The sequence below is a fragment of the Sander vitreus genome, chromosome 5, assembly GCF_031162955.1.
Source record: "Sander vitreus isolate 19-12246 chromosome 5, sanVit1, whole genome shotgun sequence".
Lineage (NCBI taxonomy): Eukaryota > Metazoa > Chordata > Actinopteri > Perciformes > Percidae > Sander > Sander vitreus.
In genome coordinates this window covers 16,523,179-16,583,779 of record NC_135859.1, presented here as the reverse complement: position 1 = coordinate 16,583,779, position 60,601 = coordinate 16,523,179, and the positions used below count along the sequence as shown (strand labels likewise).

Genomic DNA, 60,601 nt, shown 5'->3' with positions numbered 1-60,601 from the left:
ACCCAGGATTCCCTTGCTGGGATGACTCACAATTTACAGCGGCTTTAGATAATGTGAGGTAATGGCATGTCTTGTCAAATGCCATTCCAGGACTTCTGCCTGAGTAAACAGCACACCAGAGCTCCTCTTTAGCTTGCCTTTGCTTACTTGTCAATGGTGGAAACCAGTTTTATTTTGTATGTGTTGGTAAATTCAACGCTCACAAACAACAGCATTTATTTACAGTAAAGAGTGAAATGGATAATCTGCAGAAACATAGACACGTCTATGTGAATTGATGTTGTCACATTTCAGCAGATGATCAGAAAATCCTAACTCCAGTGAAGAGGAAAGTTTCATATACTCACTTGTATGTGCTAAAGAGACAATGGAGATAAGAAGAGTTCACAATGGGGCCAGCAGAAAACAGTTCAAATCAAATATAACAATAACAATGCTGTGTCATGTCCATGTCTGTTTGTCTGTCAGCAGAGAGGGCCAACATGCACATGTCCATGTGTGATTAGATTCGACATGCTCTATCAGGCACCAGGGCTTGCGATAGAGGCTCCTGTCAGTCTGATGTTCTTCTGCCCATGTGTGCCAATGCAGACTGACAGGATTGTATGTTAGAGAAGGCCAGTGCTATATGGTTTGTTGTTATGTTGTTATGCTTTTGACCCTCAGGGGCTACCAACTTCGGCTGAGCAACCACAGCCCTTTTCCTCTGGCTGATTGTTTACTCTTCCCCGTCCTAGCTCTGGCAAAGAGAAGACATCTGGAGGAATCTGAACTATGCAAAAAAAGTCTATGCATCTTTCTGTCGTTAACAGTTAACAAATAAACAATCTCCAGTTCACCATTTCCCAGCTTCAGGTAATGTAGCCAGACAAGAAGTCATGTAACGTGACTGTTTGGCTGCCACTTGGCTCTTAGTAAATGACAATTTTATGATGGCGCTGGATGTCTCTTGTCCTATCTCTGTGTCATATCCATTTCCTAAAGTAACTTCATATGATGCACTCTCTCCCGTGTGATTGTTGAATATCCAGTTAGCAGCCTTTTCAATGTGCTCAGTGCTAAAAGCGGTGGATTTGATTATGTCTTTCTATTAGGTTTTTTTCTAATGATTTTTCTGTGATTCTCTACTACTGTCTTCACCAAACTATATTAACAAAGGATCAGAAAGGCAAGATGGTTCAAGGTGCTATTGTAGTGTTCTATATCCAACCTTTGGAAGTGCCTGCTTATTGGTTTGAACAGGACCTTGACCATTTTACCAATTTAACTTTTTCTCCAGCTTTGACCCACCTGTTTATTGGCTTTACATTGTTTTATTTATTTTATCTATAGCCTAATGTATTTATTACTTCTATATTATATTGTTTTTTCTATCTTGCTTTTGTCTTTTAGTGTGAAGCACTTTGTGATGTCCAACATAGAAAGGTGCTATAAAGATATACTTTACTTTATAAAGTGTACATGGAAAATGAGAAATTGCAAAGAAAGACATGGAAAAAGTCCCCAGCTTTACATTTAGAGGCCTGGCAGCATGTAGAAAAAGATCATGTTAGAAAGCTTCAGGACAGCTAAATGGATCGTGTGGTAAGATTGTTTTCTTAACTGCTGTTTTCAAAGAACCTCAGCTTTTAAGGCCACATGGATGAGAAGTCCTAAAAATGCTCAGACATATTTACAATTCCACAACTGGGCAACTCCATCTGCTGGTGAAGATCATGTGATATGATTGAAAGTCACAGGACAACCACCAAATGGAATGGGTAATCACTGTTTTTCATATATTGTTCAAATGGGATTAGAACTCATGTTGTTCAAAAGAATATATTCTGGTGTATATATATGGCTACTGTGATTGTGTGAAGATAGAGCTCTACGTATGCATCATTGTTATTGAAGGATAATAAACAGCAGATATAAATCTTGATAACCTTTCATGTAAAATTAGTATTTACTTATTTCTGGGCAACCTGTTGCTTAAACAGAATAAAAACATATATTCTATCATAAGCAAAAATTTAGAGGCTTTAACACAACATTGACCAGTGTTTTTCATATGTTGTTGGAATATCAGAACTCAAATAGACTTAAAATGTCTAATTTTCCATTGAAAAGGGGGGCCTGAAACCTTATGGAAAATTATATATTGAAAGCCTCTAGTTAAATACTGGAATGTCCAATTCAAAAATCTGGTGCTGTGATTGTGTGAATGTGTGAATGTGATTTGCAACAATAAAGTTGATTTCAGCAAAAGGTAACTGTGGTGAGCTCTGCCTGTCACATCATTGCCAATGAAGGGTGATGATCTGAAAACCATTAACATCAGCATTTATTTTTTGGACATCCTGTTGCTGTTAAATTTGAATGAAATGGCATGTAGCTAAAAACACAATTAATTAATTATTTAGTGGAAAAAAAGAATTAAAAGTGAGCAGAGCTGCAGTCCTGTCAGTTTAAGCTTGGCTTACTCACACCCATCTTATTGATCAGCAATAACACCTGGGACCTCTAAATCAGCTTGAGCTTTTTGGTTGAAAGTGTGTTCAAGGCTGCTATCAGTAAAAACTACTTCTGTGATCTCTCTCCACTAACAGGTATCCCAAGTGTCCGCTGCATCTCCACCAACTCCTCCCACTCCTCCCTGTCATCACCACAGGAGAAACATCCTCCTCTCTGTGGAGCTGCTCCTCTGACTGACTTTTCACAGTCCGATGCCCCGACAGGACTCAGCAGTCATGGCCGGCAGTCTGACCCACCAAGGCTCCCCGAGCCCCGGCTACAGCTCCAACAACGCGGTCCCGGTGCCAGTCATCACACAGACGGACTCCAGGGACAAATGGAGCAAAAAGATGGATTTTCTCTTGTCTGTCATTGGCTTTGCAGTGGACCTGGGAAATGTTTGGAGATTTCCGTACGTATGTTATCAAAACGGTGGCGGTAAGTAGTTTAGAGATTTTAAACCAGGCCAATCCAGCTTCATTTCATAAATTAGGATTTGTGTAACTTGAAATCTAATGAAAGGAGCCACTTTGCAAACACTTTTCAATCGATTCAATCTCTCTGGTCTTGGAGTATTCAAAGGACAGGCTGAAGCTGCGCATCTGGCTGCAGAGCCTCTCCATGGTGCTGAAGTGCGCATCTGTAGCCTTCACAACACTAACAAGTTTTTTTTTTTTAACACTTTTCCTATGACACAGCCTGTATCTAGCCTACTTTTCTTTTGTCACTTTTCCTAAAAAATTTTTTTACAATACACGAGCTTCACAAATTCAATCGTTTTATGGCGCTTTATTTCCTGTTAATACCATTTTTCTCTGATTGGATCAGACATGTTTTTTGTTTGGAAAAGGTTGTGCTCTACTTAGTCCTACTTTAACATCAGCAACTAGGGTCGGTTGCATTACAGCAGCCAATCCGGTTGTAAAGCAAGGCAAGTTTAATTATACACACACCTTCCAACATGGAAATTCAAAGTGACGCAGACAAGACATAAAACGGCATTAAGACAAGATTTAAAATACAATTAAAAACACATACCAACAGGATTGAAAAAGCATAAATAGAAGATAAAGAAGATTTAAAAACCAAATAAACGAGAGGAGAAGATTATATAAACATTTCGTTTTATAATTTTGTGTGTGAATATCCATGTTTTGATCAAATAAATATTTTGAGTCTTGTAAATCCCTATTTATCCCAAAACTTAGGCCATAGCTTAATTAGCAGATGTAAAAATGAGGCCAATGAGAAGTCTAATTTTTTCACATTTTCATTCATTTTTCATTTTGTAATTCTTAAGTCCTCATTCCTGATTTCATAAATGTCCTCACCTTGTCATTACAAACCAGACAGACTAACAGTCATCAAGACCTTCACATAAAAACCCTACATAACATGTACCCTCATGCATCTCTGTGCAGGTGCTTTCCTTATTCCCTACATTTTGATGGCCATCTTTGGTGGTGTGCCACTCTTTTACATGGAGCTGGCACTTGGACAGTTCCACAGAACCGGAGCCATATCCATATGGAAACACATCTGTCCCATTTTCAAAGGTGAGGCCCTTACACTGCACTGCTCAACAGCAGATATTCAGATAGTTACCTTCTGTGACTCAGTGATAGGGTTTTCATTTGAATCTTCTATCTCCATGTTGTTCAAAAGTAATTTGATCACTGTAAATGTATCCCCCAAAAAGAGTCAGTGAATCATTATAGACATTTCACAGGTGACTTCCTCCTCTTCTGTTTCAGGTATAGGATATGCCATTTGTATCATCGCCCTGTATGTGTCCTTCTACTACAACACCATCATTGCCTGGGCCCTCTTCTACTTCTACTCCTCTTTCTCAACCATCTTGCCTTGGACAAACTGTGACAATGTGTGGAACACTCCCGACTGCACCAACTATTTTGGCATTGACAACGTCACCTGGACGAATTCCTCAAAGTCTCCGGCAGAGGAATTTTACACGTAAGTGCATGTAAGTGTGAGTAACAAAAACCACATATATAAATAGCTTAACAGTAATACTCTACACAAATATTGTCGGCTAGTGATTTAGTACGGGAAATGTTGTCTTGCATGCTGAAACTGTGGATGTATGTGTTTTATCATTACAGGAGGAATGTCCTTGAGATCCACAAGTCATCAGGGCTGAAAGACGTCGGGGGTGTTCGCTGGCAGTTGATGCTCTGCCTTTTTCTCATTTTCACCATCGTATACTTCAGCCTCTGGAAGGGTGTGAAGACTTCAGGGAAGGTAACACATTGCAGTTGCTTCATTACCATCATAGTATAGAAAATAATGTGTATCTTCCTTACTTTAATCATACATCTATGATCTCTAATTTATCTCTTTCTTCCACACCAGGTTGTGTGGGTGACCGCCACCTTGCCCTACATAGTGCTTTTCATCCTGCTAATTCGAGGCGCCACTCTGCCAGGAGCCTGGAGAGGTGTGGTGTTTTACCTGAAACCCCAGTGGGGGAAGCTGCTGGAGACCAGTGTGAGTTGTACAAAGTTGGTCAGTCAGCTGGTTTGTCAGAAAAGGTTACAATTCACTCTTCTCTAACAAGAAAAGCATGGTCATACAGCATATGTTTGGTCCCTTGAGAATTATGTACTCTTAATTTAAAAGATCCATATCAAAGCAAAAATCAATTCAACAGTATTGAAAATGTGCTCAACCTTATGATTGATCATAAGAAAGAAGATGAAGACAGAAAATAAATATATATATATTTTTTTTAATTAATATATAAATACATGCAGATATAAATAAACTGAGGAATCTTAGTTTGCCCCAGGTAATGTGGAATGATTCATCACTGCATGTTGGTTTAACAACAAAGAAATGTTGCTTCTTAGTGTGTATGTTATTTTATTCCATATGTTTAATTTGATCTATTATTCTTATTTATTTTGACAGATGTGGACATGTTTTTTCAAAGCATATATTATTCTTAACAGAGATAATCTCTTTTGTCAACCATTTCTTTCAGAGAAGTTTGTATGGTTAATGCAAAACAAAATGGAATGATATGCTCCATTTCACTGTGTATAACTTTCCAAAAAGACTTGTGACTAAGATGTGTTTCTCCACTGTCCTGCTAACATTTAGGAGTTCCTGATTCGTATTTAACTGGCTGCACTGGTGTAATAAAATAATACATCTAGATCTTCCAAGCATGAGAGGCAGTAGTTTAATATGTACCTTCATTCCTTTCGACACACTAGATCCTTGAGACTCTGCCTATATATATTTTTATTTAGATCTATGAAACATCCTCATTTTCCTCTCCAGCTCACTGTGGTTGTTTGCTAAACATGTGTGAGTGCTTTGGTTGGAAAAGAATATGGATGAGACGAAATGAGATGCATAAATAAGCCACAGAGCAGGATAATAAGATGCATAATTGGTTTAGATTTTCTGCCCATTAACAAAGGCCTCCCTTTCTGTCTCCCTCACAAATATCCAACGCTGCCCTCTTCTTTTTAATGCCGAATGCATGCTGCTCTTTAGATCTCCCTGCGTACAGCTGTGCGACAACTAGATTTCTATATGACTGACACAACACCTCTTCTGCTTGGCAAATTATACTAAAGGATCAGAACGCACAAATAAAAAATGGAATTTGAAGATATTTATTTCATTTGGAGGGTGACTTAAATCACTGAAAGGAAAGACCTGGCAGAAACCGGTTCTAATCTGTGTATGAAATACTCTATTTGCATGCTGTTAAATGCAATAGCAACTTAAAGCATCCCAGAACTTGAAGTCTTAGAAAGTGTAATGTCTGTAATGTTCTGTCTTTTCTAGGTTTGGGTGGATGCTGCTGCTCAGATATTCTTCTCACTGGGGCCCGGGTTTGGGGTTCTCCTGGCCCTCTCCAGCTACAACCCTTTCACAAATAACTGCTATCGGTAAGAGCTGAGCTTTAATGTAGACACCCCCCCCCCCCCAAACACTGAGTCATGTGAACCTACATTTGTGGCTTGAACACAGCTTAATAACCTGTTGTTGATTTAAAGGATTGAGTTTAATAACTTAAGTGCACAGTACATGGTCAGAACGCTAAGAGCAGCTGTGGGATTTATGCTTATGCATTAAATAAGACAGTGTGGTCGAGACAATGTTATTAGAGGCAGGCGTGGTGAATACTACATGTTGGGTATAAATGCCAAGCTGTACACAGGAGATTAAACTGTACAGTATGACTAACAGTGGGTGTGTGTCTGATGTGATTAGTAGAGCAGAGTGGCATGTGAGGAAATACACAGATCATGAATGAAACTGGATGCTGTCGTTTCCTGAACCATCAAACATATTTCAAACACATTACAGTGTGATAATGATGTTTTTCAATACTGACTTCCAGACCACTTTTGGTTTTCAATTTTGTTTTTCAGTTTTGTTTTTGATTGAACAAATATGGTGTATATGCATTCTTTGCCATTCCATTGTCTTCTTTATAAAAAATATAAAAGTAAATTTCAATGGCAAAGTACCTGACAAACCAATTCTGGCTCTAAACATTAATTAAAAAAGAAATACTTACAGGAAGTCCTTTGGGAGCGTGAATTGTAAAGCAGATGTTTATTTATTTATCTAAAACACTTAATGAATAATTCTGTCGAGGCTGCCTGCAAATGGAGGATTTTCCTTTACTAAAAGCATTCTGCTGATTGACGCTTATTTATTCATCCAAAGACAGATTTGTTACATCTCTAATGAACACACAGCAAACATACTTCAGTAGGGTATTGTTGCGAGATGTCTATGGTTGCTAGCCAGCAGCATCATCATGTGTCAGACATAAAGCTGAAGAGAAAATATAAAGGAGCTCATCAAACAAAGGTCAGAAGGGTCAGCAAAGTATTGAACAGCTTTCTGCTCAGAGAGCAAGAAAAATTTGGTTTAAAGAAGAATTTTATGAATGACAGTTATTATGCCGCGTATCCTTGAACAGGGTTTCATTTCTTCCTCAACAGTGACGCCATTGTGACAAGTTTGGTGAACTGTCTGACCAGCTTTGTGTCAGGGTTTGTGATCTTCACGGTGCTGGGCTACATGGCAGAGATGAGGAAGGTGGAGGTGGAGGATGTAGCCAAGGATAAAGGTCAGCGAATTAGTTTCATATTTAAAATCATGAGAAGACTCTTGGTTATAAATCAAATGCTTACCCTGATCTCTTCATATTCAATATTTTCATGCTTTCAGGACCAAGTTTACTCTTCATAACATACCCAGAAGCCATTGCAAACATGATGGGCTCAACCTTTTTTGCAATTATCTTTTTTGTGATGATGATTACGCTGGGACTGGACAGCACGGTAAGAACTGGGAACTCTGGATGTACATGGTGTCCACACGGCCACTTTATGTGTAACAGAAAACTATTCAGCTGGATGCAATGCTGTAGTGATGATCATTTTACTGACGAAAAGCATCTACATGAATTGAATGGCTTTAATATAGCTACAATATAATAATGTATATTTTAAACTTTCTTACAATAACAGCGTTCTCTGTGTGTTTCAGTTTGGTGGGCTGGAGGCGATCATCACTGCTGTGTTGGACGAATACCCAGATCATCTTGCTCACAGACGTGAACTTTTTGTTCTGGGCTTGGTAGTTGTCTGCTTTTTGGGCTCTCTAAGCACTCTTACAAATGTAAGTTCTTCACATTTTAAATTAGTTGAACCAAAGAGAACAAAATGCAACCACTTGTTAGTTCAAATAATTATTTTCAATCACATTTATAGTAAGGTTTGGGTGGTTCTGGATACATTGCAGTGAATTAAAAAGTGACATTTGCAGTCTGTTGATGGATTATGTTATTAGTCAGTGTACAATGTTATTGACAGGGTGGTGCCTATGTGGTGAAGCTGCTGGAGGAATTTGGAGTAGGATGCTCCATTATTGCTGTGGGATTCCTTGAGGTCATTGCGGTTTCCTGGTTCTACGGTAAACAAGAGATTATTATCGACTGACTGGTATTCAGTGTCTTTTATCTGCAGTGTCAAATGATGACCCTCAATAATCAAATACATTGTTAGCGTATTAAAAACGAATTTTGTTGCTTTCAGGCATCAAAAGATTTAGCAATGATGTTCAGTCCATGCTGGGCAAATCTCCAGGATTATTCTGGAAGGTGTGCTGGGTTGCCATCAGTCCAGCATTTCTAGCGGTAAGATATAAAATATTCTGATCCTTACAACAAGTGGAGCTACATGTCCACAATGCTAACATTTACTGAGGTTATATAAAAAGCACAAGATAAGAAATATCCAACCTGTAGTCCTTAAATAAGATCAAATAGGCATCATTCATTTAAGTCATCCAGAGATCAATGGACAAAAGTGGACCAGGATAAAACAAGCTCTGTGTAACATCAAAAGACTACTGGACCAATGGCCTTTGAAGACCTAACAGCTGACCCCCGCTCTGTAGATTAAACCCTCCTCTAAATGAAATATCTTCCTCAAGCTCAGGCAAATGTCAATTTCCCTTATCTACATATAGTTTAATATCCTTGTCTCTTATTTGAATCCATCTCTCTGGTTGTCTTCCTGTTGATATTTTGCATTATTACACTATCATGACTTCCTTTAGATATTTCTTTGACATTGTGTGGAAGTGTGACAGATATAGTATATTTCCCCAATCCTATGTTAGAATACAAAAGTTACATTTACATGTGGAAATATTAAATATGGAAATGTTATGTATCCCATCTCTTCTCAGTATATTATAGTGAGCTCCCTGCTGAAAGCGCCGCCCCTCATGCTGTTTGACTATAAGTACCCTGACTGGAGCATCACAGTGGGATACATGATTGGCCTCTCATCCTTCATGTGGATCCCCATCTACATGGTCTACAAGCTGGTCTGGACCCCTGGATCTCTCAAACAGGTCAGTGGATGACGGAGGGAGGAGAAAAAAAAAGTGTGCAAAATGCTGAAAACATGAACTGCTCTGACACATTTTCCTTTAATTTAACTTCTGACTGTCTGGTTTTCCACAGAGGTTGGCGGTTTGTCTCAGACCAGAGAGGACCATACCAGACATCCATGCTGACAACCTCAACATGGTTATTGTGCCATAGAAAGAATAACACAAGAAAAAAAACCTGCTTGTAGTTTCTATTTAAACCACAGTTTTAGGTTATTATTTGTGACTGAACTGGAACATCTGACATCACGACTGTTACCTGCTGATGATGTCCAACATGTCAACTTTCACTGCACATGTACACTCTGTAAAATGGTAAATGCTGCTAAATTTGTAATTTAGGAGGAACTGAGATAGCAATACTCATACCTTACTGTGGTATGTGTGTATTCAGATCTATAATATGTAGCTTCACCTGTTGCCATTTTCAAGTGTTGCATTCGTGCGGGTGTAGGAGCCAGTAGCGATTATTTAAACTTAATGTTCTGCTTTTCCCCTTAATCAGCTGTCTTTATCTAACGAGAACAATATGCCAAGGAAAATAAAAACACGTATTTCCATATGTAACATTCAGCACATTATTTCTATTGCATGGGGCCATTTTCTCTTGTTAAGTTGTGTATTTTTTGTAGTTTGTGAAAGTTTGATGAAACAATGGAAGTGTTGCACTTGGAGCAACAGTGAGGTTAGTACAGTTTTGACAGCAGCGTTTTGCATGTAATTTCATGTAATAAAAAACTGTATTAAGTGGGCTGTTTATCCTCTCAGTGGACAACATACTCTACATTTTTTCAGCTAATGTTTTTCTTACCAGCTCTGCTGTATTTTCGTGCTATTTTGAACAGATATTGTGTGTTTTTGTTGGACCTAAGTCTAAGCACTTTTTTTGCTGGACAGACAGTGAGAGAGATTAAATAGGACCATACCTAAATCAGTTTGACAGTAAATTACAGGCCCTCCTTTATTTTTTGCCAATGATGTATTTCATATTTATATAGTAGATCTGTAATACAGTGCTTGTATAGGATTTCACACCAGCTGCTGGATATGTCTTTAAAAAATGTTCTGTTTTTCCCTACAAGTGTTTGTAATGGAGCTATGTGAGGCACTCAGACAAAGACCGCATGAGTTCATTTTCAGAAAAATATATTTTTAATTGAATTTAATTAATTAATTTAGTGTGTTGTTTTAGAATTGGAATTATAGAATGCAGAGCCTATGTACTACATGGAGATACAGTACAATATGTACAGTTGGACTATGTACAACTGTAAATATATTGGTTCTTCATATTCAAAATAAATTTTGATCTTCATCTGGAGGCCTTCATTTAACTACAGATAGCCTGTTTTGCCTTAATCTGCCTAAATAATACACTGTATGTACAAACATTGTAAAGGTTCTATTAATATTATGCCTCTCCAATGTTTTCATTCTCTAATTTAAGACTGATCAAATATTTTTTTGCAGACACACAGCATATCACTTGTGTCTTTGCTACATGTTAAACTTATCTAAAAGCGCTTTATACTTTATTTATGTGATAAGCAAGGTGATCATTGTTGTGTGATTTCCGTCCTTCTCAACCTGGTTTATGTACTAGTCAGATGTGTATAAACTAATCATAGTGTATATTACATATTTCATCTTTGTGCTTCTTTTTTTATTCCTGGAGGTTAAACATGAATATAAACAAACAAACCAAACAGTATTTAGAAAAATTCCACTATCTATATTACATAAAAATTAAGACTTAACGCACTCAACTCACACAACTTAGAAAACTGGGTGCTGGATCCTTAATGTGGATAACAATGTAATATTGCCATTCAAGTCTATTGTAATGGCTGGCAATAAAAAAACTATTAATTGGAGTGCTGTCCAAAGTATCTTTATATATTAATATCTATATTACAACAGGCACTGTATTTTTTCTGAATTGTAAATGTGTAGCAGGCCACATAAGAGATTTGTTCTTGTAAATCTCCATATGGTGATCTTCAGGTCTCTGTAATGGCTGTTGGCGGTTACTGCTCACCTCTATTAGATATTCTAATTAACAAGCTAATTTACAATATCCAGGATCCATCAACATACAAGGGAACAAACACACACACACATACACATACACACATACACACACACACACACACACACACACACACACACACACACACACACACACACACACACACACACACACACTTCAGAGCTTTGCTTATTCAACTGATCTTTATAACTAGGCCCAATCACTTTAAGGACGATAGGTATGAACGTATACGAGCGTAGAAAGTGCTTTGGAACATGATTCCCCATTGAGCTGCTGGTTGATGGACGTGCAGATCAAAGCTCTTTTGTGTCACTGAGTGTTCATTGAAGTAGAGAATAGGCAAGCACAGGAGACACATAAAAAAGACACTGCTAAATAGATGGTTTCTTCTTTACCTGACATGAACAGCTCGACAGGCAGTATTAAGGAACAAATGACTGAAACCGTGTGTATGTTGCAGTGCATCGATTAAGCCTGACAAAACACAGTGCAAGGGAGGAAAATTCAGCTTTTATACAGTTTGGTCTGTATACTGAAACATTCATAACTGTCAGAACTATATGACGTGAAAATATATATTCTCTGTCAGAAGTGACTGTTATGACTGTGCTCCGTTTCAGCCAAGGCACTCCTTTTTATTTTGGACACCACCAGTGAAACAGACCTCTGCTACGTGTGCAGCTGCAGATATTCTTGATTATATAGGTGAGAAAATGATTTTGCACTCCTGTGATGTAAATTCCACTAACACAGCAGAGCAGAAACCTGAAACAGGCATTATTTCTTCCTTTTAGTCGCATCAGGAATATATTTGCATACAGGTCGCAATATGTGTTTTTTTTGGGTTGCAATAGTATGTTACAGTACTAATGAGGGGCCATAAGATAAAATATATACGTATCAGCTGTCAGAGAGCCATATTGTTTACAGTATATCATGATGTATCTCCCCTTAGTATCTCTGGGTGTATTAGATTGATTTATGGCAATGTTGGATAATCGTATAATCATTGCATCAATGTGCTGATTTGTCTGGCATTTCATTTGCTGGATTTTCTCGATTTCATAATATAAAATGACATATACTGTAATAGAAGATTTAATCTACATCGCCAACCCCGACTAGAAACACAGTGAAGAAGATGCTCATTAGTTCTCACATGCAACTTAGGAGTTTTATAGGCCAACCAAACCTGCAATAAACAGTGGGTAGAAACAAATTCACCTGAGTGTACTGTACACAGAAAGATGGAGGTTACATTTGATTTTAAATTAGTACTATTTGTCATCAACCAATCAATTAAGAAGAAGACTAATAAAGCCATAGTAGTGGGTCACTGTGGTGCTTTGAACTGAAACTGTTGGTATGAAAGCCTTATTGACTGTATATTCAGGTTACTGTGTATAAGTTCAGTGTGCTGTACGTAGATGAAACAATCTTTTGAGTGTAATGATGTAATGACATGAACACATCAAGTAGTTACACTCTGATTATGTAATGCTCTCGTACATGTGCGGTCATGACAATGTTCAAATCTATTGATGAATCAACAGGAACATACAAACGAAAGATGACAGTCACAAATATTACGTTTATAACTAAAAAGAGTGCATTTCATTATTAAGCTAATTAAATGTCCGTTCCTGACTTAGGTCATAGCATAAAAAAACGTTTTATTCAGTTTAATGCCTTTGGCAGCATCTTTGAGTTCATGCTGTAATACAAATATTTTCTTGTTTTGATCAATTTATCTATGAAGCCTCCCGTTTTAATTTCAGGCCACCGTGAGTGACATTTCCTAACATTCATTAAGCTTCCCTGGCATATAATTAAGAGCCATAAGTGTTTGGTGTGCACTCGTAAGTTCTATGAAGGTAAAGGCCATATACATCAGTCATGCAGAGTAATTATATAAGGATATAACCGCAAGGAGCTTGACCTTTATATCTATTCTTCATTGCTCTATAACATTTCAGAAATGGGAAACGTGATGGTGGCCTCCCACTTGTTTAATGGATACCAGTAAGAGAAGAGATTTTATACACTTTGTATTTCCACACTCAAACTGGAAAGACCTGAAGCTTTCAGTACCCTGGAGCAATCAGGGCTGTAGTGGAAGTGGAAGTGTGTAATTATTAACCTGCTAGAGCTAACATGATTAATCAATTGTCAGAAAAATACTAATTATATCAGTAATTTCTTAAGCAAAAATGTCAAAGAAATTCAATGGTTCAAGTTTCTCAAATGGGAATACTCCTGTTTTCTTAGTCCTCTATATCTTAGGGTTTTGGACTTGTCAGTTTGAGCCATTACAAATTGGGATGGGCATTTTGTGACATTTTATAGATTTAACGATTCATTGAGAACATAAACTGCAGTTTAATCAATTAAATGAGACATTATTTGCAGCCCTACAATCAAATATGAGCAACCCTATAGATATTTTCAATTGATATTGTGTATAGGGTTATTTTCATCATCAATCATTTGGTTCATAAAATGTCACAATCACAGTTTTCCAGAGCTGATGGATTTTTTTTTGTCCGACCAACAGTCCCAAACACCTAAGTTTACTACTATAACTATAACTATCATAGTGGGCTTAGAATAACCAGCACATTTGAGAAGTCAGAACCAGTGGACTTTGGGCATTTAAAAAAAGTATAATTTAGTAACATTTATTTTACAGTTCCCTAATTTCAGAATACTTTTCAAGGACGTTTTCTGGAAATATATAATTTGGTACCAATTATGTGGTAAATATAGAGACAGTGTCCAGTTGGTACACTTCTAATTAATACATTCCAATTAACCAGTAGGCCAGATAAACATGCACACATTTGAAATGTATCCACAAGCAAGTATACATTTCAACATTCATAAAGAATTGACCTCCAATCCAATCCAAATATATTTATAAAGCACATTTAAAAACAACAACAGTTGACTAAAGTGCTGTACCATCAGAGAGAACAAAAACATAGGTAGAATGCAGCATACTACTACAAATCATTGACTGGTAAAATAAAATGTTTCCAAAAATGATTGAAATGATTAACCTCTAAATCTCAAAATAGTTATCAATTAACTTTCTGCCAGTTGACAAATCGATTAATCAACTAAACTTTTCAGCTCCGAGAGTCAATATAATAAAGCAACGGCTTTAGGACCCAGATCGTAGCTACAGCGGAAGAAGAAACTCCTCACTGTCATCATCATCATCATCATCATCATCATCACCATCACCATCAGCATCCTCCACCACTATGATGCTGCATCTCATCCCACAAGCTCTAATCATGTGTTTCAGTGTGTTAGTTAACGGACAACCCGAGGACTTCAAACTGACCGAGAGAGCTTATGTTGTTTTACAGAAGCAGAATTTAGGTGAGGATTGATGTCAGACGGTGGAAACTGATGTAGCCTTCAAGGCCTGTCAGTGCATGCAGTGTTGCTGACTACTGGCTCTTGTGAGGTGTTTATACACTTCAAAATAGTTTTGTATTTATTGAGTGACAACTATACTCATATGCAATGTTATACTGCAGTAATACCAGTTAATCGATCACCTTAAACTGCCTGTGTAGCCTATCTGATGCTATATTGGCGGTGATCGGCTTGTGTTTTTGTCCTCACAGTCACAATGGGGACTGTCCTCGCAGTCCTGCTGGTGCTAATGATCATCATGGCTGTCTGTGTCTACAAACCGCTGTCTCGTCGCTGAAACTGGCCCGAAACCTGGAGGAGATAAAAGACCGAGAGACAGAGCTGCTGTCCGCCGGATGTACCGTGGAGCTGCGGCTCCGGACCGACGGGACCAGACTCGGGGGGGAAACCGAGCTCTGCCACCACAGCTACCATTCACTGACCGTTAACACCCAGACTGCACTATTAACTGGGCTTTTATACGCGATGAAATCCGATCATATAAAATATACTGTACACACATATGTTGATATTCTGTAATTCCTTTCTTAAATTTATTTATTTTATTAATTACGTCTGTAAATAGAGTGGACATGGGATCGATATAAATGATTTGCCTAATTTAACTCCCTATAATCTGGGCTATTACATCTATTATAAATGTGTCAAACATTTTATTTGTATTTATTTATTTGGACTTAAGGAAATGCTGTATTTAGGGGTCTGCTTTTAAGGTTCATTAAATACATTTAAGTGGGATTATAAAGTGAAAGAATTGTCACTGCTTAGATGTAAATTAAACAGTTTCAGTTTCTTTTCTCTAAATGTGGAAATCTACTCAGTTTTCTAAAATTAACTGTAAGCCCATTTGTTTTATTTATTTAGTTGATTGCTTGAAACATACAGACTTTAAATCAAAAAGTTGTAGGTAGTTTTATTATGTTTACCTTTAGGGCCAAGTTGTTGTTTTACAACACGAGAAGGCTTCTGTGCAGATTAAATCCAGTGATACCAAGAAATAACTCTGAAATAAATCTGCTCAAATTTCCTAAAATAAAACTGTAATTTTGTTCTGTGATTGATAATTCAGATGAAGGTGGAGCATTTCCTGCTTTGTACTTTATATTGTGATTAGGAGCTCTACAAATAAACTGCCAAGAGACAACTAGGTTCATCGATCAAACAAAAGTAATACACAATGAAAATGAGATGGAGGTCATCAGTATATCCATTTAGAAATCTCGTCATTGAAACTGGCTGCTATTCAAAATTGCAATTTAGACAACAACATCCACTCTATTTTTAGAACTGATTCTTCCTACAGTACTGGTAGCTTTGTAACCTGCACAATCCAATTGTCCAACACTATATGACCATGTAAATATGACCATATTTAGCAGCTAGCCAAAACATACAATCTATTCACTGCACATGCACTTATGTTGTCTTGAAGAGGTTAACACTGACAACAAAGAATATACATTGCATCATAGAAAAGTATATAAGGTTGTCTACTCCGTTATCAGCTGTTTTTGTAAATAAAGCACATGAACAAAGTCACGTTTAGTCCTTAATAAAGTGCTTTTATTTTACAAACATTTTGAAACCAACACATTTTCTTAAAATTTTAACAAATAAAAAAAACCTTGCAGCTGGAACGGTGCATTACAAAGACCTGCATTAAATTAACCAAAGCTTGCCTTTTTAAATTGACAGTTTAGCAGTTTTGGGAAGTTGGAGCTTTATGAAATAAGAAGTGTTACAGCTGCAGCCCCTGAAAGTCAGACGCAGCCACGCAGAGAGACCTCGGATAAGTGGTTGGTTGTCAGTGAAATCAACTATAGTGGTTAATGCACGTTACTCAGCATCGCCCTGGTACAACTGAAATCGGTTCATCTTGTTTTTAAGTTACAAAATAAAAAATAAAATGATCTGTTCAAAACTTTAGTCTAAGTGGCACATCAAATCTTCACCACCTCTTGCCCCCTCCAAGCGTTGTCAGAGCAAAAGGAATCCCTTGGCACATGCTGACGAAACTAATCCTACATATGGCGGCCGTGCTTAATCTTAAAAGTCTGTGCTGTCTTTCGTCTGCTCAGAGGTCTAGAGTTGTTTGTGGCTACAAAAGGCTAACAGACTGCCTTTAGGAATCTGAATAATCTCTGCAGCATTGGTTATGTGACTGCTTTATAACTGCATAACAGCTGTAAATCCAGAAAGACTGGTCCCTGCATTTGCGTTTTTGAACTGAGGTGATAATGCTTGAAGTCGGTCAGTGACAGTTAACAACAATATGTCCTTTCTCACCATGAAATCTGAGAAAATGTTCAATAAAAATCAATCCGGGAAAGTTAGAGCCCCATCCTTGTTGCAGCAAAGATATTGCGTTACCATGCAGCTGATTTTTAGTTCCTCTCACATTAACATGCTTCTGTTTAGCCATCTGTAGAGTGTATGTTCACAAAGTACGAGAAAATGCATTTACTTGTGAACCTTTGACTCAATAAACCCAACTTTCTGAATTAATATTGATATGGCAGATATGCACGAGTGATACCATTTTGCACCAAAGAAACATTTACAGGCTACAATTTCCCATAGATTTACAAACTAATTCCAAAGTGATAGGACAATTTGTAAAATTGGAACCCTGAGATTTCCGTTACTCTGTGAGCCCAGGGTCCTCAACAAAGTGACTCTGCAGGAAGACCTCAGACCTTTCACAGTGAAAACTCTGTCCCTTTAGGTCCACAGTACTGGTAGCTTTTCTATTAGGCTAGGCTGTTTTTAATCTAGCCATCTAAAATCCAGGGACTAAGAAAACAGGTACCTGGGGGGAAAAAACAACAGTGCTCTGGACCTTAAGTGCCACATTTGAGTGTCCCCTTTGAATAGTCATTTTGTTTATAGAACCCCAATTACACTGATTTGACCCCACTCTGGGAAACAATGTGATTAACACACACGGGTTGCTGCTGTGACTCACATTTGGATAGAAAATAAATAAAAAGAAGAACCGAGCCAGAATTCTCTGATCTGTCCATGAGTTGAGGATGGAGACGCACTATGCTATGATAGAAATATATAAAGGAGTATGGTCTTACCAAAAATACCTTTTGGAAAATATTGGATAGCGAGAATCTGATATTGCCTGTGCAAGAATGATCTGCTACAGAAAGAAACTTGCAGTTGCATAGATGACTACAGTGGTAAGGAAGGACAATTGAGGTGTGGTAGTTGCTTCTGGATCTGGAAAAGTTGCATTATTATTCCCTCTTATTTTTTATTTATTTTTTTACTTCTCAGTGAGTGATAGCTGCAAGATCCTCTTCAGATCTTCTTCCTCCTGCTTCCTCAGCCTATCCTCTTCCTCTTGAGCCCGTGCAGAGAGCTCCATGGCCAGGCAGAGCTCTGAGTCGGGGCTTGAGGCAGAGGGGGAGCTGACAGAGCTGGGGGTGTCTCCATATTCCACTAGCACCCCCTCTGGGATACTCCTAGAATGACAGACATGAGAAAGTAGCCCCTTTCAGAGATTTCGTAATATTGCCTCAATGAAGGTCTGCCTTTATGCCGGCTTTGTTTATTCACTCAGAGAGGCATTCAGGGACCAAAAGAGGCATGACGTGTAACACAACAGCGTCGGCGTCTAGTGTGTGTGAGCCAATCCGCACTGTTAATCAACTAAGCAAACCCAACCGGACCCACAAACCGCCACCTTTATGCAATATGGTAGCACAAATGGCAGTAGAGAGGACAGAGGCAGTTGCTGTGCCCGCTTTTGTGTGTGTGTGTCTGTCTGTCTGTCTGTCTGAGAAAGGGAAGAGCGAGTGGAAGAGAATGTTTCTGAGAGTTATTAATAACGTCAGCTACTCGCAACGCTGCTTTGTCACTTTTTGACCTGACTGTGGGTCGACTCATACATCGTACAGTAGGTAGTGCCATCTGACCATTTCACACAGACATCGGTTAGGCTCTGTGTCTATTTCCGCTGCCGGCCTAAAGGCACAACAACTCTGTCCACTCATTCCGTCTTCGTAACTTTCACACAGACTGCGAGGCGGCTTAAAGGTGCATAAGTTCCGCCTTGAACAGGCTTTGTGAAAGGAGCTAATGGGATCCAACTGTTCTGTGGCGTTCACTAACACAAGCAAGCAAGAAACAAGGACTGCTCCTTTTAATACATGTAATTTCAACGTTGACCTGTGTTCCTACCTGTCACTCTGGCTACTGGGCATTACATCAGTGAATTCCCCATCAGCATCATCCCAAATCCCCTCCTACAATGACACAAACATCAGGAACATTTCAAGGATACAGCGAATAGCAAGGAGAGCATGGCAAAATGATTTAAACACATCTGTGTGTGTTATGGTATTTGCTAGCCTGCTGAGTGATGGTGGTTCTGACCTGGCCTGGGACTCTGCGAGACTCCAGGAGACTCTGATGGATTGCGTACTGCAAAAGCTCCTCGTCGTTGTTGGATATGGGTATGTGTCTGCTACCTCCTCGCCGATGGTAACTGGCGGGGACCTCAAACACTGAAGGACACACTTGAAACGGAGGCAGAGCTGGACGGATGAAAAAAATAAAGAAAAATCGGTTTAGGAATCACAGATGTGACGGTCACATTTAATAGTTAAACTGGCTGCATTCCTACCTGCAGCTTCTTCCTCTTCTCCTGAGGATGTTGGTGTAGCTGCTGGTGTTATGTTTGCCTCCTCTTCAGTGCTGCATTTATTGACATTACCAAATGTAATCCTGGCATTCAGCACATGAAACAGGGGAATCTCTGCCCCGGAGGAAAACACAACATATGTAAAAACAGACTTCAGGGTGGGGGATGAGAACAGAGACTAGCTTTATGTGCTTCTTGAAAGAGTAGATTCCATTTAACTTGATAGGAATGTCATATACCTATTTTAACAGGAAATCCAGGAGGAAACTTTAGGGTTACGAAGTCTCGTAGCCGTGCAAAATGGGAACTGGTCCGAGCCATGAGGTCGATAATGGGGGTCACCTGCTCCACCAGGGACAGAGGATGTTCCTCACTCATCCACAATGTACCTTTGAACCTGCGTGAAACACGATAAAAAAAGGAAAAATGCTGTTCAAATATGCACACACAGACAACTTCATTTATTGATATAGATAACACACAGCAATGAGGAATAAAGTATGATGTTTCTGTGGACATAAATCGGCGTTTCTTACTTCTGTGTTCGAATGCTCAGTTCAATGGGTCGGCCGATGTCTCTGTTCCCCAGGTCAAAGTCGGGGTCAAAGTATTCCTCTGGCGTGATGGCAGTGGGATTGGTGGCAGTTGCATACTCAAGAGTCAGGTCCTATAAAGTTGAGCACTTGTATCAAATCAGCTACCAGGTGGGAACAAAACACATAACTTTAATGCAATTACTGAGTGCACGTTTTACCCCTTGTGCACTAATGTGCTGCTCCACAGTCCCAAGCAGAGACTCCAGGATGTTCCTTTCACCTTTTAAAACAAAAAAGTTGAACTTCAGTACTCTCATTCAATTTCCGTCAAATGTAGAGTTGTTACCATTTACATCATAATATACTATCTATCTGTATGCTGAAAATATAAACACTGAAGGAGAGAAAAGTCATACGTGAAGAATATATTCCACCTACTTTTTATCCTGGTTTTCTCTTCGTCTGTGAGATGTTCGGTCCTTGTCCTGATCACCACACTCACATTGTTCACACTGAAAACCTGAGAAAACAACCAGAATATAAAGTCATACTACCGTAAATGGGCTCCACAGTTTTAGGTGTGGCACTAATCTTTAGTTGTAATTAAAAGAAAATAAATAAAACTTCTGTGAACCTTTGCTTCAAATCCATTGACCATTTCAGTTTTGTCAGCTCTCCAGCCCCAAATCCCAGACTTGATCCTGTGAAAATCGTATTTTGTAAAAGCACAGCGACAATTAATAACATTAACGATGGCTCAGTTGTTCCACTAAGCAGGTTAGCCACTACACAGAATATCAAGGCTGTGGCACCGAACACCTGTATGGAGTGCAGCCATCACTAATGTTACTAGTTACATCTGTGTTTGACAAGTCAAAATGTCCACTGTGACAAAGGCCTATCATTCATGACCTCTATAATCACGGTTGTCTGTCAACTGTCATCTGTGTTTGAGGACGCTATCCAGATCAAGATTAGCAAGATAACATGAAGACAATATATTACCCCAAGCTAATTACATTATGTATGATAACATGCCTAGTTAAATTTGCTCACATTATTTTTTTTTTCCAACTCTAAATTTGCTCACATTATTAATATCTATTGTAAATTGTTAGTTTGTAGGGTTACATAACACGCCCCATTGACGGTCAGACAACCTTTGAACGAATAAGTCAGTGTAAATATTGCATGTTACAGACAATTGGATGCCAGAATGATACTGGAAATATCATCCAGATGTGCAAAATGATGATTAATAAGCCTAATGGTATCACTGTTACACAGTAACCTTACTCAGGGAGTAATGACGAAGTGTGAAAATGCCACAAGATGTCATCTCTTATGAAACAATATCCCTGTGGAGGAGCTTGTTCTTGGCTGATCAAAGGAAGTTAGATCTATACATGTTGGGAGAAAAAGGACAACAGAAAAAGATGTGACTCTTGCCTCTCGAAAGCAATATCCTTGGTGTCCAAGTAGGTGTTGACAATAGGAGTGGTCAATCTTTTGGCAACTTCCTGTTCAGCTGGCTGCATTGACTCTAGCGTGACATCCTCGATTTCTTGGGATATGTTGAAGCGCTCAGTGTCCAAAACTTCATCTTCATGGTTCACCTCCATCAACTCTGCATATGAATCTGTAAAAATACAGTCAGGGATAGACTTAAAATCATTTTACAGAAATAGAACAGATCATAGAGAGAACTCTATTTTGTGTAAAAGAGTTAAAGCACACACCATCTCCTCTGAAGATGTAGCTTCTGCGCCCTCTGATCCAAGTCATGTTTTCAAAGCCTAGAAGAGTGGCATCTACTCGCAGACTGGCGCCACTTTTCCAAATGCGACAAACATCACTTGGACAAACCCGGGACAGAAGAGGGACTGTGAAGCAACAGCATATGAAATGTCCCACACATGAAAATCAATGTCACTCATTACTTAACCAAAACAAATGCTTTCTACCACGAAGCAGCTATGTGGTTTATCCTGTATGACCTGATCAAACCTCTGAACTGGCAAAGATGATGTATTTTGTGTGGATATTTATTTGCCGGGTACAGCATTCGAAAACACTATCGATACTTTCTTCTTTTGCATACTGAATGCTGATAACAAGCCTGTACTACATGAACAGGTTACTATGCTCACACAATCTACTTTAGTTATCACACACACACAAACTTACTCCAACTGGTGAATTCCCACTTCATTTCCATATAGAAGTCTGGAGACTGTGGATGAAAGGATAGCGCAATTATTTCCTTTGACAGTATTTTTATTTTATTTTTTATCAGGCACACTTACAGATGTACCACAAGACCACGGGAAAATGTATAATGTAAAACCTCTCGGATCTTTGCCAGCAGCTCAGGCACTCCTCCCAGAGCAGTGGAGGCTTTGAGGTAGTCTCTGCGCTGAAGCACTAACTGAACCATCTCTGGATCTCCCGTGCTGACTGCCTCTTGAAGCACTACACAGAGACAGACAAGTTTAAACAAACCACTAAACCTTTTAAGATAACAGCATCTGTTACCCAGGAGTAGCAACTATCCATTAAAAAAAACTCAACAATGGCAGTAATAAAAATGGAAAGTTAAACTGTTTCACTGCAGTCAGAGGACAGAATATGGATTTTCTTTTTTTTACCAGAAACCCCATTAACAGCAGATGCTGTGGAGGGTAATGTGAGAAGGGTTCTAATTAATCAAACAACCCACAATCCTCAAAAAGCCACATGACAAGTGAAGGAAACAGTCATGATATTATAGTATTATTTGTCTGTAATGTAGCCAGGTGTATAACTAACCTGTCCAATTCATGCCGTTTTCTTTAGTCACTTCAGCACCGTGTCTCAGAAGGACTCTCACTGACTCCAGGTGCCCGAGCGACACAGCCAGGTGTAGAGGTGTCTTACCTCTGGGATCCACGGCCTCAATGTCATTCTGAGAAAATCAATCATCAAGAGACCAACACATTAGTAAGACTAAATCCTGCAACATCGACACGGCCTTCAAATTATATCTCGTAAAGTCCTTTTACACCTTTAAATTGAGGTCATCACTGATAATGACATAGACCTGCGATAGCCAGTACTGAACATCATGTCTGGTCCTCAAATAAGTTATGAGGTAAATGTGTTATTGATGAGCATTGCTGGGTAGTAACAGTTATAGAGACTGGATCATAGTAATTATATTGCCCCAATACACAGTATAAATTTGGTAATACACCACCGATCTATACATTTATTTGGTAAAGCATTTCTTATGTTATCATATCTAGTCAGATTATATATACTGTGTTTGAGTAATGCAATAAATTGGGTTAGCTAGTAGTCTAAATTAACATCTGAAAACAGGATTTCAATCTGTACTGGAATATAGTTTTTAAAGTTAACTTCCAAACCTGTTGATCGGTGAATAGCTATGTCCTCATAGACATTTCAAACGTTATCTGTGTGTGGCACAACGGAGCATCTGTCAACACGACTGGCCTACTTTTACTGAATGGCTACGGATGATTTAACAGCTCACTCCTGGCTTCATCTAGCTAGCAAGCATCTGTGTAAAGGCCTATTCCGTATTTTACCAACCTGTGTTGACTTTATTTGTTCTTCCAGTGTCCTGTAGTCATTCTCCCACACTGCGGAATGCAAGGGGAACTTCACTCGGACGTCTTCGCTAATGTTAGCCGTGGACATCTTCCTCTTTGTGGAGCCGCTCAGTGCAACGTTAGCCAGCTTCTAACAATTACAGCCATGGGGAAAACTGCGACAGCGGCACGCTAGTTCTGCCAAAATGTACGATAAATATGTCCCATGTCCTTTATATTTGACAATAACAACGTCGAGATATATAAACCAGCGTCCAACTTTTCACCAAACCTTTCCCTAAATAAAACTTTTGAACAAGGAAGTGCCAGAAGCAGTACCCAATGATGACAGGGGTGTCCTATATAGAAATAGAATCACAACTGAATTAATACAATCTAATTAAGACCGATGTCCGTAACTTTTTAAACGGAACTTAATTTATGTATAATAACAATTATGTCTTTGGTAAATACACGACAGAAACATGATTTGTAGAAAAAAAAAAAAAACACACACACACAGCGCCTTTAGCTAGATAAAAAGGAATAGTCCGTAGTTCCAGTTGGACTGAACCATTCAACATGTTTGAATGGGGGTTGCGAAACATCTAACCAAAAGTAATTCCTATATAAATGTGATTCCGTGTTACACTTGTATGCATTCGATATGTTAAATAATTAAAAATGAACGCAGTTTGTCCTGCAAAAAATAAGAAAACAAATTAATATCATACTCACCTACGTTTTATGGGGTTATTGCCCTCAGTTCGATCTATCAGGTACCGCCCAATGCTACAGCAAACTCAAACAAACATATTGTGTTGTGTTTGAGTTTTAATCTTAACTGTTGAAAAAAATCTGGGTCACGATTGGGGTTTGCTCATCCAAGCGAAAGAGACAAGTAGGCGTAATTTCCGGGGAGCAAGGGAGAAATGCATTTCCTGTGAGGCCTGCATCTGGGCATAGTCTCCCCTTGCCAATAGGTCACAGTCGCAGCTGCCACTGCTGCTCTAGCTCCTCTGTAGTCCTGTCTGCCAGAGACTGAAGAGTAAACTACCAAACGGACACAGGCTAGTTAGCTAATCAGGTGCTAAATCAGCTAACTTGCAGAACAGCAGCATTGTACCTTACTCTTGTGGGGTAGCGTTATAATGGTTGTAACGCAAACGCTGGCCAATACGAAAAGGCTAGCAACAGTTAAATGAAGAGCAGCTTGTTTTTTTTGGGTTGTTTTAATTAGCTAGGTCTAACGTTAGCTAACGCGGAAGGCACCCCCACAGAATAATAAATGGTTAGCAGAACGCAACGGACTTAATACTCTGCTCATTTTAAAAGGCATTTCTTCCAGAGTAAAGGATGTCTAAACGCCTGCGAAACACTGAGCTCTGCGCGGATTGCAATGTTCCAGGTAAGCAAATGTACACCATCCCTCATTTAGCTATTATCTGTTATTTATTCACTAACGTCTGGTGGCCCATCAAGTAACGTTAACGTTAAGCCAATGCACTGCACTTCACTTCTTCTGGTTTAAATCAGATGATCAGTGCTGGCCCATGCTGCTTTCTGCTTTACAGTAAATTAGATTAACGTTATGCATGTACTTTTGTTTTGACAGGGCAAGTTGTTAGTTGTTGACAGTTCACTAACGTTATAGCTCCCTAGTTGAGGATGCAATTAGAACTGAAGCAGCTGTCATTTTTTAACGGTTTCCATCCGGTGTTACTTCAATCAGGCTTTAATCAGTATTAAATAATAATTAAATTAATAATTAATAATTAAATTAATAATTAAATCAATACTTTAATCAGGCAGGCATTTCTGATGGGTGTCAGTGTAATTGTCACAGGTAACAAAACAATATGTGTGTGTGTGTGTGTGTGTGTGTGTGTGTGTGTGTGAGTGTGTGAAATAATGTCTGTGGCATGCAAACGTTTCCAGCAAAGTTGAAATGTAATCAGATTATGAAATGTCATAGATCAGCAGGAAACTGCTCTGTAAGCTCTCACTAGAATGACCGCATCATTCATAGAAAGTCAGTGGGTAACGTTACAGTGGTCTCCTGTCCAGGTGCCTTTTGTACACCACACAGGGGTATTGGTAGTAAACGACAAGCCTATCCCATGTTGACAATGTGTGACTAAATTTAAAACTAGGAGATGTATTAGTCCAGATGAAGACCATAGTAATCACAGTAACCAAGTAATACCAGCATCTTCTAAAAGAGATCTGTTTGATAAAAAAAATGGTAATGGAAAATATTATTAAGAGTGAGAGAAAATGAAATGAAGCTTTTCAGATCACAGTTTCTGTGAAAGCCGAACATGTTATAGTTGCAATGTGTGTGAGGTACTTTTAGGAGTCCCCATTTATATAGAAATGACGTGATGTGTTTCCGCAGCACAGGAAGCAAAATAGGATGCTGAGTGAATTGACTGCATGCTTTCATGCAGAAGAGTTTTGTTTTCTATTGTGGCACTGTCACCACAATATATTGTAAATGTGATATACTGTAAGAGTAGAATGTGAATTGTTTTAAGTAATGGCGAACAATAAAAAAAAAAAAATCAAGATAAACAATGAGAAGTATGGTAAATATTCAGTAATGCTCAAGTTTTAGTACCTTGTCTATCATCATGTCGTTCAGACTAGTTAAACCTCTCAGGTCTCCACAGCAGCTGGCCTGGATTGCCCTTCCATACGGCTGTTACCAGTTGTTGGCTGTGAATATTTTTAGAGTTTCAAGATGTGGTATTGAATTTAGCAGCACTTGTTGAGGAAAGGGTAAAAAAAAGGCATGTCAGCACCAACTCTCAGGTCTTAGTGGAGATGAGACTGAACACTGGGGACCAGGTGCCAGAATTTGACCAGCAACCCCTGCAGCTGTTCCTCCTACACCTCAGCTGCTGCTAAGACACTTACAGTCTTCACTATCCTGTCACAGTGCCAGCCACTCAATCTGCTTAACAGTTTGTCGGCTATCGGAGTATCGTATGAATTTACAGTATTCCTGGCCTTGAGATTATCGCAGTCAGAAGAGTCTCTGTATAAATGGCACATGGCACAACTCTGACATTTGTATGAGAGGAAGTGTGTTAAATAGATCAAGGTTAAGTAAACATATTTTTTTGGTCATAGCTTACTGTATCTTGTAAATGTGCTCTGTCTCTTCTCTATGCATTTCCTGAATATGCAGCGCCAAAAGTTTTGATAGCGTCTGTCTTTTTTTTCTTTTTTTACAATGTTTTGAAGGAGGAAGTGGCTCTATTACTCAACAATAAGGTTGAGGTGCTTCAACCCACAACTGCTAGTCTTCACTTCCTGTTTTCACAGTGCATGGCTTCACCTAAATCTCGGGTTAAAAATGGCTTAAATGCTCAACTAGGATTTGGCCTTTTTTCTGCACTATGTTGCGTTAACTCTTTATGTTACATTAGCCTAAATAATGCTTCCAGTGGTCTGAGCTAAGTACTCAAATATCCCATGAAAAGACCATGACCAACAAGTGTTGGTTCTCAGGACGTTTTTGCTTTTACTACCCCGTCTGTGGCGCTCAGCCCCAAGCCCATTTGGGATTAACTACAATACCCAAGCTCATCTAATGATTGTACACCTAGTACAATGGTGTGGCTGAGAGTTTTTAAACAACAATGGAGGTCTATGGCACAGAACAATAAGTTGTTTCAGGCTTTGGCTGCACAGACAATATTTGTTAGTAGGATCTATTAAATGTGGGTTTCGATCTTTTTTCTGCCATTTGTTGACAATAAGCTAAGTAAAATGAAGATCATCACTAGTCATATCCTTTAAGTGTCTGTGTGTAAAGGTTTTGACACCATTAGTAAGAGTTTTTCTGGGTCCAGTCAGTGAGGAACAGAAAAAGGAGAAGTGGAGTGCTACCATCTAGCATGTAAGTGATTTGAATAATAGTACTGAGAAGTGGAAATGAAGAAAGGACATGACTTTTGATACATTTCTGACTCATTTTAAAAATACCTACAAATATCTGTGAGTGCCAGATAATACAATATTGTACCATTAGCTATCCTTTAAATCACATCTTTAATACGTTGCGATTCATCATTAGATCACTGCAAGTGTCATGATTTTTACTTTGTAGTTGTCTCTTCCCTCTCAGAACCTCGCTGGGCCTCGGTGAACAGGGGTGTGTTGATTTGCGATGAGTGCTGCAGTGTTCATCGAAGTCTGGGCAGACACAGCTCCCAAGTCCGCCACCTGATACACACACCATGGCCACCTACGCAGCTACAGGTAATAACCCCAAGCAGAAAAAAATGTATACAATATTCGCCTGTGTAAGGCTACATATCTTTATGCTTTCAGCTGTGAAGTTGTCTTTTGTATAGTTTGAGTGCTATGAGGCTGTGGTTTGTCCCTCCTCAGATGCCTTGAGATGACATCATCCTTGCACACAATCTGTATTACTGCGGTTTTAAATTCAGCAGGCCCCTATCTTTGCCCAAGATAAATCTGTTGACAACAGTGTTGTACATCAGATCCCACTGAGGTGTATTGATTTTATCCAAAAATAGAAAGTGTTTGTTCAGAATAAGAACTGTTAAAAGCCAGTCAGCATTCTGCAGATTAAAATCAATGGGACACATTTTACAGATTTATTTTTTTAATTTCATCCCAGATGGTTCAGATGTTATACAGCAATGGTGCAAATTCAATATGGGAGCACTCTCTTCTGGACCCTGCATCTGTGATGAGTGGAAAACGCAAGGCCAACCCTCAGGACAAACTCCAGTGAGTCATTATTGTTTGAAAATGTTCACATAGAAGTTAATTCATTAAGCAAAAAATTAATTGTTTAACTTCCAAGTTTAGTATGTGCCACTGACTCATTATTGCTTCCTTCTTTCTGTTTGGAACTTTATTCTTCATGTTGTTCCAAAAGCCCAAACAAATCAGAGTTTATAAAAGCCAAATATCAAATGCTGGCATTTGTTCATCGCATGCCTTGCCGGGAGGACGACAGCTCGACAGCCAAGGATTTAAGCAAGGTGAGGAGAAGTGGCTGCTCAGTGTGATTTTTTTTTTTTTGTTTTTTTTTGAGAAAACCGAAAGATGTTTTTGTACAAAGCTTTGTTGGTAAACCTTATCAATTCATAGTAATAGTTGTTATGCCTTCGCGCCAGCTACAGCTGTGTTTTTTGGTTATCCATCCATTCGTCTGTCCCATTCTTGACCCCCTGGAGGGAATTTCTTCAAATTCGGCACAGACATCCACTTGGACTCAAGGATGAACTCATTAGATTTCGGAGGTCCTGGTCACTGTGACCTCACAAAACACGTTTTTGGCCATAACTCACTAATTCTTACGCTAATTATGACAACAATTTACACAAATGTCTAATAGGATAAAATGAGGAAGTGGCGGCATTTTATATCCAAAAGGTCAACTTCACTGTGACATCATAACATAACTCAGGCAACATCATGGCATCATCACAGACAACATCATAACCCAGAAACAGAAGGTGAGACATTTGGTCCTATAGTGAATAGGGGACATTCATCCATTATTTAGATCTTCTGTGCTGCCCGGTTGAAGAGGTGTGTCTTAAGCATCCACATTTCGCCAAAAATACACTTAATACTAATTATTAATTAATATTATGTGAGATGTGTGCGGACAGACATGGAGGTAAACTGCAACTTCACTGGTTTGGCCGAGGCATACATCCGCAAGGTGATAATTCTAGTTTTTTTCCCCCAGCAACTTCACTCAAGTGTACGCACCGGGAATCTCGAGACTTGTTTGAGGTTGCTATCCCTGGGAGCACAAGCAAATTTTTTTCACCCGGTAAGATTCATCTGCTGTTTTTAAAACCAGAATTTTAATCTTTGCATTTACTTTTCTGTTGATTTTAGATCACAATGGTTTGTCCTGTGAATCAACCTCTCCTCTAGGAAAAAGGAAACACTCCCTTGCATGTGGCTGCAAAGGCAGGACAAGTATCTCAGGCTGAACTATTAACTGTTTATGGAGCAGATCCTGGAGCCCCAGACAGCAATGGCAAGACTCCCATAGACCATGCAAGGTTAGCTTTTTTTTTTTTTCAATAATCTTTTAGAATTCAAAAACAAAATATTATTTCAGCCTTGGAAGTATTCTATAATGTTTGTTCTTTTAACATGTGTCTTTGTAGGGAAGCTGGCCACCATGACCTGGCAGATAGATTGGTGGAGATTCAGTATGAACTAACTGATCGACTGGCGTTCTACCTGTGTGGGAGAAAGCCAGGTATGCAACAAGAGAGATATCTGTTACTGAAATGACTACAAAGATATGGGTCAAAGAATATGTGCATGTGTGGTTGGAGTAAAAGATAGTTTTGCCTTGGCAAATATGGCACTACAATGAGTGACTGAGTTTTTCAGCTTGTACACTTTTCTGTGGATTGCAAGATACCTGATACGTGCAATAAATCTCATCAATGTGGCACTCCAAGCAGATAAAAACAAACTCCTCACTGTATTTCATTTACTTTGTAAATAAGGATTATGTACTATATTTAAATAATGCTTAATATAAAATGTTTACATTGATGACGTTTTGGCAGTCCTCCAAAATTCTTGTTGTTCCTTTCAGATCATAAAAACGGCCAGCACTTCATTGTTCCACAAATGGCCGACAGGTAAGAAAACACAAGCTGTAAGGCAACATGATGCATGTCGATATTAAGTGATTTGTCTGTGAATTAACGTACGTCTAAGTAAACGGGCTGAACTTGAATTGAGCCAACAAGAGAGTAGAGTGAGGCAGTTGTTTAATGGTTGTATTTTTGCTCTGAGGCCTGTTCTGTTGCTGTTGAGATCGCTGCAGCATCTACTATCTGTGTTAAAGTAAACAGACCCAGTAAAGTAGCTGAAATATCCAAACACTCTGTAACTGCTGCAAATAATTCAGAAATGTTAATCCAAACAATTCTAATTCCAACCGAGAAGACGAGTCGTATTTTCAATTTAAATGACACATTTGATCTTTTTTATTGCTCTCTTTTGATGGAAAAGGAACATGTAAGTATTACTAAGAATTGAGTGTACACTATGCCGACATAACAATTCATCAGCTTATGAAAGTTATGTTCTGCTTGTAGCAGTTTAGATTTATCAGAACTGGCCAAGGCAGCGAAGAAGAAACTGCAGTCTGTAAGTAGTTTTGCAGAGTTTCACTGTACTGAGCTATCTTCTCTCCTCTTACTTAAGTCCGACTAAGTGTCATTTACTGATTTCCATGCAGCTTAGTAATCATTTATTCGAGGAGCTGGCCATGGATGTGTACGATGAGGTGGACAGACGAGAGACTGATGCAGGTAAGATGAATTATCCAGGAAAAGCTCTGTTGTCTTGTATCCAGAGAAGACATTTGTGCTGGATCTCCTCACTACGATACTTTAAACCCTCCACTGGTGCTGCAGCTATACTCCCACCTCTAAACCGGACAACATTGAGCTCATTCTTATCCTATTATTTGTAGTTTGGTTGACTACACAGAATCACAGCACTCTGGTGACAGAGACGACTGTGGTGCCTTTCCTTCCTGTGAATCCCGAGTATTCATCAACACGAAACCAGGCGAGTCATCTTTACAGCAACTCCCACGCAAATGTTGTAGTTTCCCTCTGCACACATTTACTTTGAAGTAAGATTGCATACCGCTAATGTGACTTTTTGTCTTATTCAGGGACGACAGAAGCTGGCAAGATTTAATGCACATGAATTTGCAACTCTTGTGATTGACATATTAAGCGATGCTAAGCGCAGACAACAAGGGAATTCAATAGCCAGTCCCAAAGGTCAGCGTCTTATTGTTACTTTATTTCAAGATCTGTTACTTTACTCCAAGAGCTTGCTGACACTGAAGTATCGCACATATATACAGGAACTATTCCAGTCTGTGTCTCTTTATTCCAGATAATGTTGAATTTATCCTGAAGAGTGTGGCTGTCAGGCATTGCAGTGATAACCAGGACAACGACCAGCCTGACTACGACAGTGTGGCGTCTGACGAGGATACTGATCAAGAGCTCCCCACAAGCAAAGGAGATAGGACCAAGGTATCTTGGCATCACTTTCACAATCTTAAACCCCTGAAACGCTCTCTCTCTAGGTGCCTTTACCGTTTTTGTTTTCAACCCTTCTCTCCCTACAGAGCCTGGACTCTGACCTCTCAGATGGCCCCGTTACTGTGCATGAATACATGGAGGTGAAAAACGCGCTCTCTGCCTCTGAGGCCAAGATCCAGCACCTCATGAAAGCCAACAACAGCCTGAGTGATGAGCTGAGGCTGATGCAGAAAAAGGTATCCACCTCGCTCCACCAATAAGATCACTAACACCGGGGGCCGGACTGAGGGGGGGCCACAGTGGTCAGCAGAGCTCTTCTCCTGCCCAGTGGGATCGCTCTCTGGTGGAGAGGCCGAGCTATATGAATAGGAATGCTGTGTTGCAAGATAAGGCTGCTGTGACACCCTGCTGGTCCACCCTCTGTTTTGGCCAGCATGTTTGATTTCAAAGCTTTTTTGTTGTTTTTTTTTTTTGTTTTTTTTTGTTTTCTGTATTTGAGAAGAAGAAATGCACCCTTTCTCCAGTAAATAACAAAAACAATTTACCGGTAGTCCTCCTTTTTTTTGTAATGAAACTATGCTGTCTAATGTTACTAACAAGCATGTTTTAAGAAAAAGCATGAAGTAATTTACAGTGGTTTTTAACCCCTTTGTAGTGACTAACTGAGATTGTATGTGTGTGCCTTGCTTCATCACATATACTATGTTTATTGCATATAATTATTTTGGATGGTTTCCAGCTGTTGTTTTTGGTAACAGCCTTTTAGTACATGTGGATTTATTGTTTGACATGTCTTAGTGGTTTGGTTACATTTCATAGAAATGTCATAGAAAGGGTATTCCTCAGCTGACACAAACCAGGAATACTGTTACTCTGTTAGATAAAACTGCTGATTTATAAACATGACAATGTTAAGTTTGAGATTCTGCACAAATGTATGCACTGTGCTTCAACTTAGCAATTTATATCCTGCTAAACCCATACTATTTTGAAAACGATCATTTTGGCCACAGATGTTCTCAGCATGTTACAGCTTTGATTTTGTTTAAATGAACGCCTGTCAGACTTTTTTTTATATGTTAAAATTGCTTTAATTTGGCTGTTTTGAAGGGGCATGCCAATTGTTTGTTTCTCTTAATTCTGTTTGTGTGAGTCTCACTTGCACACACAGGGTCATTGCGACACTGCAGTAGACATACAGCACTGTAGCGTACTGTATTGTTTTTGGGTGATGTGATCTGGTTTTGTGTTGGCTTATGGTTGAACAGATTCACTCAAATGACCACGCTCAGATAAAGATGTGGTGGAGAAAGCAGGACATGAGGCTTGTCATGACATATTGTATATCTTTCAACTTTATTTGGAACGACAGCCTTTACCAAACATCAGTCAGCCAGTCAGTCATTATGGCAAAGGTTAGTAACTAAACCATACTCCATTTTCTGACAGTACACCAGATCTAGCAGTTACTTTGCACTAAATGCAAGTAGTTGCATTACTAAGGACATTTTTTTCTTCCCCCAAACTGTTATATCCTTGACAAAATCTGCATGATTTTGTTCATTCTTGAATGCCTCTTATGCTCTTATAATTCTTGATTCTTAATTACTGTGGCTACTTCTTTGACTTAAACTGCATCTGTGTTGCTTACCTACGCAACAATCTTTTGCTTGCTTATCACTTGCTTTGCTGCTTCTTTTTAGACCAAGGCAAAATCCCTCCCAAATTAAAATTCATGTTCTTCCTATAATTTTTTAGGAGGTTGATGGTCAACTTGATGGATAATTAAAAGAGATCATAAGATGATATTTATGGGAAAAGATTCTAAGTCATGTTTCTAACCTAAAGTCTGTAAGCTCAAAGCCACGAGACACGAGTTTCTCTGTAAGTCATTATCGTTGAAGCAGCTTCTGGTTTTGTATATTGGTAATATATCCTAAGTTTGTGTTAGAAATATATTATGTTTCAAATATTGACTGAACTTGTTATATTGTGGGAATAACAACAATCTAAAAGGTTAGATTCTCAAATTTTATAATATGATACCCACAAAGATGTCTTTATTCCTGCCAAATAAGTATATTTAGAAGTATTTGACTACGCATGCTGACAGTAGCAGACTGTGAAAGTATAATATGAATAATTTTTAGGAACGATGGGATGAAAGCTGAAATTTTATGCTGTAAAGATAAGAGTAGATCATAACAGGGAACACCGCTTGCTTTGCTGAGAGCACTTCTTAGTGTATTGCTGACCGTCTCTTCCAGCTGCAATCTCTGCAAAGCGAGAACACCTCTCTCAGGCGGCACGTCCCAACCAATATCTATCAGATCCCCAGCGGTTCAGACTACCCCGACCCCTCCAGTCCCTCAGCCCTGAAACGCCGGCAGTCTGCGCGGGCCAGTCGGCCCATGTCTATGTATGAGACCGGCTCAGGCCTGAAGCCCTATGTCCCTAAAGGGGAAACTCCCTACCCAGAGGAGGGTATCCCCACCCTGCAACCCTTCCCACCTCATGTAAGTAAGACCTGTTCCCTGCTCTCCTTTGCCATTTCCTCTCCACTGCCCCGTTTCCCTGACTTTCCCTCATGTCTTCATCCTGTCTGCAAACCTTTATCTCTGCCTTTTTGTTTTTTGGTACTCATTTGCCACTGGGTAATTTTTTTTAGCATCAAAGACGGAGTCATCAAAACCACCATGCCATTCATTTAGCCACACAGCCAGTCACATCTCATCTTGTCCAGATACATGTTCAACACCATTATCTGCATATACTGTATCTGTTGTTTACTGGAGTACTGCTTGTTTGTCAGACAAAGTTAGCTGTAACCGCAAGGAGATGCTGTTAATATGATATACCTTGAAGGTTTGTACTGTGTTTTATGTTGATGAAGCATTAAAACTACCATACAAATACTGCGTTTTTGTAATGCATGATAATTTCACAAACTCACCTCATCTTCTCATCTGTTTGGATTCTCTTTTTGATTTAGATACAGTATTAATGCAGTTACATTTGAGCCTGTGAATCATAATTTTCTGGTACTTTTCTCTCGATGGATTAACTCCCAGGTTCTTCGGTCATATTTTTTCCAGCACACTGTGCTCAGAAAGGAAATGTAGCAGGATAATCTGTAAAAATATCCAAGATCCTTTAAGTTGACTACATAGCATTAAATTATGTTAAGATCATCCCTATAGTTTTCCATCAACTCCATTCTCAATATAGAGTTTCCGATTAAACCACAACTGGCTCAGAGAGACTTGTGGGACATCTAATCTCTTTCATCTGACTTTTTAGTTTTTTTTTTAACCCTGTCTTTAGACGGAAAGGGGCGCTTTTGTGACCACCTCTTCATCCCTCCCCTCATTTCCATCCACCCTGTCTTGGTCGAAGGATGAAAGTGCTCAAAAGGTTAAGTACATCCTCACTCGGTGCACATCTTGTGGGACAGAGCGAATCCACTTGGAGCCATTTCTACCTCTTCCATGTCCCTCACCTCCCTCTGTTCTCCATATGCTGCTCCCTATCTGCCCTGCTGCATGAGCCGCCCCTCCACCAGCTGCCCTCACCATCAGATACCTGCCTTCATCAGCATCATGCTCACAGCGCGGCTAAACAACCGTAATTATGTGGTTTTGTCAAAGCAAAACCTCTGTCTGATTGCTGAACGTTGAGCAGAAAGTTGCGCTTGTAATGCTTCTTAGCTCCAGAAACCTGTGAAGCAGATGATATTGAAAAAGTATGATTGGAAAAAGTTTGTTAGTAGTGTTTCATTTTTAGTAAATTAGATTGTTACATGTATATTTCATACCTCTTGAGTTGTTAAACTCATTTTTTTTTTTTTTTATTTCAAACACTCTTAGTCTAAAGAGAAGTCCTTTTCTAACCCTGTCTCTAACAACTGCTTGGCCATTTTGCACAGTGAGCTTCCAACAGCATGCTCTCACTTCCTCCAGTAACACAAACAATGCGGTGATCCAGGAGATTACATTCTAAAAAGATGTATCTTCTGTTCAGCAGAAACAAAGATTTATCCAAACATGTATGTGCTTATCGCATTTCCTGAGGCCAGCTTATGTGTACTGCGTTGCATTTTGTAGTGCATACAAGAGGAGGATGTGTTCAGATTCTTTGACATGGATTGAAAGGGTATGAACAATAGGTCCTGTGTGGCTTTTTTTTTTGTCTCTCCTTCCTGTTTATACATTTAGCTTTGAGTCTGATAGTGAATCAGCATACAGTGAAGTTACAGTGAACCCTGTCTGTTGTGAAGATAAGACATGTGGTTATAATCTCATCTGACTTCCCACTCTCAAACCGTGACCCTCTGGGGTCTACTTCTCTTTATTTTGGTGAATGAGTAAAGCTTGTGTGTCATGGTTCTCATGTAATGTTTCTAGCCATGTGTTGATTATTAGAATTGGATTTTTGTTTGACTGTTTTGTTAATTGTCATCCACAAATCATCCTTATTTCAACGTATTGTCACATTTGATGATGATCATAGTCACTTCCAATAGTCAGCATTAGTGATTATGTCATACTGATGTGAGTACGCTCTCTGAACCTATCGGCGTAATCGGTTTTACTAATCCTATATTGAATGCTTTAAATTGATTATGCGCTTTTGCTTCACAGCTTTATTCGCTTGTTTCAGTCGGAGTCATCTGCATCACTTTTACTTATTTATATTCCAATTTGACATACAACAAACAGAAAGGGGTACATTTACAATACATGTTTATTTGTCAATGAGCATTTCAAATGTGATGTCACTACAGCTGTTTCTGGTTTATATCCTCAGTGGCATGGGACGTCTTGCATGAGGCACTTTATCATTTTTGTGTCCCCTCTCTCCCTTCTAGGCCTCAAAGTTAGAGATGCAAAGCAGCATGCCGGAAAGTGACTATGACAACACATTCAATGACTCTGAGATGGATGATTCGGGGTAAGAGCATCACCCAGAATTATGGTTTGTTCTAAGTGATGAGTGAAAGTTTTCTGGCTCCTAAATACAGTTTGAAGGGGTTTTGTCTTAAGAGTAAAAACAATAAGCAGGGATTTGGGCAGCAGACATAATTTCTTCTGAATTTCCCTCTGCAGTTTGTGCAGGAGAGGGAGGCTGAGGAGCAGTGGCTGGCTGGGGGAGAGCAGCTCTATCCCGGAGCTGAATGATCTGGAGTCAGACCCCACGCTTCCCAGCACAGAAGACGTCATCCGCAAAACAGAGCAGATCACCAAGAATATCCAAGAGCTGTTGCGAGCTGCTCAGGAGAACAAACATGACAGGTCAGAAACTGAAGAAAAAATGGATCTTTCTTCATCAGTTTAGGATCTGTTGTTTTTTAGCTTTCATTTCCTTGCTTCCATTTTTATCTCTAGGTTCCTCTTACGTTCATCATTATTGTCATGTTTAGTTGTGTTTATCTCCTATCATTTCCCCTTTTTTTCTGTTAACTTCACTCTTCTCCTTTTATTCTACTTCAACTTTTCTCCACTGTTATGATGTTGTTTTGGTGTCCCTGTGCCTCACCCCTGTGAGCAGACCATGTGAGCGTGAAGGTGTGCGACGGCTCAGGCACAGCCTGGGATGTTTCAGCACTCTGGTGCCCTGGGCCGAGAAGGCCCCCCCTCCCCTTCAGCCGCTCAGCCTGCGCTCCCCTGACCCCACCTCCTGGTACTCTGGCCTCTGTCCCTGCCTACCAGGCACAGTTTTATTTTCCTCTCCCTCACATAGTTTCTGCCTCACCCTTTTCCCTTTGCCTCACCTGCTAACAAGCTATCTCTTTTTTTCCCGATTTGCTGACTTTGAATCTGCTCAAGTTAATTGATGCAAAGTTAAGCTACATATATGCAGTGACTTGCTTTTAATATATAGGTGACAGTGAAGTTGATGCACATTCTCAGGTTGATGTTATTTCTACTGTGTAGCCATACATTTTTAATACTAAAATGTGCTATGGAATAAAACTGCCTGGTACTTACAATGCTAAAAATATGCGCAAAAATGTCTGTTAAATAGCATGTTCTGTTAGTGTTAACCTGAAGTTGAACATGATGATGCACGGTGTGGTGTGAATACTATATAATACTGTACATCGCTTGCATTTAGGAGCTTTTGGTTAATTGATATTTTATCAATGTTCTGTAATTTTGAGATTTTTATGACTGTGACATCAATATGTTGAACTCAACAAATCTCTTCTCCTCACAGCTTCATACCCTGTTCAGAAAGAATACATGTGGCTGTAACAGAAATGGCTGCCCTCTTTCCCAAGGTATGGAAACAAGTTTGTAGATGTTTTGCTTTGAGAGAATGGATCAGTCAGCCATTACGTTTTTCATGTGTCACTTTAAAGGTATCACAAGCACAAATACCAGAGTTTTAAGCTCCAACTACAGCAATATTTTCAGTTGTGCCAATTCCTGATGCTCTATTTTACTTGTTCATTTACTCAAATAAAAAAGCAATGCATTTCACCTAAATGTGTATGTTTTTGTGTGTTAAATATAAATATGTTTAAGTGTGTTAAAAGAAAAGAGAGTGTGGTAAACAAACCAAAGTAGGTTCTGGCCGGATTCAGTCTTAAGCCAGCAGAGGTCAATGTGGTTTCGAAAGGATCTGCACAATACCGGCTTTCTTTGCACCAATCTTTTGAACAAACACCATCCATTAGTATTAAGATATTTTAACCTTGCTTTGCAGAAGCCACGCTCAGAGACTGTAAGAGGCTCGTTGCGCTTGTTGACCTCCAGTGCGTACCGGCTTCAGAGCGAGTGCAGGAAGGCGTTGCCTTCAGAGGGCTGCCCGGGACCGGACATGCAGCTGGTCACCCAGCAGGTCATCCAATGTGCTTATGACATCGCCAAGGCAGCCAAGCAGCTTGTCACCATCACTACAAAGGAGAATACTAACTAACAGCACTTATAGGGCTGCAATGCAGTCAGCATCTCAGTTTTGTTCTTTAAAAAAAAAAAAAAATGTTTTTTAATTTTGTTATTTTTTGTATTTGGGGTATATGGGGTATATGCATGCATTGTTTTTTTTTAATTTATGGACAAATACTTAAAGCCAACTCTGAACAAAAGAGTGTAAAGTGGAAAAGGCAGCAACTTTACCTAGGAATACCAAGCTAATGTACAGTAATAGCACAATTTCTCTTAAGGTAAATTAATAACTTCCACAAATCATGTTAATAAAAGCAGCAGCTAGCAGGCCTGGGGACTGTAATAGTTTATAGATTACAACTTGAGTAAAACTCGCTCTTAGCTACAAATAACCTTTAATCAGTCCATATTGTAAATAGCTTTTATTGAGAGAAGGAATTAAGCACAGTACAGTAAATCCACATGATGATATTGGTTAATGTTATTAGTCCAAAGCCAGGCATGGAAGCTGAAAAAATGACATGAGTCATGAATCTGCTGTCATGGAATACGATTACTAACACTCTTGTAGCTAAAAGAGCTTCCTCTCATTAATTGCACTTCTGCAAGCATCATCATACCCGAAAGTTTAATCTCCAAAATCAAACTGACCATTAAATGTTGGGAACTTCATTTATGCACACTTTGTAGCTAAGCAATGCTAATGTTTGTTGCATCGAAAAAAACTATTTATACGTTTTTTTCCCCGTGTCTGCAGTGCACTTATTGCGGCTATTTATGCGTGCCCATTTGTCAAGTCAGTGAATGAAAATAACGCTTGTTCAGGGGCCAAGTTGTATTCTTCACCAGCACCAAGATGTTGTTGTATTAAGTACAAATGGTGTGCTGTGTTTCTCCACACTGCACTGTATTCTGCAGTCTTGTGTGCCATTGCAGTGTTGGTGATGTTACAAGATATTTAGAGCTAATAGCCATACTGTTTGTATGTCCATGTGTTTTGTGCTCTGTTCCGTTGCTGCTAGTTTCATATTTAATGTGCAACATATGGGATAGAAGTCTAGACGTCTCCTGTATAATTGTGCAACCCAACGTTCATCCTCACCAAGTGTTTCAGAGTTCATTTTGAAATCTGATCAAGGTAATGTCCCTCTCTGTACTTGACCAGAGTGCAGGGATGTATGTGATGCAGCTGTTAAGTTGCACTTTGGAAAAATAATTATTTTCTAAATAAACTTAATTTATAAATATAGCCTGTTGTGATTTGCCAGAATTGGTATCATGTTTCACTTTTCATGGCCTTAATACAAAATACTGAAATTATTTGATTTTGAATAGTTTTATTGAAAACAGTCTACAAATTCTGGATAGAAAACATACAGCTCTAAAAGTGCAAAGAAATCCATCAATTCTTTTCTACATATACGGTTCTGCGAACCAGCATTAAATCATTAACATCAAAATGGTACAATATATGTGTTTGCTTTATACTCGCATGTCCATATGGACATTTAAAGAGTTATTGGTTGACAACATTGTTCATTCTCTTCGCAGCTCTAATGTAAAAATTCACACTCCTCGATCTGTGCAAAAATGCATTTTAAAGTTTGCCAAAGTAAATATGAAGCTTCAGGAGTTAGTCAAATGAATCTCTTGTTGCTATCTCTCCACTGTGGCTCAGCCAGAAAACACAGTAGCAATAGAGCAAAAAGAGAGAATTTAAAAGAATACTTACTTGGTTTGACAAAGTTTAAAATGCATGTTTACATTGAATGAGGACTGTTTTTTATCCCCAATCAGTTACTTTGAATCATGGGAGGAAGGGATCTCTTCATGGCCAGTATGAACAATTACAGTAACCACTAACTTGTTACGATTTACATGTAGGCATGTGAGCATTGTTTTGAGACACACTTGAAAAACACGTGAAACTATGTTTAAAAGGTAATTTACAGGTAGAAAAATAAACATCTCACAATTCAGTTTTGAGTTCAGTCTTGCAGGTTGCTCATGTCCAGGCTGATCGAGGTCTGCTGTGAACCTGAAAGGAACAGTTCCAAGCATATTTTAACAATGAAAAGCATTTTTACCTGAAATATGAACATTCATGATCATCAGTTTCCTGCAGCTTGAATTTTATATTTTACCTTCTCCTGGTATCCTTTCCTGGCCATCCTCTTCATCTCCCGCCTCAGCTCCTCCTCCTGGATTTGAAGAGCCTCCCTGTCCTCTTCCTCCTCCTGCTCTATCCTGCACTGCTCCTCCCACTGCTCCTGGCGCTGCTGCTCCACCTGTACAGTGCATACACAGAAACAACTTTCGGTCTGTTTTATTATTTTTAAAAAGAAGCATATAATCTGATGCTGTGTTGTGAGTTGTAATGCATGACAATTCACTCAAATGTATTAAGCTGCTATCGTAGCATCATTTTTAGAGACTATGGGCCCTATCTTGCACCCGGCGCAGCGCAAAGCCTGACACAGTTGTCAATTTCCCGTCCAGCGCCCACATCGTTTAAATAGCAAATGCACCTGCGCCCATGGACGTGCTGGTCTTACAGGGAGGTGTGTTCAGGTGCATTCTTGGCGTATTTCCATCTTAAGGCAGCGGAACGTGATCACGCCATTGACCAACACAAACCTGGTCTAAAGTCAATAACACAGTATTTCATTGTTATTTTAACAGAGCCAGGCGCTTCATACCGTGCGTGTCAAACTCAATTTCACTAAGGGCCACACTGGAAAATGAGAATGACATCAAGGGTCAGACGTGTATAGTTTATTGACATGCTTTTATTTAATCAAACGCAAATATCTTTGACTGTATTATTGCATGTCCTATATAGCCTTCTCGCTTACAGTTTTGTCGACATAAAGCCCTTAAAAAGCCCTTAGCCTTATAGAGTTTAGCAAATCAAGCAAAACAATGATTACATTTTTACAAGTAGGCCACCACACAGCCGACTAACAACAACCTGTTTCACAGGCCTGAACATGAAAACTCCCTGGTTCTGTGGGAAAGTCGGCAAATCAGCCAAATTCTGCTTTGAGTGTCACGTAATATCAGTTTAAAAAACAGTTTTTGGTTTGGTGCACAACTAGGCGGGCCAAAATCTATTGTGAACCTAAACAGAGATGCAGGCCGGATCAAAATTTGCTAGGGGCCGGATTTGGCCCACGGGCCTTGAGTTAGACACGTGGCTTAGATCGTTAAAATAGGGCTCTATGTGTCTTTAAGTTTTCAATTATTAACTGTGTTGTGTGGAAGAAAAGTGCTATGAAAAAACACGACACCTGAGCATTTATCTCTTGCATCCGTGCGGTCCTACGGCACTCTTCTTGCTCCTTCTCCTGGCGTCTGGTCTCCCTCTCCCTCTCCAGCTCCTGGATCAGCTGTTCTCGTCTCTTCAGGGACTCCCCTTGAGCCTCTCTGTTCTTCTGCATCTTAAGCTCCAGCTGCTGCTGTCTCCCTGACAGTACCTTTCCAAGAAGAAAGAAGAGCTGTTGTTTAGTTGTCATATCTTTTGAATTACATTCAAATAAAGTTTCATTTTGATTTTAAAGCAATTCACCTCTTGCATGAGCCGTTCTCTGGCTTTCCTCTCCTTCTCCCACTGTGCTTCTCGTTTCTCCCAGACATGTTGAGCTTCTTCTCTGAAATGGATGAGATACATTGGTTTGTATTTGAGTCCCTTCCTGCACAGTCAGAGCTTCCTGAATCTTGGTGCTCACCTGTGTAGGATGTCAAACTCAGCCTCCCTCTCCCGCTCCAAATGAAGCTGCTCTTCAATCACACGTTTCATCCAGGCAGCATCAGCGATGGCCCTTTCCCTTTGTGCAGTCTCTATCCTCCTGTCCTCCTGCTGTCCATCCAGCAAGGCTGCCAGGATCTTACGGTCAGCCTCCTGGTGGGCACAGAGGAATTCGAGGAAGGTGTGAAAGCCAGGCAAGTTAGATTACATGTAGAAAAATGTACTGTATCAAAAGAGGGTCAAGTAGACCAACCATCTCCTCCTGCACTTGCTGGGCTCTCCTCTTCAGCTGAGCGCGATATTGACGGATTAAGAAATGCCTGGTGGAACACAAATCCAATGAACCCAATGCCTCACCAGAATAAATTATCATATTACTTGTGATAAGTTATCTGCAGAAAGAGCATCCCTTACCCCATCTCAGACTTCTTTCGCCTTTCCTCCACCTTTCTCCTTTCCTCCTCTATTTTCTCCAGCTCCCATTGTTTGACCAGCAGAGCCTCTTGCTCCTTCTTCAGGCGAGTTGCCTGAGACAGAAAAATGTTGTTATTGATGCTTATAAAAACACATCTTCAATGTTATTATTTTTTTCCAGCAGAAATACTTTGTCCAAGTTCTAAATACCTCCTCTTCCCTCAGCTTCAGTTCTTCCATCTGTTTGCGAAGTTCCTCGGCCCTCTTCCGCTCCTCTACGTTCCTTTTCTCCTCCGCTTGCTTCATCCTCTCCAGAGCCTCTTTTCGGGTTATCTCGTACTCATTTTCAAAGCGTTCCTTCTCTTTTTGCTTTGTCACTTCTTGCTACATGTTTGGAGAGATGGGTCACTTACAGTAGGTGTCTAAGCTTTCTTAATTATGCACCACGTTGACGGGATTAACGCGAGTAGATTTCAGACTCGATACTGTGCTCACAGATGATATGAGCCCCGTTTAATAAAAAATGTAAAAGGATAATGACAACCGTTAATGACTTGTGGGTCCTGTGTGTCATCACTGACTTGAGGAAGGTGATGCTTAAGAGTACTACAGAGCAATTTCTACATAATGGTTTGAGTAAAATTGAGTAAGAATCTATGAGAAGCCGCCTTGGCCAAAATTGAATACTTAACTTGCACGTACATATACATACATACTAATGCACATACTACATACTCACACTCATACTGTATAGCCTCATACCATTCTTATTTTATGCATGCATGTGTATGTACTGTATGTATGTGCATGAGAGTATGCATGAATGTGCATGTGCTTAGTACTGGTATATATGCATGTGCAAGTCAAGTATTTTGGCCTAGGCGGTGTCTCATAATAACCATGTAAAGACAAAAAGTGTATATTACAAGGACCTACTGTTCAAAAACATGTATTATCCTTAGACAGTTATTAAAACACTTGGTTAAACAGACACTGAACTGTCTTGTCTGATGGCTGTGATGAATGTCTTACCTGTTTCTTCTCAGATATCTGCTCCTGCCATTGGCCGACAACATGATCTTTATGTAATGCCGACTCGACCTGTTGACAGATTAAAAGAGCGAGTAAGGACAAGACAGAGATACCGATGAACCTGACCCTTAGCGGAAGGGATACCAGAACATTTTATTCTCTTAAGTCAACACTGGATTCGGGTTAACAGAAAGTCATGGAATATCTGCATCACAAGCCCTATTAGTTTCCAGATCAAGTGGACGTCTTGACAAAAAGTGTCCGTTTTCTCCTCTTGCGGAGCTCTTCAGACGCACAGGATGGTTACAAGATTCCTGAGGCAATTTATCACTTCATCAACAGTGAGACTTATGAAGTAAGAGGTTTGGCAACTTATCGCTTTTCCATTAATAGTTTAAACTTAGCCACCTCTCGCAACTCTGTGTTGTTTTTCTTCCAGTGCTCCTTCAGCAGCTCTTGTGCAAGCTAGAAATAAAGAACACAAATAACAGGTATTATACACTTCTGGCAGAGCACCGTGAGCAGTATTGAAAAAAAAAAAAATACAACTAATTAAATGCAACTACCTTTTTTCTTCTTTCCTCTCTTGCCGTACGAAGCTCTTCAGTCTTTTGCACCAGCTGACTTGCCAATGTGCTCCTGTCAGGAACTACTTCCCTGAGCTCCGCCTCCAGCCGGTCTTGCTCCTCTTGAAGCATGGCCCTTAGCCGATTCCTGCGCTGCTCAAGGCTGGCCTTCTTTTCCTCCTTCAGTCTCTGTTTATGGTATGCTGACATACTGATGGAACGGAGGAAAAGAAACATTAGTTGTTTTTCTCTGGCTTCATTTTCTGTCATTTGTTTGCTGAAACCAACAGGGTTTCAGAGACATACTAGAAGAGAAAACTCTACAGGTATATTTATGACATTTTTTATTCACACATATTGACACACACAAACTCTCACACAAACAAATATTTAGTTCCTGAGCCCAAAACACAGACTGTGTATATATAACGAATAACTAAACACTGAAAAAGAGGCCTTCCACACTATTGCTCATGGTACATTTAATTAAAAATATTGGTATAGGTGCAGTTTAGTGTCCAAAATTCCCCGTAACGTAATCCCATTTGTACAGGTCCTATCCCCTGACCAATCGACTATCCTAACCTTAACCACTCGAGGTCAAATGCCTAACCCCAACCAATCGAGCTGCTTCATAGGGCGGGTCTTGGCGTCGCCATAGTGGAATTTGGGACACTAAACTGTAAACCTAAAATATCATTACTACTACTATGATATTTCATAGTGGGAAGATTATTAATGTTTTTATTTATAAATGTACTTGTACATTTCTGTCATCACTTGTGAATGTTCTCTCTACAGTACGTTATTATCAGCCCTTACTATTTACACATGTAAGAGGACACCCTCTTTTAAATAATGACAACTGTGTTTAAAAATGACTTTTATTTATTTTTCACATGTATGATAATATCTAAATATAAATATTTGCATGAACAGCTTCCTTTTTGTGGTCACACTTAACAGCGGATTAGTCAGAACTGAGAGAAAAATCTAAACCAACCTATTTTTGTTGTGCCAAAACAAAGAGCCGATGTGAGCCTGAAGTGTTGCCCAAATATGTACAAATTCACTGGGAGCAATAGTTTATAGATTATTGTCTCTTTTTAAACATTCATCATACAGACACCTTATATACAAAGGATACTTACAGAGCCATCTAAGTGAGGGCAGTGAAAGAGAAACGGTGTAGAAATACTGTAGTAGCCTCCTGGCAATCATATTAATAATAAACATGAACATGGAATAGAAAACGTCGTCAAATTGGAGCAATTCTCTTGAAATGCATTGCTTTATTTAACTTCCCACTGTTGCAGATATTTTTGCAATGAAATGATAAAAGTAAGCTTTGTGTGGTCACTGAGTCAGTCCAGCTCTGGTGCATGGAGTTACCTCTGCTGGAAGGACTGACGGGAGCTCCACACCGCCTGTCTCTGGCTGCGGACACTCTGCTCTCTCAGGTATTGAGCATGCAGCTCCCACTGCTGCCGCCACCGGGCCTCCTGCTCCCGCTGCCGGGCCAGCTGTCCGGCCAGCACCCGGGACCGACTGGGCACATGGGCCGAGAGGGTCGGCAGAGCCATAGACCTGAATCGTAATTAACATTCATTATAAGAAGTTCAACCCAATCCTAATTAACGTTGCTTTACTTATTAGTTAGCTATAACACTACACTATTTGTGTGCGTTAAATTGACGCTAAAGGCCACTAATTCACACAGAAAATAACTAACGCTATCGTGTTACCTTTATGTCTTTGTATTGGGTCGTGTAACGTTAACGTTTGTTATTTAAGGGCTTTTCAGCTCGATAAATAACACTTACTTACCCTTTCGATGGTAAACTGAATTGCTTTCTGTTGATATTTGTTAAAAACAGTCGACGTTTTGCATTTCTACACAGAAAAATCGCCGCTATTCAATGTTGTTACATAGCTACCGATACACTTCCTAGTTACCCCCACGCTACGGGATGAAGTAAAGTCCAAAATTGCCTACTGGGTGAAAACGCGAAACGCATTTCCGTTTTTTTAATTTTTTTAATTTTTTTTATTTCAGTAATCCCTGTAGTGCTTTTAAGTAGTGTGTTTCATTAAAAACATCCAAAGTCGAAGTCTATCTTTCATAAATTGTACTTTATTTTCTATTATGACTGTAACCGAGGTTTTCTTGTATTGTCTAGACTCAGGTTTGGCTGTAAAATTCAGATGTATTCATGGATGTATTAAGAGATTCAACCCTAACACAGTCAATCGTCAGAAAATACACTATAATAACACTTAATCCACTTCCGTTTTTCCCGTCACAATAAAAGCTCTATGTTACTGTAACTTCCACCTTCAACTGAGAGGTTACAATACCTTACATGATCAATACATTTGATGGATTGCTTATAAAGCTTTTATTTTTTAAGAAACTTCAAGAAAAATGTACTTGTTTAACTAGGAAAATATAGCAGAAGTATTGATAATGTAGGCTATGGCCATTGATAAGTGATAGGCCGACACTTATTTTTATCTCAGCTCTTTTAATGCAGATAATAAAACGTTTTTTTAATACCATCAATATTATTACCCAGTTATTATAATGTTATGTTGTTGTTAGAATGTGTTATGAATATGCTTAGGCAACCACTAATCTGTAGAACTTTGACACTTTGAGATATTCCACAAAACTCCATTAGTTGGCAGTAAAGCAGCATATGTGATTAAACGCAGAGGCAGACTAGTCAGCTGATTAGAACACATCAGGTGCCCTTCTTGTTTGTTCTGGACTTCTGTCTAAGCGCCGTTTATCGGCCCTTTTAGACTAGCCTACCAGAGGTAGCGATGATGACCAGCATTTTCAGTAACAAGTCGATCACATGAGCCGTCGGCTGGATATTACGCCACTTACCTGGGTTCAATGTAGGTGTGTGTGTGTGTGTGTGTGTGTGTGTGTGTGTGTGTGTGTGTGTGTGTGTGTGTGTGCGTGTGTGTGTGTGTGTGTGTGTGTGTGTGTGTGTGTGTGTGCGTGTGTGTGTGTGTGTGAGTGAGAGTGTGAGTTTCGGGGTGGGGGTATGGTACACAGCTTCCTCTGGTGTCACTGTAAATCCGCAGTGGAGGGTTGACAGCTTGTTGCTATCTTTTTAGAGATTTTAAGAGTGTGACTGGACTAGAGATGGCTCTGCTAATGGAGCACCAGTTCAGACAGCTGCCAGCTGACAGACAGGTGGAAACGAGACCGTTTCTGGAGGCTGTGTCATACCTTCCACCGTTTTTTGGTAAGTGAAGTTTCAACAGTGTGACACAGTTAGAGACCATGTAGGCACCACTGCCATTCGTGGATATAAATGTGAAAAAAAAAGAATTCTCAGATGTCAGTGGATGCAGAGAGAAGTGTAAATGTAGGCCTATTTCTATTCATCTTATTATAATGGTTGAGTTGTCAGAGATGTAAGGCCAGATTGATGGCTCTGACTAAGTCATTAATTTGTTTTATACATGTAGATGCATAGTACTGTATGATTTAAGCCCACTGACTGTTAAATTGGCTGAACATGCACACAAATGTAGTATTTTATCTGACAAGTCTCCTGCATGGACCTTTACCACCGTCATACTGTACATCTTTCATGTGGAATTTGTTTAACTTTGATTAATAAACACAAAACTTGTTGTGAGGAAATCTGTCACAACACTTCCATCAAGCCAAATGAAACATTCTCCCTCTTTCAAAATTCTAATCTTTTTTGGATCGTATTTCTCTCCATCAAGCTGTCCACAGTCCTTTAGCATGCATAATTTAATCCACTGGCCTGGATTTTAAGTTGTGAAAATTGATGTACGGTGTTGAGTTCCCCTTGTCCATTCACCAGCGGCATGGTGCACCAGGGCATCTTTGTGCGGCTTCATTCTGTATTAATATGCCAAAGGTCCTCTATTGAATTTGCCATGTGAAACCCTTGAGAGGAACCAAGTCTGATGTCGATATTAAGCTCTTTCCTCCTTGTCGCCATTGTTTTTACTGACCTACAAATTTCTTGGCCAACTTTCCTACAAGTCATTAAAGTCCTGCACACTCTCATAGTAGGCTACATTCACACAGGTGTTTTAAATTAGTTTGCCTAATTAGACCTCTTCTTCAGGACTGCATGGACAGGATTTCCTGACTCCCCCTAGTTTTATACCTGTTAGTTTTAAAAGCAGGATAGTTCATATTGTTATGATTCTTTTAAGTATGGCGTTTATTGACCTCAGTTAACTCCCTTCATGGCTCTGTCCAACTTCAACCTGATGCTACGTTTACACGTGGCCAGCTATTTTCATAAACAGACATTTCAACCTCTCCATTTTCAAAAATAACATCGTGCACAGCTGTAACTTTTCAGAAAAATTTTCGTTTACATGTACCCGTGTATATATGCCGTCAAGAGCATGCCAACCCTGTAGGTGGCAGTGTAACGAGAAGCTCAAGCCCACGTTAGCCAATCAGATTCCCGAAAATAGCAACAACAGCAACGTATCACTTCCTCTTTCTTCTCTTCCTCACTTCCTCGGCTGCCTAAACCTCCGTTTGTCTCAGTTTACATTTGCAAACAAAGTTTTCCAAATCTCCACTCTCCAGGTTTTAGAAAGACTCGTTTTCAGAGGCGAATTCTCCGATTGCGTGTAAACGAAGGGCACAAACGAAGGGAAATGTCTCCGTTTTTCAAAATAACCATGTATGTGTAAACGGGGCCTGAGAAGACGTCTAATTAGCCAGATTAATTAACACCTGTGTGGGTGTGCAGAGCCTTTAACGGGCCAAGAACTGAACAAATGTTTGTTGATACAAAAGTAGTCAATGACTTAGAAGTTTTATATATTTTAGTGTTTCTGTTTTATAGATTTAATTGTTACTTTTCAGAGTAACAATCCAGATGCATTGTGTCTTTGCAACAAACATCTTGTGAGGAGAGTGGAAAGTATCGAGAAAGCCATACAAGATGAGGATGTCTCCGAAACAAGATATGGTGCCATCATTGTTGTGGCGATGCATCACATCAGCACAATAGAACAGACTTTGTCATGAGTAGTTTCCACTAACAGCTCAGGAGCTGAAAGCTGTCTGTTGTGCCAGTGGGTCAACCAGGAGCCGTGTGTGGTCGGGGCTCTAGATGTGTCATTGTTCGCCATCCCGTCACCAAATAGCCTACTCCTCTAGTAGCCTAATTAAAGGACACCTAATGATAATACTGTGATGATGTAACTGTGAAAACAGCAGATACTGAGGGACCAATCCAGCCTTGTAGAGTTATTGTAGGCCACAACAGTGTTTTAACCACTTGGGTAGGTTCCCAGTATTTCACAAAGGGCAGAAATATGGTCCACGCAACTAAGCAAACGCAGACATTGAGCTGCACAAGATCAATTTCATGCGTTTTTGCATTCTAGAATGTCTCACCTGAAAATTGTTATGCCAGTCAAGCTTCAATCTGATCGTTGCTGCTAGGAGCACTATACCATGAAATAAGAGAACGCCGACCCTTTCTTTTTGGGTTCACATCCACTCAAAATAACCACAGCCTCTAGCTGAACATGTCCGTGTATGTCGGCATATTTATGACACTTCTTCACCTCTTCATTCAGACAGAATGTCTTCTTTTTTCCTTCCTTCTGTCCAAAAAGCAGTAGTACCACCTCAGATGCCATGTTTGTTTACTACTATAGTCATGGGAATGCTTTGATTAGCTCTATATTGAGGACTTAGCCCCCCATTGAGGACTGGCATTTGTTACCTCCACCAGTGCGTAAGAGCTACAGTGGGGCAAAAAAGTATTTAGTCAGCCACCAATTGTGCAAGTTCTCCCACTTAAAAAGATGAGAGAGGCCTGTAATGTTCATCATAGGTACACTTCAACTATGAGAGACAAAATGAGAAAAAAAAAAATCCAGAAAATCACATTGTAGGATTTTTAATGAATTTATTTGCAAATTATGGTGGAAAATAAGTATTTGGTCAATAACAAAAGTTCATCTCAATACTTTGTTATATACCCTTTGTTGGCAATGACAGAGGTCAAACGTTTTCTGTAAGCCTTCACAAGGTTTTCACACACTGTTGCTGGTATTTTGGCCCATTTCTCCATGCAGATCTCCTCTAGAGCAATGATGTTTTGGGGCTGTCTTTGGATGCAACTCAGCATTCTTTCCCCTCCAAACACGACGAGTTGAGTTTTTACCAAAAAGTTCTATTTTGGTTTCATCTGACCATATGACGTTCTCCCAATCCTCTTCTGGATCATCCAAATGCTCTCTAGCAAACTCCAGACAGGCCTGGACATGTACTGGCTTAAGCAGGGGGACACGTCTGGCACTGCAGGATTTGAGTCCCTGGCGGCTTAGTGTGTTACTGATGGTAGCCTTTGTTACTTTGGTCCCAGCTCTCTGCAGGTCATTCACTAGGTCCCCCTGTGTGGTTCTGGGATTTTTGCTCACCGTTCTTGTGATCATTTTGACCCCACGGGGTGAGTTCTTGCGTGGAACCCCAGATCAAGGGAGATTATTAGTGGTCTTATATGTCTTCCATTTTCTTATAATTGCTCCCACAGTTGATTTCTTCACACCAAGCTGCTTACCTATTGCAGATTCAGTCTTCCCAAGCCTGGTGCAGGTCTACAATTTTGTTTCTGGTGTCCTTTGACAGCTCTTTGGCCTTGGCCATAGTGGAGTTTGTAGTGTGACTGTTTGAGGTTGTGGACAGGTGTCTTTTATACTAATAACAAGTTCAAACAGGTGCCATTAATAGAGGTAACGAGTGGAGGACAGAGGAGCCTCTTAAAGAAGAAGTTACAGGTCTGTGAGAGCCAGAAATCTTGTTCGTTTGTAGGTGACCAAATACTTATTTTCCCGAGGAATTTGCAAATAAATTCATTAAAAATCCTACAATGTGATTTTCTGGATTTTTTTTTCTCATTTTGTCTCTCATAGTTGAAGTGTACCTATGATGAAAATTACAGGCCTCTCTCATCTTTTTAAGTGGGAGAACTTGCACAATTGGTGGCTGACTAAATACTTTTTTGCCCCACTGTATGTTGACTGCATGATGCACGTTTTTTCCAGCTGGGCCAGGCATTGTAATTTGCGTTTGTATACTTGCGTGGACCATGTTTCTTTCCAAACACCTCCTGAAAATCTTGTTTTTGCTAACCTTCAGTGGTTCAGCTTCTCACCTTGCTGCAGTGATATACAGACGTACTCCAGGGCCCTGTGACTGTTGGGTATGGTGGTTATGGGTGCAGCAACGCACACTTTTGACTACCTAACTTCACCCATAAGTGATGAAACCGGCTTGAAACGTTCAACCAGAAAGGGGTTCTGAAACACAGCTTTTCAGCTTGATTGTTACTCTTTGCCTTGTGTAGGTCTGCTCGGTCCACCACTTAACTAACGCTATATCATACATTGCAAATTCATAAAAGCAATAAAAAAGATAATATCCAACAAAAAGCCATGTATACAGACCTGCAATCAGTCAAGTCTTTACAGTTACCTTTTTAGCTTCTGTGTTGATAGAGGTTGGTGATCACCATGAGAAGCTGTAAATGATGCTGATATTCTCGTTATAGGCTCAATATTGTTCGTTTATATGTGCTATATGTTGGTTTTCACTCCTTAAATTCTAAGCCACTGTCTGTGTAAATATTTCTCCTCAGACTGCCTTGGTTCTACCATTTATGCACCAATAAAGGCAGATATAGCTGGTAACATCACAGTAAGTATGATTATTCTTTAATTTAACCTGAGTTAAATCTGTGACTCTACTCTTACATCTCTCAGTAACGTTACAATACAATTTGTAATTTATAACAATTTTATTTTACTTAATAGAAAATCAAGGCGGTTTTTGATACTAACCCAGGGCGGTTCAAGACACTCCAGCAGATTGTGGAGGCAGAGAAGGAAATGCATGGAGCAGAATGGCCCAAAGCTGGTGCAACATTGGCACTTATGTGGCTAAAAAGGTTTGAGAAATTTTACATTTTAGGTTTTATAGATTTTTGGGTAATATTTTAAGCCCATAATCACTGTGCCTGTCTTCTTTGTAAACCAGGGGTCTACGATTTATTCAAGTGTTCCTACAGAGCCTAGTGGATGGTGAAAAGGATGATAGCAACCCAAACCTCATTCGAGTCAATGTCACCAAGGCCTATGAAATAGCCCTGAAAAGATATCATGGCTGGTTTGTGCAACAGCTCTTCAAGGTGAGTTTAGAGTTGATAGACAGGTCTTTTATGAGAGCTACATATATAATACAGCAGATGTAAAACTTTCTGTGTTATATGTGAAGAAATGTACCGCTGAGCATACAAAGTGCAGTTGTGTATAAATTTGGCATTTTAATTTGCTCTTCTAGGCAGCTCTTTTCGCTGCTCCATATAAGACGGATTTCTTGAAGGCCCTCTCCAAGGGTCGGGACGTCAAGGAAGAGGAATGCTTGGAAAAAATCAGAAAATTTCTCATCAACTTCACTCCCACTGTTGATGCTATTTATGATATGTACAATAAGCTGAATGCTGATCTTGATTATACAGTGTGACTGCAGGAAATTCCTCTTTCCTCCAGTGATCCACTTACAAAGTACAAAGTCATTTACATTCTGCAGTCTACATTTTGACATGGTTCCCTTCAGGTCATCTGACAGCTCACTGTGGGAGTGTTTTTATAATACTCTGTCGTTACACATCAAATATTTGTGTCATCTGTGTGCCTGTTCTGGCTTTCTCATTACGCCTTTTCCTCACTGTTGTTTGACTCTGAGGCAAGTTTCCCAAAGCAGCTGCAGATTTAAACTCGTTGTTCTCTATTTAAAGAGTCATGTTTCTTTACAGGAAAAACTATGATATTGATGTTAGTACATATTTTTATGTACGTGATCATAAGATAATTATACCAAGAATCAAAATGCTACTCAACAAATGTTTTGGAACCAGGACTGTTCCAAAACTTAAAAAGCTTAAAAAGCTTTAAGTAAGTGAGTAAGGTGTCAGATGTTGACAAATTTAATGAGCTACATCACTATCAACACTGATTATAATACCAAAATGTAATCTTTGCTGTAATCATTTGTACCTTTTATAGTGATTTTAAATTTCTTAAATTTGAAATGTTATTGTTATATATCCCGAGATAAGATAAGGGCTGCATTTACTTTTAATTGTACAAAAAATAAAAAAAATGACTAAACAAGAATTTAAAATGTGATAAGGCTATGGCTTTTAGTAAAATAATCAAGTAAAATGATCAAATTCCAAAGCACATAATTTACATGATTTACAGACACTTTGGAAAATAAATCTTACACAATGAATACTGTGTAGTTGTCCAGTTTTTAATGAACAATTTTCCTTCTAAGTTATTAAAATTAAACTTTATTTAATTAATTAAACTAAGTAATTTATTCAAGGTTATAAAAAAACATACAAAACACATGAATAGAATATTTTACTGCCGTCATATTTCAAAAGCTCCCAGAATACAAGAAGCCATACATACATACAATTGATAACTCCTCCGTTTCATCATCCCCCCAGGTTAAGAGTCTGGGTGTCATCCTTGACAGCACACTATCCTTTCAACCCCACATCAGTAACATTAACCGGTCGGCCTACTTCCACCTACGAAACATCAATCGCCTCCGCCCCTCCCTTACCCCCCACACTGCCGCCATCCTTGTCCACAGTCTCGTCACTTCCCGTCTGGATTACTGTAACTCTCTCCTCTTCGGCCTCCCTTACAAATCCCTCCATAAACTTCAGCTGGTCCAGAATTCAGCAGCCCGCATCATAACTCAAACCCCCTCCATCCACCACATCACTCCTGTCCTCCAACAGCTCCACTGGCTCCCGGTCCAGTTCCGTATCCAATTTAAAGTCCTCCTGTTTACATTCAAGGCCATCCACAACCTCCCCCCCCCCATATTTGTCTGATCTCCTCCAGCGTCCCACTCCCTCCCACTCCCCCAGATCCTCTTCCTCCATACACCTGTCTGTCCCCTCCGCCCGTCTCACCACCATGGGGATTCATTACAACCCCAACTTAGAAACATTGATTCATTCCCCCATTTCAAATTGCAACTCAAAACACATCTGTTTAAAACTTGATGTCACTTGCTCTGCCTCTTTCTGTTGTTTTTATTGTTGTTGTATTCTTTATTTGTTTGCTGCTTTTAATGTCTTACGTATCCCTGTACGGTGTCCTTGAGTGCTGAGAAAGGCGCCTTTAAATAACATGTATTATTATTATTATTATTATTATTATACACGGTTGTTAACGACTTCTAATATTGCACACCTGTTTAAACTGGAGCTACGGAGCATTTCAGTAACCATGTCAGCTTCATGCATTCAGTCTTTTATCTTTTTTATACATGTCACTTTGTACAAACAAGGCGGGCTAATTAAAAACTAAGTTTAAATACCTCTTTTATACTTCCATGCTATGCAGGACTTGAATATGAGTATGAGTATCTTAACTAATGTTCCAAAGCAATGCTTCATCAGCACTACATGCTTCTCTGTCCACTCTGCTCTCAGATGTTTACATTGAAACTGAATGTGTATTTTCTTTAAACCTCTTTGTTGAGGGGATATCAAGTGTTGCATTATGACTTTTTGCCTTTTACACGGTTGTTAGATAAAATTTCAGATGCTTGGCGAAGCTAGATTAAATGTCAATAGTGATACTTTGTCAGCATCCCACCTTTAAATAAAGGTTATTTTGGTGGCCTTTGGCTAGTCAGTACTGTTTTGAGTGTGCTGAAATGCTCGTCTGACGTGTCTCTTGTCGTTGAAATAATGTTGCAGTGCGTGTATAGTGTAAAATAACAAATCTTGTATTCTCAATTTATCTAAACCATAATTTGCAATAAAATATGTGCAATAATTCATGTGATTTTCTTTACTTTTTGCGATCTCTACAATTTGACACCACTGTCTTCCCTTTACATTACAGATTAGAATAGGCAATCTGAAGTTGTGGAAAGTAAATATGTACTTTAATCCAGTTCCATACTTAAGTACAATTTTAAGGTACTTGCACTGTACTTGAGTATATGAATTTGTTGCCACTTTACATTTCTACTCCATTACATTCATTGGGAAATATTGTACATATATAGTTAAAATGATCTTCACATTGACCAGCTGCAACAGCTAAATGCTGTTTACATGTTGATGCATCAGTAATAATAATCCAGTCATATAATGTTTCTGCTTGACTTTTACTTGTAATTTGAGTATTTTTACAAAGAGGTCCTTATACATTTACTTAAGTAGGTGATCGTCATACTTTGTCTTGCATCGTGTCTTGCCTGGAGGGGTCAACTACAGCTAGGGAGAAATTAGTTAATATTTTACGATGAAAAAGCTTTAACAGTTATAAATAAACACAAGACAATAAACTGTTAAAACAGCGGCACTTATTTTTTTTGTTTATGGCTCTTCATGCTCTCTTTGTCTGCCTCAGTGCTCCTTACCTCCAGATATTTATTAAACTACTTCATTGTGTGATTTTGAACAGCTGAGAAATGGGGCAGTATTTGTGATTAATTATCACAGCAGGCATGTCGGTTGGTTTATTCAGCAGCAAAGTCACCTGCAAAGGGCAGACTGGGATAGAAAAGGTCACAAATGAACTTTCACTCTTAACTCTTAACTTTTAAGCCAACATAGACAAGATGAGTGCTCAGAAAAATGGATATTTGAACATCTGTAGTACCATGACAACTGGGATACGATGGGAAGCTCCAGACTATCTAGTAAATTGACCTTCTGGTGAAATTACTATGAATGGACATTTTAGGAAAGAAGGCAACGGTAGCAATAGGTAAGTGACCTTTCAATAACACGCATCAGTCAAAGCCAACACATCAACTCTTTTATCAATGGAGCAAGAGTTTCTAAAAATGACCAGCACACTCAGAAGAAACATCCTGCTCAGACCATAATGTCTTGTTGATGACATCTAAACTGTACAAACCTTCCAAGAATAAATGAGAGGCTTCAAAAATATCATGTTAAATGCAGGCAGAGGATATTTTTTAGTCAGCACCTAGCTGTCATCACTGGTACTACATCGCAACATTCTGGCAGGTTGTAGTAGAACGTTGTAGCCCGCAGCGTTGCAGGTAGTTGCATGTTTCAACTGAAACTGGTTTTTCCACTTCAGCGTTGGCTCCAGATTTCAGGTTTTTTGCTCGGCCACTTTGCCCCACCCAAAATCTGTGTGAAAGCTTCTGTTGTTCTGGTGGACACTAAAAGACTTTACTTACCGGCGGTCGCACGCACGTATCAGAGGAGTGGGCTTCTGTAAATTTTGTCAAAGCGTTTTGTGTCATCTGGCAGGAGCAGTTTTATAAAGTCTATGGGCAGGAGGTAGGCTACATTAGACCCGAGGAGGCAGCAGAGAAGCGTTCAAGAGAGAAATTAGTTTCAAACTATGGAACAAAAGCTGCAGAATAGTTTATTTTTGAAGAAAAACTAAATTAGATCATCATATTTGAACAAGGTAAGTAACACCTCTGATTGTTATATTCTTCATGACATGCATTCGAAGGCATCCTAAAATATATGTAACTGACCTTCGTATTAGTTTAATAATTATTGAGACCTTGTTTGAGAGAAAGTTGACTTTTAATGATTCCTCATGTGTTGCTATAATTTAACATTTTAACACTAGTTTTGTTTTGTGTAGCCTAATTATTCGATTTATTACTTGTATTTATTATTTGTTTCTCGTTCTAGAAATGTCTATTTCTAGTCTAGTTTCATTTAGTTTATGCCCAGTTAATCTATACGTTTATGGGATGTTAAACCAATGGTGTGACCTTTAAAACCTTAAATCTATTATTGTTTAGAACAAGCCATTTGGCTCCAGGAAGAGTATCCAGCCTGTCTTGCTCTGGATAATGTCATCAGCAGTGACAGTGAGCAGGAAGTCCCACATCTCTGAGGCTACAATAGAGTCACTCACATTTAGAAACTTTCACAATTGGACTTCCACTTCCTAACCCAGTAAGTGGATAATATGTGAGCTTTGGGTCTACTATTTAAATTATTTCAAGATCCACTTTTATCACTCTGACACAGTGGGTACTCTCTGCCTACAGGCACCTCCGCCTAACAACTTAATCCTTTGCTCTTAGTCTGTTCTAATAGTTATAGGCCTATATCAAGGGCAGCCTTTTTTTGTTCCTCTGCTTTCTTCAAATGCCCATTGAAGTGTAAAGGCATGATAATCCCCCTGTGTGTCAGACAGGGTTGTGAGTCATGCCTTCCCCTTAGTGGGACCCCAACTCCCATGTTTGTGTTGCTCCTTTGCAGCACAGTCTGGCTAAAATAGGTTGTCAATGGCTTGAACAAACTCAAGAAAGTGTACGATTTGAAAGGAAGCTGCAGGGGGAACGTGAGGATGTCATGTACAAATTCCCATGTGATAGCATACTGTTGCAGTGAAGTGTTTGTATGTGCACAGAAGCACCAGTTGTTATTTGTAGGTAGGTGGTGTGATTCTGCCTGTAAAAGGAAATATCCTTCTGACCAATGAGAGGCCGTTGTCACAGCCATGCTATTGGTGTTGGCATCAGTACCTTCCTACTTTTTCCATATATTCCAACCCCAACTGACAGAGCTCTTTTTATATCACTCAGGACCTACAGATTTGTTTTTGTCTGTACTTTGGTGTCAATCGATGGTGACTGTATTTGTTTCTACAGGACGCCCATATGCTTCAGCATCATTTCCAGTTTCCCTTGAAGAGGAATTTGGCACATCATTGTGATAAAAGGGATGAATGAGGTACAGAGGGGTTAAATGCCAAATGTGTACTTTAAAATCCATTTTAAACTTCAAGTTGGCACTTCCAAGGTTCCTTTGCTAATTATAGTCTTAATACAATTATTTAAATTGTTTTTAGATTTTGTCCACTTTGCACTTGTTGTAGTGGATAGCATACACACATTTGTGTTGCTATTTCCTGCAGTAGTTCCTGTCAGCTGCATCTCACATCTCTTATTTGCACATCATTCTTCCTTCTTCCTCATGTGGCCTTAAATTATATCAGGTCCACCATCATTTAAGAGACTATTTTAATGCTGCTCAATAAGCAGAAAAACATACACGAGGAAATAAAAGATACAAATAATATAATAAGTCCTACCATGGGCTTTGCAAATGTTTCACAAAGAAGGAAATACATTCAACACATTTTTTAGACCACAATGATTTTTTAGGTGAGTAACACTGAATTTATACATAACTTGTGTTTATACATGTATACATAACAAGAAAACTCCACAGGGCACATTTTAAGACTTCTGTTTCCAGTTGTACAATACTTTCCTGACAATCTAAAGGCCAAGCAACTCACCCAGAACATTTTGTGTATTCCAGGGTCGTTCTGCTCTCCTCAGAAGGTGCCACCTTGCCTTGTCCAAGGCCGACACCCTCGGCTCTGTTCCTGCCAGAGCTGCTCTCTCTGTGGACACAGACGATGACGGGGCCGCTCAGCCTGGGAGCGATGCAGCGTTCGCCCCGTCTGAGCTCTCACACCTGTTTGAGAACGAGGATGGCTTGCCGTCAACTCAGGACACGAGTCAGGATTCAGGCCCGGAGCTGGTTCAACCCGGCCAGCCCGCGGACGGCAGACACAACCTGCGGATGAAGTTCCAGGGTGCTTTCATGAAGGGCATTTCCACCCCGATGGACCTATTTGAATCCACCATATATGAGTCAAATGTGGTTCCAGGCCCCAAGAAAGCACCCATGGACTCACTCTTTGACTATGGTACCTACAGGAACACCAGCAACCAGAAGCGACGCAGGAAGAAGCTCCCAAGAGGGTGAGAAGGGGTTTCACTGTCTCTAAAATACAATTCACATGTGTTTCTAGGATTTAATAATTGTGTGTTCCTTTAGACTTTTTAGTTTAAGGTTTTCTGACTTAACAGTAGTGAACCTAGACTGGATTTTTTCCAGGGACAAAAGGACTGGTTTGGAAAAACGTGGTCATAAAAATTAAAATCTACTACAACTGCCACTCTGTAGACAGAGTTGTGAAGTATGTACTGTACACAAACACACACACACACACACACACACACACACACACACACACACACACACACACACACACACACACACACACACACTGAACTAAGCTTCATTCAGCCCATTCACTGACCTAACAGAGAGCAAGTTGTTGGTCCCCCTGCAGCCGTTGAGGTAATATTCAGGCTGCTGGACCTGTCCCATACACACAGAGATCTATTTACTGGAGAACTTGAGGGTGTGGATGATTGCTTAAAAGATGGTTTGTGCATTAAACACCCATTCAATTTTGTATTTTATGTCAATGAAATATAACTCAACACCAGTAAATGTGTGACATGATGTCATGTTTTTGTGTCTCCTTAGTAAAACTGAGACGGAGTCCTGTGATGATGGTCAGAGCTCAGACCCACCAAAAGTAATGAAAATATTCAACCGCTCTCTCCTCTTCGAAGGCGTGTCACATGCAGACCCAAAGGCCCTCGAGGGCCTGTTGGAGTACCTGCAAAGTCACGATAAGAGGTTAACTGATGAGGAGTTCAAAGGTGAGACTAAAAGGTGTAGGTTGTCAGTCACATCAGATATCTGTGTACTGATTTTTTGCCTGTCTAACCCAACCACTGAAACTACAACTACACTAGATTGTAAGGGAACAAAATGGCTTTGGGTTCGGATAGAAGTCATTTTTGTGATGCAGACACAGCTACCTTTTTCACTCTTTCACACAGTTTCTGTCAAAATTCTCTCTCTTTAACGTAGACTCTGCCTTAGCTCTAAAGCAGAAACTCAGTTTTATCTAGTGACAGTTCTACCTTTGGCCTTTTGTACAACCCCTGCTCCTCCCTCTGCTGTTTTTGACTCAAAGGATGTGAGAGGGAAAAGGTTGAGTTGCTAGAGGCAGGCCCAAGGAAAGCTTCCTGTGTGTCTAAGAAGTTTTTTCAGGCTGATAACAAGGAGCGGAGAGAAATCACAGCTAACTGTCATCTCCTTTAAACACTTAAACAGGGCTTTACAGTGTTTTTTCAAAAACTGAGAGACTAAAAAATGGTGAAGAGCTTTC

General features: G+C 39.5%; 6 protein-coding genes across 14 annotated transcripts in view; 4 read left to right on the top strand and 2 right to left on the bottom strand.

The window, feature by feature from the left end:
• The first annotated feature begins 2,708 nt into the window (after positions 1-2,708).
• Positions 2,709-9,607, top strand: slc6a4b (solute carrier family 6 member 4b). Its single transcript, XM_078250679.1, has 13 exons — positions 2,709-2,934; positions 3,918-4,052; positions 4,251-4,470; positions 4,620-4,758; positions 4,870-5,004; positions 6,319-6,422; positions 7,491-7,618; positions 7,720-7,832; positions 8,041-8,172; positions 8,367-8,466; positions 8,589-8,689; positions 9,247-9,414; positions 9,527-9,607. The coding sequence occupies exons 1-13, from the start codon at positions 2,709-2,711 to the stop codon at positions 9,605-9,607; spliced, it is 1,782 nt and encodes a 593-aa protein (XP_078106805.1).
• A 6,884-nt stretch (positions 9,608-16,491) lies between these two features.
• Positions 16,492-26,933, bottom strand: ankrd13a (ankyrin repeat domain 13A). Of its 2 annotated transcripts, none has more exons than XM_078250675.1 (16): positions 26,874-26,933; positions 23,735-23,931; positions 22,949-23,084; positions 22,488-22,612; positions 22,328-22,373; positions 21,880-22,023; positions 21,590-21,779; positions 20,775-20,841; positions 20,579-20,660; positions 20,359-20,420; positions 20,141-20,271; positions 19,844-20,001; positions 19,587-19,718; positions 19,337-19,497; positions 19,142-19,206; positions 16,492-18,423 (listed from the first exon to the last, which is right to left on the bottom strand). In XM_078250675.1, exons 2-16 carry the CDS (start codon positions 23,840-23,842, stop codon positions 18,225-18,227), a joined length of 1,806 nt encoding a protein of 601 aa, XP_078106801.1. In that variant the 5' UTR covers positions 23,843-23,931; positions 26,874-26,933; the 3' UTR covers positions 16,492-18,224. The 2 variants fall into 2 exon arrangements, with proteins under 2 accessions (XP_078106801.1, XP_078106800.1); XM_078250674.1 differs by lacking the exon at positions 26,874-26,933 and adding an exon at positions 24,472-24,561.
• Positions 24,636-39,966, top strand: git2a (G protein-coupled receptor kinase interacting ArfGAP 2a). Of its 5 annotated transcripts, XM_078250672.1 has the most exons (20): positions 24,642-25,141; positions 27,869-28,002; positions 28,388-28,500; positions 28,652-28,757; positions 29,474-29,560; positions 29,668-29,798; positions 29,907-30,001; positions 30,350-30,395; positions 30,858-30,909; positions 31,001-31,073; positions 31,238-31,335; positions 31,445-31,556; positions 31,675-31,817; positions 31,913-32,062; positions 34,094-34,342; positions 35,151-35,240; positions 36,694-36,776; positions 36,932-37,117; positions 38,043-38,106; positions 38,535-39,966. In XM_078250672.1, exons 1-20 carry the CDS (start codon positions 25,090-25,092, stop codon positions 38,745-38,747), a joined length of 2,277 nt encoding a protein of 758 aa, XP_078106798.1. In that variant the 5' UTR covers positions 24,642-25,089; the 3' UTR covers positions 38,748-39,966. The 5 variants fall into 5 exon arrangements, with proteins under 5 accessions (XP_078106799.1, XP_078106796.1, XP_078106795.1 ...); XM_078250673.1 differs by lacking the exon at positions 31,913-32,062 and having other exon boundaries at positions 24,636-25,141; positions 30,861-30,909; XM_078250670.1 differs by lacking the exon at positions 34,094-34,342 and having other exon boundaries at positions 24,639-25,141; positions 30,861-30,909.
• A 67-nt stretch (positions 39,967-40,033) lies between these two features.
• On the bottom strand, positions 40,034-46,433 carry tchp (trichoplein, keratin filament binding). The gene is made up of 13 exons (XM_078250676.1): positions 46,304-46,433; positions 45,869-46,063; positions 44,477-44,687; positions 44,319-44,375; positions 43,911-43,979; positions 43,089-43,262; positions 42,879-42,991; positions 42,718-42,784; positions 42,445-42,617; positions 42,285-42,366; positions 42,007-42,192; positions 40,861-41,004; positions 40,034-40,754 (listed from the first exon to the last, which is right to left on the bottom strand). The coding sequence occupies exons 2-13, from the start codon at positions 46,057-46,059 to the stop codon at positions 40,722-40,724; spliced, it is 1,500 nt and encodes a 499-aa protein (XP_078106802.1). The 5' UTR covers positions 46,060-46,063; positions 46,304-46,433; the 3' UTR covers positions 40,034-40,721.
• A 756-nt stretch (positions 46,434-47,189) lies between these two features.
• Positions 47,190-55,369, top strand: gltpa (glycolipid transfer protein a). Of its 3 annotated transcripts, none has more exons than XM_078250666.1 (6): positions 47,190-47,380; positions 47,606-47,736; positions 52,150-52,208; positions 52,325-52,458; positions 52,548-52,698; positions 52,851-55,369. In XM_078250666.1, exons 2-6 carry the CDS (start codon positions 47,634-47,636, stop codon positions 53,031-53,033), a joined length of 630 nt encoding a protein of 209 aa, XP_078106792.1. In that variant the 5' UTR covers positions 47,190-47,380; positions 47,606-47,633; the 3' UTR covers positions 53,034-55,369. The 3 variants fall into 3 exon arrangements, with proteins under 3 accessions (XP_078106792.1, XP_078106791.1, XP_078106793.1); XM_078250665.1 differs by having other exon boundaries at positions 47,190-47,384; XM_078250667.1 differs by lacking the exon at positions 47,606-47,736.
• Positions 55,370-56,677: 1,308 nt separating this feature from the next.
• trpv4 (transient receptor potential cation channel, subfamily V, member 4) overlaps positions 56,678-60,601 on the top strand; it is a 13,744-nt gene continuing 9,820 nt past the window's right edge. Inside the window, exons 1-5 of one of the 2 annotated variants that reach the window (XM_078250664.1) lie at positions 56,678-57,001; positions 57,351-57,507; positions 58,209-58,290; positions 58,885-59,333; positions 59,908-60,086. In XM_078250664.1, the coding sequence (XP_078106790.1) occupies positions 58,282-58,290; positions 58,885-59,333; positions 59,908-60,086 (637 nt within the window). In that variant the 5' untranslated portion in view covers positions 56,678-57,001; positions 57,351-57,507; positions 58,209-58,281. The remainder of the gene's footprint in view (positions 57,002-57,350; positions 57,508-58,208; positions 58,291-58,884; positions 59,334-59,907; positions 60,087-60,601) is intronic. The other variant, XM_078250663.1, reaches the window with a different exon arrangement.

Excerpts from the sequence above, each read along its gene's own strand:
- slc6a4b (XM_078250679.1), top strand. The coding sequence starts at position 2,709 with ATGCCCCGACAGGACTCAGCAGTCATGGCCGGCAGTCTGACCCACCAA. Across the intron at positions 5,005-6,318 it reads GGAAGCTGCTGGAGACCAGT|GTTTGGGTGGATGCTGCTGC; the intron begins GTGAGTTGTACA and ends TGTCTTTTCTAG. Across the intron at positions 8,690-9,246 it reads TCAGTCCAGCATTTCTAGCG|TATATTATAGTGAGCTCCCT; the intron begins GTAAGATATAAA and ends ATCTCTTCTCAG.
- ankrd13a (XM_078250675.1), bottom strand. The coding sequence starts at position 23,842 with ATGTCCACGGCTAACATTAGCGAAGACGTCCGAGTGAAGTTCCCCTTG. Across the intron at positions 19,207-19,336 it reads CTCGCAGAGTCCCAGGCCAG|GAGGGGATTTGGGATGATGC; the intron begins GTCAGAACCACC and ends GTGTCATTGTAG. Across the intron at positions 18,424-19,141 it reads CCCAGTAGCCAGAGTGACAG|GAGTATCCCAGAGGGGGTGC; the intron begins GTAGGAACACAG and ends CTGTCATTCTAG.
- git2a (XM_078250672.1), top strand. The coding sequence starts at position 25,090 with ATGTCTAAACGCCTGCGAAACACTGAGCTCTGCGCGGATTGCAATGTT. Across the intron at positions 31,074-31,237 it reads CAGACGAGAGACTGATGCAG|TTTGGTTGACTACACAGAAT; the intron begins GTAAGATGAATT and ends TATTATTTGTAG. Across the intron at positions 31,336-31,444 it reads ATTCATCAACACGAAACCAG|GGACGACAGAAGCTGGCAAG; the intron begins GCGAGTCATCTT and ends TGTCTTATTCAG.
- tchp (XM_078250676.1), bottom strand. The coding sequence starts at position 46,059 with ATGGCTCTGCCGACCCTCTCGGCCCATGTGCCCAGTCGGTCCCGGGTG. Across the intron at positions 44,376-44,476 it reads GAGAGGAAAGAAGAAAAAAG|CTTGCACAAGAGCTGCTGAA; the intron begins GTAGTTGCATTT and ends CTTTATTTCTAG. Across the intron at positions 43,980-44,318 it reads ACAACACAGAGTTGCGAGAG|GTCGAGTCGGCATTACATAA; the intron begins GTGGCTAAGTTT and ends ATCTGTCAACAG.
- gltpa (XM_078250665.1), top strand. The coding sequence starts at position 47,338 with ATGAGCCGTCGGCTGGATATTACGCCACTTACCTGGGTTCAATGTAG. Across the intron at positions 47,737-52,149 it reads ATACCTTCCACCGTTTTTTG|ACTGCCTTGGTTCTACCATT; the intron begins GTAAGTGAAGTT and ends ATTTCTCCTCAG. Across the intron at positions 52,699-52,850 it reads TTGTGCAACAGCTCTTCAAG|GCAGCTCTTTTCGCTGCTCC; the intron begins GTGAGTTTAGAG and ends TTGCTCTTCTAG.